This window comes from Sminthopsis crassicaudata, chromosome 2 (assembly GCF_048593235.1).
Source record: "Sminthopsis crassicaudata isolate SCR6 chromosome 2, ASM4859323v1, whole genome shotgun sequence".
Taxonomy (NCBI): domain Eukaryota; kingdom Metazoa; phylum Chordata; class Mammalia; order Dasyuromorphia; family Dasyuridae; genus Sminthopsis; species Sminthopsis crassicaudata.
In genome coordinates this window covers 633,874,118-633,945,618 of record NC_133618.1, presented here as the reverse complement: position 1 = coordinate 633,945,618, position 71,501 = coordinate 633,874,118, and the positions used below count along the sequence as shown (strand labels likewise).

Sequence of the window (71,501 nt, the reverse complement as noted above, 5' to 3'; positions counted from 1 at the left end):
AACATCTCTTTCAAATTAACAAATACCTAATAATCATGTGTTTTAACATATTAGAGAAAAAGTACACTCAGCAAAAAGAAATCCCCAAATTTTATTAACTGGTCACAAGAGAAATAAATATTTTTCTGCTACTTTTCAGAAGAAGAGATTTTAATCACAGAAGAATTTCATGACCAAACCATGAGTTAAGACACCACCCATAAAGAAAATTCAAATAGCATGTTATCTATGTGTCTACAATTTGAATGGATCCTATAGAAGAGTTTCCAAGTGAATTTTTCCCCCCTTTTCATTTATGGCAATATAAGTGAGGCTCCAATTTAGAATCCACCCGCCAGATCTGCCCTGAGTCTCCAGAAGCAGGAGTTGCCACTGGGCTTCTTCAGACCTACTTGGATGTAGTGTTGGAACATGCTGGCCCAGTCTGTCATCTTTGAGCATGTGCAAAAGGGTTGTTTTACCCGCGTTGTCCAAACCCAAGAACACAAGTTTTCCAGATTTCTTGTAGAGTCCTATAAAAGAAACAAAAATTTAAACTATAACCTCATTTAATAAGCAACAGATTTCTCAACTATCTTCAGTAAGGAGGAACTTATACAAAACTTTAAATCTAAGATATATTTCAAAACAGCTTCTTTACCTAAAAACTGCAGGACACTGCTGAAGCCATTATAGATCCACTCAAAGATGAACGACATTATTGTAGCTCAACTGTAAAAAACAAAGACAACAAACATTATTTTGGATAACAGACGTTCTTAAAACTCACAGTATAAAACAATACTAAGGTTAAGAACTGCAACTTAGAGCTGGAAGGTCCCCTAAAGGCATCCAATCCAATTCCCTCATTTTAGAGATGACTTGGCTAGAATGACAAAGATAGCAGCAGAATTAGTATTCCAAACAATAATGGTAAAGGTAACAATAATTATTATAACAACAACAATAGTAATAAAAATTAGCACTCAGCACTTACTAAGGACCAGGCAGTATGCTTAAATACTTCACAAGTATTATCTTACTTGATCCTGACAACAACCTTGAAAGGAAAGTACTGTGGAAACTGAAGCAAATAGAAATTAAGTGAACTTGGAAGTGTCTAGGGTTGGATGTGAATTCAAGTCTTCTTACTTCTAAGCTCTATACACTGTACTACCCAGCCACCAAATCCGGTGTTCTTCCCATCTTATCTTTCTGCCAAAAAGTAATCTTAATCTACTCTAAAAAATCCTCCTTTAAATTGTCAAGGTGGCAAGTCTTCCCCCCAACACCGTTACAGAATGCCCTCTCTCTCCAATTCCTGATAGTCTGGTTTATGAGTAATGTGACAGAAAGCTAAACTCAGGATGACCTGGGAATTAAATCCACAGAATAGCTGAATGACCAAGTTTCCAGTCTTTTGCCTTTCATGAACCTAAGTTCTTCTCTGAAACTGGAATTAATGGAGTTCAAATGGAAATAAATGCACAATATTTTGCATACCTTCAAGAGCTATTTATGTCATCTATTTGCTAAGTTCAAGAAATAATGATGCAGAGTACAATCAACGGAACCAGGAGAACAATTTCTACACGTCAGTAATGTTTTTAAGGATAAACAACTCTGAAAGCCTGGCACCTCTGATCAGTGTAATCACTATTCCCAAGGCCTCCCTATGACATACACTTCTCCTCCCTCCTGAGAGAGAGGTGAAGGTCAGAGTGTAAACCACGACTTATTTTTTGGATGTGGCTCATGTGGAATCTTGCTGTGCTCAACTACATGTTTGTCACAGATTTTATTTTCCTTCTGTTTTCAATGTGTATAAGGGCACCACTGCAGGGAAGGGAGAGAATTAAATAAATTATATATATATATATATACACACACATATATATATATATATTTCACATAGTATTTTATATATATATACATATATATATATATATAAAGTATTATGTGAAATGGAAGCAAGAACTTGGCCAGAAGCCTAGCACAGATGCCCCAATTTAAGATATAAATTTACAAAACAGACAAATTATGCCAGTACTCTCCCCATTATTAAAGAAGTCTTCTCTTTTGTCTCCTTTAACTTCTCAATTATATTTAGAATGATTAAATTTCCAAAAATGCTATTTATATTTAACTATGTCCACACATAGTAGAAAGCCAATATGCCTTTTAGTGGACAGAGAGCTAACGTCCAGCACTCATGAAGTGACTATATAACTCTGGGCACATCACTGTGCTCTCATAAGACTCTCCAAGTTGTAGAGAAGATGCTGACCTGCCCTGGCAGAAGCCACAAGTCCACAAAGAAGATACACCAAAACAAAACCCTCCAGTCCGAATAGATTCATTCTGGGCTTCCTCTCCCACCAGAAAAAAAGCCCATCTGACTGCCACCCCGTAGTGCTAGCTCTCCCAACTGCAGTCACTCATTCTGCCATTTCACCCAAACTCTAGCCACTCTCTCCATTTCTGAAACACAATCAAATCCTGCCACTGCAGAAAAATTAAAATCGTCCTTGTTAAAACGAGCACCCACAGAGATGAAAAGCAAAGATCCTCAAAGCACTGTGCCAGCAAAGGACAATTTGAATCATTATTTCCTATACAGAATTATTTATGATGCTCATTTTTATCATCCGGTATTTATCAAGTACTGAGACCCCCAAGACAAAAATAAAGCAGTCCCTCCCTCCCCTCACAGTCCCACATTCCACTAAATGGAAGGAACAGTATATCGCAAACAAGTATATAGCAAAGTAAGTAAGAAAAAAATCTGTTGGAGGGAACTCAGCAATTGGAGAGGAGGAGGAAATCAGCAGAACTTTCTGCTGCATTCTGTTTTAGGCATGTTGAATTTGAGATGACTGCGGGATATCCAAATAGATGTTCAATAGGCAATTGGTGATGTAGATCTGGCATTAAGGATACTGAGGAAGGCACCTAGATCTGGGAGTCTGAACAGAACTAACAGTTGAACTGACAGGAGATGAGATGATGGAGAGAGTCCCTGTGAGTCTAACACGTAAGACATGGCACAAAGGGAATGGAAGCCAGGGAGAAGCATTTTGATTAATAAAGTTAACATGAATTCCTCCAGGGCATGGTTTTGGATGTAAGGTGGTTTGTGAAGAAATTGTGGAAGAGGTGGCTAGGGAAAAGAGGGCCAGATTGCAAGGAGGACAGAAAATGGAGCCGAGGATAACAAGAGAGTTTCTCCTGGGGTCTGGCTATGAAAAGGGAAGAGATCAACAGCTTAGGGATAATCAAGTGAAAGCCTTGCAATGATGGAGGATATCTGGGCATATTTGTAAGCAGAAGGAAAGGGCAAGCTCCCAGATAAGATGGGAAGGAAAGGACACTTGACATTTACAAGAGTTACCAGTTTCTTCTGAAACTAGAGTGAAACAACATAATACTTTCACCTTTTTGTTGTTGTTGTTTGCTGCTTGATTTTTTTTTTCTTTCTCATTTTCCCCCTTTTGATTTGATTTTCCTTGTGCAGCATGATAAATGTGGAGATATGTTTAGAAGAATTACACTTGTTTAACTACATTAGATTACTTGCTGAATGGGGAAAGGGGGAGGAAGGGAGAACATTTGGAACACAATATATTACAAGAGTGAATGTTGAAAATGATCTTTGCATGTATTTTGAAAAATAAAAAGCTACTATAATAAAAAAAATTAAGTATCCTTTGTCAAAAATAGGTCTCTTTTTAATGTGCATGTAACTAATACAATTTCCATTAAGGATAGTAATTAAAAAAATAACAATTCTAAAAAAAAAAAAAAAAAAAAAAAAAAGAAACTAGAGTGAAAGAGGAGAACCAATCAAAGATGCTGAGACAATGTCATTGGGGAAAAGAGGGAACTCACAATGAATGGCCTCAAGGATTTGGGGAGTTTTTAAAAAGACCCATGAGGCTCAAGTACTCTGCTGAGAAGGTGAAGGAAGGCGAAGAAAGGGCATGTAAGGGGCTGGAGGGAAACAAGACTTTTAACAGCTGTTGTAAAGAATGGGAGATGGAATGGCAGTCAGGAGACCGCCTGGGGTACACTAATGACTTAAGTCAGCCTCGTATGGCATGCTCTATGTGTCTAGCATCATATAAACTGGTATACTTCCTGGCATAAAGAAGGCATTTAATAAATGTTTGGTGACTATTAATCCTAGAGCAACCCAAGAGTTTAATAGAATTTAATAAAGGACTAACACAGTCAGACTTAAGCCTTAAGAAAATCATCTTAGTAGTTGTGTGCAAGATGGATTAGAATAAGAAGAGTCTCAAAAGTAGAAGACCAATCAGGAAGCTCTCGTGACAGTATGAATGAAAAGTAAGGAGAACTAAACAGAGGTGGTAGCTGTGAAAACAGGAAGAAAGGGATGGATGTGAGATGTGAAAGGAGAAAACTAAGATGGGACATGTGTCAAGTGAGTAATTAAGTGAGATAAAGAAGAGTCAGCCATCAAGATGATCCAAGGCTGTGATTCTAGTTAGCAGAATAATGAGTGTGTTCTTCAAAACAATAAGAGAGAGACTCTTTCTGTTGTTTGTTTGCATTCTGTTTTCTTTCCCAGTTTTTTCTTTTTTTTCTAAGTCTGATTTTTCTTGTGCAGCATGATAACTGTATAAATGTGTATACATATATTGGACTTAACAAAAATTTTTTAACATATTTAACATGTATTGGCCTACCTGCCATTTAGGGGAGGGAGTGGAGGGAAGGAGGAAGGAGGGGATAATTTGGAACACCTTTGCAAGAGTCAATGTTGAAAATTTACCCATGCACATATTTTGTAAATAAATAGCTTTAATTAAAAAAGAAAATAAAAATAAGGAAGAGGCTAGTTTGGAAGAGGACAGTAATGAAATCTGAGATCTATGTGACCCATCTATATCTGTTCATGTTTTTCAATTTACTCTGTCCCACTCAAAACAAAGTGGGGAGTCACCAGGTTCTTAACAGAATCTACCTCAGAACAGACAGGTAGCCTTCTGAGAGGTTGATGCCCAAACCCTGGAGTGACTGGGGGGAAGTGCTGGGGCAGAGTTTCCCAATGACAGCTGCACAGCTGCGGACATGGGTGACCATGTAGCAGTAAAATTATAAATATCCTGAGGTTGGTAGGTGAAGGCATAATGGGAAGTGTTGGAGGAGAAGGATAGGGAACCAAAGCCCTATGGTTTAGTTTAACTAGCAGAGAAGCCAGCCCACCCCCCTTCCCAGTCTCCAACTGGGCAATACATTGCCTCTTCTTACCAGGGGATCCTGGCCCCCACTTTGGAGAGCCATACTCCAGATACTTTCTAGTTCATTATTGAAATCCTTCCTTATAAAGAACATGGCACCCCAAACTGAATTTTCCTGATGCAGACTGACCAGAGAAGAACTGAATTAGGTTTTCTACCTGTCATCTATAATACCTCTAGTGATTCACAATAGATACCAAAACCCTTCTAAAATTAAAAACTACTAATTTCGCCTCCTCAACCTTGTATCTGTGAAGATGATTTTTTCAGACTCACATCTCTTAATTTTCATCTTCTTAGATCTGGCCTCACCTTCTAGTCTGCCAAGATCTCTTTGGATCCATACCCAATATGGAAAATATTCCTCTCAGTTTTATAAAATTTGCTGATTTGTTAAGCATAGACATCTTCAAACTAATAAAATATCAAATAACACAATCATAGATAGATCTCCCAAATACTTTCCCCTCCAAAGAAACATTAATATATTAATATAAACTCTTTGACCTATTATAATAATTCAACCACCTCCTAAAATATAATCACATAGCCTATAGCAAAGCACAAGACACATAGGCAAAAATTTTGCACAAATCTGATCCACCAGTCTAGTCACTCTGCCCTAAAAGAGATAGGCACATGCTGTTCTGGACTAAGCCACACTTACTGGCTCTCTGTCATCACTCCTTCCATTGCAGAACATTCTAGGACTAGTCAAACTCATCTGCATCTACTTTGCAAACTCCTCCCTCTCTTCATCTATCTGTCTGTCTCTCTCTGTGCCTCTCTCTCCAAAACTCAAACATTTGCTACCTTTTGCAGTTTTTCTATACTTACCCTGTTCTTCACAACATCCAAATACCGTTCTATAAAAGTTCAGAAATCAGATCTGCCAGTCTTCTTCTAAATATTAGGAGGCAGATCATTTGGTTGGTGACTTGAATTCATCAATGTAGTTTGGCAACACTCTTCAATTAACTCCCAATTATCCATTTTAGTTTTGTTCTTCCCAACCCAAAGAGCACTTTACTTGGCAGAGAATACAAGCAAAATAAGATCTGGTGAGTTATCTTATCTCCACAGGCCTGAGATGCCATCCCAAATAGGGAGCTGTAGCAGAGGAGAAGGCCTGATGCTCCATGTGACCATGATGCTATTCACATACACATCTCCCACATACACCATGATTGCATGTGGTCTCTGTATCAGGAACCAGCTCCAAAGTCATCTCCAAACAGCATCCTCTGATAGTCTCCTTGGGCCCCTCAACATTTAGGTGCTCCTTTGTACTTACTTGCTGTGCTGTTTTATAAACTGTTATCATGTTATAAGCCCTTCAATAGAGGAAAAAAATAATTTTAAAAAACCTTTCCCTAGAGCTCAATTCACTTCTTCACATGCAGCAGGCACTCATGTACAAGTTTGTAAAATATCCAAGGTCTAATCAGCTTGTTTGTAGAAGGTTCAGATTTACACATCAATTGCATCCTGTTCTTTAGGAAAGATTATCAACACACACTATACTTAACAAAAGTTTTCATGCTACTTTACTATCAAGCTGATTCTCTTTATATTTAAACAAAAACCAAACCAAACAAACAAACTCTTACAACACTTCTTTTCATAATGACCTGTAAAGGGTACTTTTAGAATCTCTTCAAGTTACTGTCAAAACTACAAAAGGAAAAGCATGTTGTAAAGCCCTCTCAAAATGTGAGTTATTAGCATTTATAAATACTTAGGGTACACTTGCACCTAAAATTGGAAATATTAAACTTAAAACTTTTGAAGATTTCTAAGATGTTTTACATGCCTTTCTTTATTCTGACTTTTTCTTAATCATCCAATTTATGGATACTATCAAACCAATAAGATCAATTTCCTTAGAAGTAGGGACCAACTAGATATTATTAAAAAAAAAAATCCTTATTCTTTACAGGTACCCCATCAAATTGTGTTCTAAAAAGCCTTATTTTCTCATTTTTGCTTACTACAAAAAGAATTGGTATAAATATTTTTGTATGTACAGATACATAGATTTCCTTAGTTATAAGCTTGGTACCAAGTAGCCAGATCAATTCCAAATGATCTTCTAGGATGGCTGGACCAACTCACAGCTCCAGTACTAGACATTCCCATTTTACTCCAACATTTCCCCCCAAACATTTGTCATTTTCTTCTTTCATCAGCTTTGTCAATTTGACAGGTGGTTGAAGGATCAAGTTGCTTTAATTTGCATTTCTCTAATTATTAATGATTTGGATAATTTGTTCATTATTAGTTAGAATTTCTTCCTTTACAAATCACCTGAGGAGCAGCTCAGGGTTGAGAAGCAGAAAGCAGTAGAGGGTGCCCAAGAGGAGCAAGAAGTCTCAGGCCTTGCAGGATTCAGGAATGGATACTAACAGGTAGATTTTTCAATCAGGATTCACTTTTGGCCACAGACCCAGCTTGGAATGAAGGGTCAGTCCAGGATAAGCAGTGATTAGAGGCTCTGAACTATATACCAAGCAAGAAGCAAGTTTAGTAATAAGCAGCAACTATATGGCTTGGACTTCCAAAAAAGCAAAAGGAGTCTCACTTCCAGCTTTTAGCCCTAGGACTTGCTTCAAGTGTCTTTAACTTCTTCAAGGTTAAGAATTTCTTTGGGTCTCTGCAGTCACTTCAGGCAACTTATGGGCAGTGTTCTCTATCAATAAGGAAAAGTCCATACCAACGACCTTTGGAACTCAGGTTATAAACTCAATATTCCAAGAAGTCATAGCAGAATCAGCCCACACATACCCTTAGCAAGTCTATAGAGCCTGGACCATCAAGTCTAATGTAGAAGGTAGGCTGGAAGAAAGACCAATACCCCCCACCATTGCCATCAAAAGCCATTATGGTGGTAAGGAAACTCATAATACAAACTCAGAAGAGAATGATTCTGAAATATCTGCAAGCAAAGCCTCAGAGAAAAACACAACTTGGGAATAAACTTATCCATCATTCTTGAACAGATGAAAGAAAAATTTTAAAGAGGTTACAAATGAGAGTACCAGAGTAAAAAAACTGGAAAAGAAATTAGTTATGTAAAAAAGAATTACAAAGTACATTCAATAGGCAGATACAAAACCACAGCAAAGCATTAAACTCTCTCAAATTAGAAAGGACAAAAGAGAAGCCAACAATTCCAAGAGAATTAAAAAAAAAACAAAAAAAAACACAAAGTCAAAAGGCTATAAAAATAGAAAATATAAGATATCTAAGAACAAAAACAACTGACCCGGTAAACAGATTGAGGAGAAAAAAAAAAAATTTAAGCATCACTAGACTATATGAATATCATAACAAAAGAGACAAGACATATTTAAGAAATCCTTTAAAAAAATAAAAAAAGAGCAAAGTACAATAGAAAGAATCCATTAGTCATCTTCTGAAACCCTATCATAATTAAAATCCAGAAGTCAAATTGAAGTTTCCAAGTGAAAGAGAAAATACTGTAAGTAGCCAAAAAGAAAGAATTTGCATACTATGGAGCTACAGGCAGGATCATATGCAATTTAACTATAAAGTTACAACTATAAAGAAGTGAGAAGTTGAAATACAGACTCCAGAATGCAATATATATATATATTTTGCATATATATGTGTGTGTGTGTGTGTGGCACACACAACCAAGAATAACTAACTCAATAAAACTGAGAAGAATGATCTTTGAAGTGGACAGAATCCCAACAGAGAAGTCAGGAAGCCTCTTCATGAGCTCAATCTTGGCCTCAGACACTTACTAGCTGTGTGACTCCAGGCAAGTCACTCAACTGTTTCCTCAACTATAAAATGAACTGGAGAAAGGAATGGCCCACCTCTCCTGCCAACAAAATTTCAAAACAAGACACAAGGACTGGAGAACAACTAATAAGCAGAAAAGACCAAACAAAAATGAAAAGACCAGACCTAGCAGAAACTTGGAAGTGCAAACACAGGACTTAAGAGAAAAATAAAAAGGTAAACTAAAATGAACAATAACAAAGGATTACACAAGAATTAACTGCTTCTTCATATCCTTTCACCATTTATCTACTAGGAGTCTTCTTTTAATCTATTCAACGGATTTAGTCAGTGACTTCAGCCTCCTTCCTCTAACATGGTCTGATTGAACTAGCATTAGGAGATCTGAGGCAAGATGAGTCAAGGAGGTGGCAAAGTGTGGGTGTTTAAGTCAAGGGTTCTTAATCTTTTCTGTCCTGAACTCTGTCTCAGAATGTTTTTAAAATAATAAAACATTTAGTTTCACAAAGGCAATCAATCACCCTGAAATACAGTTATTAAAATTTTCTGAACTGTGGCTGACAGAAATTGATGAGGCTAGTGACTGGAGAGCCAGGGTTGTGAGGTGGGGAAGATGTGAGAACCGGGTATTGAACTTGTTGGGAAAGCGGGGCATCCAGAGGCCCTAGGATGACAACAAGGACTAAAAAGGGCAGAGTACACTTTGGGAGGGGGTGGACAGAGGCAGAAGGAGGAGCTACAAATGATCATGTCAACTTCTTCTTTGGGCCCCGAGTGCCAGGAAATCAGAGAAAGTGTGGCCAGTGATAGAGAACATGCCAAGAAATGCAGACAAAATTATGTTTTAGTGGACACCAGAGGATAAAAGGAATAGGAGAGGAAGGAATCTAGGAACTCGAAGTTAAAAAAGAAAAGAATTCTGGAAGTAACCAAGTTCAATTTCATCATTTAACAAATGAGAAAACCAAGGCTCAGAAAATTTAAATTACTTGGTCATGAACACAGACATAATTAAATGGCAAAAAGAGGATTCAAACTCAAGTCCCTAAACTCTCTAATTCCAGCTGCCTTTGCACATCATGCCAAGAAGAAAAGTTCCCAGAGGGTGCATCTCTGGGGCCAGCCACAAAAGCACAGCCTGGGAAAAGACATCATACCCACTTGGGATACAGGTATCCAGGACAGAGTCCTAGTCACTGCTAGCTACTTCTAGTCTCGGTCCTAACAAATGAGTAACAAAGTTTAATGATCTGGATAATGTCAGGACCCAAAGAATCAAAAGGGGAAATGGACTCAAAAAATAATCTGTTGTAGTACCACACATAATGATCTACTACTGCTCATACCTAGAGATTTACATCATTCACTGGAGCCAGTGTAATCTGATTTAAGAGTTATCCTCAATCTTGCTAATAAGCATGAATTTTTCTTCAAACAAAACTGTCCCAGCAATTTTACCTTCACAAAGCCCCACTCAGTAATCTGAATATGACTAAGACCTTGTTGCCTAAAAATGACCTTACTTTCTTTATTCCTGGTTCTCTGTCAGAGAAAGAACCCCCAACCACATGCACTATCAAACCCAGAATTATCTAAACTGGCTTGGAAAAGGAACCAGATCTAGAAATGCTGAGCCTTTAGCCATTCTCCTTATGATCACAAGTTAAATTATGCCCAAACAGAATATTTTTCCACATTTTGCCCACTGCCTTTAAATGCAAAGCAGCAGAATGCTCTAAAATGTAAGGACTAGACCAAAACACTCTAGTTACTGTTAATAAGTGCTACAAAATGAGAATCAGAGGTTAGACAAAGAAGAAACCCTAAGGATCATCTAGGATATCTACTCATTTTATAGTTGATAAAACTGAGATTTCTACTATTCCTTGACAATCTTCACTTCCTGGTGCAAGATCCATGTCAAAAATTAATCCAGCTTTTATGATCCCAAATTAATTTTTTTAAATATAAGAGCCTTAATGATCTTTATCCTTAACAGTGTGGCATACAAATATAAAGGATTAAGAAATCATAATGACTACAACACTGTGATAATAACGTTTGTGGTAAAGGTCAAAGGTTGACACCATTCCAAACTTCAGATGGCTAATGAGGATTTTAAAATTCACTAAGCCAGGGATTCTTAGCCTTTTTTTGTGTCATGGACTTTTTTTCAGAATAACGTTTAGTATTAAAAAAATATACAGGACTATATAGTCACAGTCAATAAGGATGTATTAAGTACTGACTATTTGCCAAGCACTACTCTACATCCTGAGAATACAAAAAGAGGCAAAAGACAGTTCCTGTCTTCGAGGAGTTCATAATTTACTGAGGGAGATACCAATTTGTACAATAAATGATATACAGGAAAAATAGGAGATAATTAACAGAGGAAAGGCACTAGAATTAAGAGAGATTTTGAAGGGCTCCTTTAGAACATAGGATTTAAATTAAAGTTAAAAGAAGCTAGGGAAGTCAAATGGTGATGAGGAGAGAACCTGCCAAGAGATGGGACATGGTATGAGAAAATGACTAGAGCTGAAAGATGGATTATTATTATATTGATTTGCAGTTTTATATATATATATATATACACACACACACACACACACACACACTATTTAATGTTCTAAGATCTTAGGTTAGGAACCCCTTCCTTCATCAAGCCACAAGAGTTTAAGTTTGAATGCTGCAGGTATCTCAGATGAACCTAAGTCACCAGGGAGTAAAAAATAAAATAGCTAAAAGAAAATTCTATTCAGATTAGCATCTCAGAACCTCAATCTTCTCATCTGTAAAATGAGGTAGAATTAGATGTTCTTAAAAACCTCAATTGAGCTAAGTAATTAAAAAAATAAAATAAAAAATGAAGCTTCAAGAGAAGAAATAATATAGCATGCCTCCTTCCCTAAGGGCAGAAATAATTTGACTAGGACAAAATATTAAATACATTGTTACATGGGGCTCACAAGTCAAATGTTTCTGTTATCTGTTTTTCTCTGTCCCAAGGGACAGTTCATCTTGCAAGAGATGGAAAGAAATGGTAGAAAATGATCAAAAAAGCAAAATTTTCAGAAAAAAACAAAGAACTTCAAAAATACAATCAATCCCATGATCCTGTGTGGAGATAAATAAAAAAAAAGCAGCAGCCTGCCCAGGCTGGCCCTTCTGAATTACACAAACATTCACTTGCAAAAAGGACAAGGGGGAATAAACTAAAGCGTGCCCACTATCTCCACAGAGTAAATGACATGAACATTCAGCGAGACGCCAGAGCCCAGGGCCAGGCCCTTGCCAGTCTGTCATCTACTAGCCATGGCCGGCACACACAGCATTGTTACTACTGGATAACCTCCTTTGGGCCTAGTTTCTGCCACGGTGAAAGGCTGGACAGATGACCCCAACAGCCCAGTCTGGAGTAAAAACCAGGGAAAGGAAGCAGAGAAGAAGGTGCAGTTCTTAAATCTGACCCGCACTTCAAAAGAGAAGATAACTTCTTGTTCATCTGTTTGTCTGTCCTTCAGATTATCCTTCAGTAAAATATGTAAACTGCATGAGAAAAATTTTAAAATCACGTGTACCTCTAAATGAAAGGACTTTAAAGAGTGACAGAACCCCTGAACTTTTAAACAATCTGGTATTTTATTGTATTGCACTATAATCGGTTTCCGTTATAGTTCTTTATGTTTAATAACTTTACTTTGAGAAGGGCTCATCGGTTTCACCTTCCACAGGGGTGCTGGCACAGAAAAGGCAGACCTGATCTAATACAATGCCTCATCTTTCTGATACGGACTCAATAAGGGGAAAGAGCCCAGCCCAGCGGACCGCCTTCCTGGGCAGGCTGAGGGTCCATCAGTGTTGGACAGCTTTATGGCGCTGCCGCAGCTGAGCTCTCCAAATCTCTCACCACAGCCTGGTCCGATCAAATGAAAATACATGTAAAAAGTACTTTGAAAATTCAAAGCTCTAGATAAAGATTAACTATTATTGGATAGTCTCAGCGCTGTTGGGGGCCATCCACTTTATGCCCCGCACTGTGGCACACGAAACAATCGCAGCCTAGAAAGACCACAAGGTTCAAAAGAGGAAACAATCCCTATCACAAAACACATGCAAGGTAATTTTGAGGTCGCTGGGTAAAGAGAAGGGTTGATGTGAATCAAAAAAGGCTTCAAGTAAAAGGGGCTCTTCAGCTGGGCTTTGAACCAAACTCAGGTTCTAAGAGGTGATAGAGGAAATGTAGTGACAAAAGTACCCCCAGGGCTGACTCTCAAACCCCACACCCACTGCCAGCGGGGCCATTCAGGTTATCACCCCCATTTCATACCCCAGGAATTGGGGGCTCAAAGCTCCCAGACCAGGAGTGTGCAGCTGCCAGGACCCTCCTGCCTCTCCTCCCCGGTCCGGCTCCCAGACCAGGAGGGAGCCAGGCCCGGAAGATCCTCCTCCTCCTCCTCCTGTCAGAGGTCCAGCTCCCAGAAGCAGCTTCCTGCGCCTCTGGCTTCCTCACCCCCGCCTCTGGCTTCAACACCGCTAAGCTGCTGGGCCCTCCAGGCGGGCCACTGACACCCCACCGGCTGGTCACTTCCTCTGACCCCTCTGGGTGAGCCCTGGGGTCTGTGCCGAGCCGGCCCCAGCGCTCGGCTCCGGAATCTCTCTAGCTCCTGGCGCCCAAGCTCCCGCCCCTCAGCTCCAAAGTCTCTCCCGACGCCCCGTTTTGTGGCGGGCAGTCACCCAGGCAGACACTCTCCTGCCAGCAAAGTCACCGCCCGAGCTCGGACCCCGGCGCTCCGCCGTGGCTCTCGCTCCCTAGCCCGTCTCCTTCTCTCTGATCCCTCTCGGGTGGGCACCTGGACGACCCCAGCATTCGGCACAGTCCCTGGGGTCCTCGGCCCACAGCAAGCCAGCCCGCCGGTGCCAGGCCCCGTTCCCAGAGCCCACTCCTCGATGCCCTCTGAAAGTCCTCCAGAGACGGCGCGGGGCCTGGGGGGGGGGGGGGCCAGGAGGAGGAGAGAGACCCAAACCAAGCCGCACAAAGAGTAGAAGTGGCCATTACCCCCTCCCCCTCCCGGCACTGGGAGACAGAGACACCCCCCCCCCGGGCGGGGGCGGGCCAGCCCCGGGACCTCCACCCTCTGCTACTGGGAGCGCTGGGGATAAAGACGCGACCAAACGGGAAGCGAAGCGGCGCGCCGAGGGCCGAGCTCGGAGCGGGAGGAGGCAGCCCGGAGGTCGCCGCGACCAATGCCGAGACAAAAGTCTCCGGACCGAGGGAGGAGGTGCGCGATCCCTCGGACCCCGGACCGCCCCCGAGGTGAGGGCTGGCGGCGGCGAAGAACTTCGGGGCTCGGGGCTCGCTTAGCAAACGCCCCGGGAGCGGGGGCCGCGCTGGGGTCCGGGGTCCGGGAGGGCCAGGGGAGGCAGGCTCGAGTCTCCCTGGCTCCGGGCCCCGCGCGGCCCCGCTCGGCCCAGGCCGCCTGCGTGTCACTTCCCCCCCGCCTGCCCGCCCGCCTTAGGCCCGGCCCGGCCGCTCCCTGCCGCGGCGCCGGGTCCCTCCCGTCCCCGGCCTCCGGCCCCGGCTCGCGCCCCCGGCCCGCACTCACTCAGGCCCGCCTGTGACTCCTGGGGCGGCGGCTCCGGCTCCGGCGGCTCCGAGCCTCCCTCTCCCTCACCCCGCCGACACAACAGCAGTACCGAAGGCCGCCAGCCACTCGCCGGAAAGACGTCACGACGCCCCTCCCCCGGCCACTTCCGGAGGCGCGCTCCTCCCGCTGCGGGGCCCGCCCCTTCTGCTCCGCGAGCCTGGGAGACTAACTGGGAGGAGGCGGAGATGAGGCGGGACTAAAGTCGGCCCCGCCCACCTCGGCCGGCATCGAAGCTCTCGAGACGTGGCAGTGAGAGGAGGGCGGGGGGAGGGGAGGCTTCTCGGGTTCCTACTTCTAGTTCGGGGTTCGGTTGTCGCCCCAGGCGCCTCCTGGCTCGGGTCCCAGTCCCTCCCGCCACTGGAGTTCTGGAAGGAGCTCGGGTTAGTTAACGAAACCGGGAACCGTGCCACCCCCAGGCTCCCCTTGGACACCTCCAGGGAGAGGGAGCTCACTACCTGCACAGACGTCGCTCCGAGAGCCAGATATTCTCCCAGGCTCGGGTGCGCCCCCTAACGCGCGCGTGCTGAGCCCCAGCTTCTGAGGGTCCTGCCCAGAGCACTCCTGCGTTTCCTACCCGTATTGGTTGTGCTTGGCACACAGCAAGCGTCTAATCAGTGCATCTCTCCTAAGAGAGGCATCCCGTTAGCATGGGGGGGCCTTCCGAAGGTTAACTCCGGACACCAGTGTTCTCCCCGGAAAGGCTGTTGGACGGGATGCCTTCGGAGGTCCGTTCCTACAGCAACCTGCGAGCCCCCATTTTACAGAAGGGGAAACTGAGGCCCAGAGAACGCAGTTATACAGACATGGTTTCCCAGCTATTAGACATTAAAGGGGGAATTTGACCAAGTCTGGCATCCCTGCTCCTCTGACCTCTATGCTGTGTTCTGGAGGCTTCTCAGGACCCTTCCCAAGATCTGGTCATTCCGGGAGGACTCCGAGGTCCCTAGGGACACAAGGCTGGTCTTGGAATCAAGAAGTCCTGGGTGCGAGTTCTGTACCAGGGAACACTCACTGTGCATCCCCGGCGGGTGCCTTAACCTCTCTATACCCGCGGAACCCGCTTGCATTAGCTTTGTTCTCTGCCCTGTCCCACAGTTGACTCATGTTGGTTTTGCAATCCACTTAGATCATCAGAATTCCTTCCTGGAAACAATTGCCAGCTACACCTCCCCTAAGCTGTGGATCGCGTTGTTCCATGAACTAGGTTGATTTCATATAGCATATTAATATACTACTCTATGAATATGTTGTATGAATGTATAAGCATAAATAAACATACAATTTGCATATATTCGTATGCAAATATAATGTACCAACATACAAATATGCATAAATATACAAATATATTGTGACTAGACAAATAATGCAAATGTATGTTTGTAATCTAGATATATGCTACATAAAATTTAAAATATATTTTAACTTTAAAATGAAATTTAAATTTAAATACATACTATATACATATAACAAACATCTAAATAAAACATGAATAAAAACATGAATACAATATATGTCATATGTTATATTAACATAATATATAAACATAAATATGAAGCTATAACATATTTACACATATGTTGATATATCAATACAATGTACTCATAAGTATTGATATGATATAGTAATAAACATGATTAAATATTACATAGATTGCAAATATAAATAATATAGATATATCACTATATTAAGCATGTGTTATACATGTGTGTTGAATGCATCCATTTATTATCTGCACATATATGTAGGATATATCTATGTGTTACAGGTGATTCTTTGGACAAAATGGAAGGTTTTCTCTACATTTCTCTCTCCTAGAGCAGCAGATTATATACTTACTCTAAATGGAGAAGAATTCCATTTAAATCCTGCCTCTGACACAAGGTATGTGACCATGACCCATAACCTTTGTGAGCCCTAATTGTGTCACCTGTAAAACCAGAATAATCATGTGTGAGTACCAGGAACATCACTGATTCATTGCAAGCCTCACATGGGATCATGTATATGGAATGAGGGTAGGTACAGGCTCCCAGTGCACATGGAGACTGGGTATTGGAGATCTTCCCTCCCTACTTTAGAACACAGGCAGGGACCCTCTGCTACCTTTCCACTTACTGAGTATTGTCTCTTTTTGACACTTTTTAAACAGTTAAATAGTTGTTATTTTTCCCAATTACTTGTAAAAACAATTTTAAACATTCTTTTTTTAAAGTTTAAGTTCCAAATTCTCTCCCTCCTTACCTCCCCCCTCCCTGGGATGGTAAGCAATTTGATATAAGTTACACTTGTGTAATCATATAAAATATATTTCCATAAAAGTCATGTTGTGAAAGAAAATATAAACCAAAAAACCCAAGAAAAATTAAATTGTGCCTTTTTTTCTAAGTTCTACAGTCAGACTCCATCAGTCCTTTCTCTAGGGAATATCGGATAGCATTTAGAATTATCTTGGATTGTTGTGTTGCTGAGAATAGCAAAGTCTTTCATAGTTGATCATACAATGTTGCTATGACTGTGTACAGTGTTCTGCGGGTTTTGCTCACTGCCCTTTGTATCAGTTCTGTGAGTCTTTCCAGATTCTCCTGAAAGCATCCTGCTCAACCTTTCTTAAAGACCAGTCGAATTCCATCACAATCACATACCACAGCTTGTTCCATTCTCCCATTGAGGATCCTCTCCTCAATTTCCACTTCTTTGCCACCCAAAAAGAGCTACTATAACTCATGAAGAAAAATGCTATTCACATGCAGAAAAGAACTATAGAGTCTGAATGCAGATTGAAGCCTATTATTTTCCCTTTTTTTGTTGTGGTTTTTTTTTTCTTTTGTTCTGATTCTCCTTTCACATGATTAATGTGGAAATATCTGTAATTTGATTATACATGTATAATCTATATCAGATTGCTTGTCAACAGTGCATTAGTGTCTCAGTTTTCCCACATGTCCCTCCCAACATCTGTCATTTTGCTTTTCTGTCATATTAGTCAATCTGATAGGGCGACATAAATTTCTATATCCAACTAAGTGTGTTTGTTATTCTCTCTTTGAGCCATTTTTGATGAGAGTAAGATTCAAGCACTCTCCTCCACCTCCCCCAACTTCACCTTCATAATAAAAGTTCTTTCACTTTGTTTTGGTCTTTTTTTCCCAAATACACACAAAACACACTGTTCCAAAACCTTGTTTTCCAAATTTTTCTTTCTTTCCTCTCCCCTGTCCTCCTCACAAGACAGCAGAGCAATCTGAAATAGGTTAAATGTTCTTTCAACTTTTTTTTTTTTGTGAAATTATTTACCCCACTCTCCTTCTCCTTTCCCCTTCTCCAAGTGAATTCCTCTTCCTCGCCCTTAATTTTATTTCTTTAGATATCATTCCATCATATTCAATTCACTCATATTCTTTATGTACATTCCTTCTAATTGCCCTAATACTTGTGTAAAGTTCTTCAGAGTTATAGGTATCACCTTCCCATATAAGAACATTAACTTTCTTGAATCCTTTATTATTTCTTTTTCTTGTTTATCTTTCCCGGGTTTTCCTTGGATCTTTTATTTGAGAGTCAAGTTTTCTATTCAGCTCTAGGCTTTTCCTCAGAAAATTCTCTGTTTCCTTGAATGTCCATTTTTCCGCAGAAGGATTATGTTCTCTTCTTTTTTCTGAGTGGGTGATTCTAGGTTGTAATCCTGACCTGACAGTTCAGAAATTTGGCTACAATATTACTGAGAGTTTTCATTTGGGGATCTCTTTTAAGTAGGTCATCTGTAGCTTTTTTTAAATTTCTATTTACCCTCTGGTTCTAAAATATCCTGTTTTCCTGGATTATTTCTTGAAAAATGATGTCTAGGCTCCTTTTTTTAAACGTGGTTTTTATGTAGACCAAAAATTCCTAAATTATCTCTCCAGGTTAATTGTTTTCCCAGTGAAGTATTTGGCATTGTCATCTATTTTTAAAAAAATTCTTTTGATTTTGTCATATTATTCTTTGATATCTCATGCAATCATTCAGTCCTACTTGCCCAATTCTCATTTTTAAGGTATTATTTTCTTCATTGAGTTTTTGTACCTTCTTTTCCATTTGACCAATTCTGCTTTTTTAAGAAGTCCTCTCAGTAGATTATTGTGCTTCTTTTACCACTTGGCCCATATTGGGATTTTTAGGTGTTATTTTCTTCAGTGTTTTTGTTGTTGTTATTCCTCCTTTATCAAGCTGTTACCTTTTTTTCATGATTTTCTTACATCACTCTCATTTATTTTCTCAATTTTTCCTCTAGCTTTCCTCCTTGAGTTTTAAAATTCCTTTTGAGCTCTTTCAGGAGTTTTTGGTTTGTTTGTTTTTGGACCCGACAACAATGCACATTTTCCTTTGAGGCTTTTGGATTCAGCAGTTTTGACTTTATTATCTATCCTCCTCAGAGTTTGTGTTTTGAGCTATCTCGTCACCATAGTAATTTTGCCGTTGTTGTTTACTTATTTTCCCAGCTTCTATCTTAACTTTTATCTTTATGCTAAAGTTGGACTCTGCTCCAGAGTAGAAGGGCACTGTCCCAAGCTTCAAGTTTTCTGTGAAGCTGTTTTCAAGCTAATTCTGGGGATCTATGAGTTTTCACTTCCTCCCAGGTGGTATGATCTAAAGAGAGGTGTGGTCACTGCTCTGACCAGAGCTGATCTGTGAGTGACCCCCTGGTGGGCCAGGGCTCCCTCACCCTGGGACTGTGACCAGGTGCCTCTGGCAAGGAAGCAGAACCCTGCCTCTAGGACCAGCCAAGGGACCCCTGTAATCTCCTGCTGACCAGCTGTCTGACCCCTTTACCATCTGGGAGCTGAGCGCTCTGGAAGCAGTTGCTGCTGACTTAGCCCCTCCAAGACTGGCAGCCAGCTAGCCCAAAGCCGGGTGTTGTCTGGGCTGGACTGGGCTCCGGCCTTCACCCGGAACCTCAGAGGATCCCTGCTCATCCTCCAGGGTGTCTTTGGCTGGAAACTGTTTCCCTTCATACTTTTGTTGGCTCTGCTACCCCAGAATATGTTGGGAGCGGTTGTTTTAAAGTTGTTTGGCGGGGAATCTGGGAGAAGTTGGGTGAGTCCCTGCCTTTACTCTGCCTTCTTGACTTCTCCCCTCACTCCCCCACTTTTCAGGTCACATCATGGCTCCTCCTTGTTTCTAGGAACCAGCCACTGATGTGTGGGGTCCCCTTGGCTCTCCTGTTTTTTGTCTTTATCTTCTATTCTTTAGCAGTCTCACTGACCCCCACACACACACACACACATACACACATGCAAACCTGCTGTCCTGTATGGGACCTGAAGGCAGGTGGGAAAGATAGGAAGCTGTGGAGAGGCGGGGGAAAGCATTCAAGGCAGGCGGAACAAGCAGAGACATAGGGTCCCAAGATGGAGTGTCGTGTGAGGGCAACACCAGAGAGAGCAGGAAGGAGAGGAAGAAGGAAGAAAGGGAGAGAAGGAAGGAAAAAAGGAAGGGAGGTAGGAAGGAAGGGAGAAAGGAAGGAAGGAAAGGAAGAAGGGAGAGAAAGAAGAAAGGAAATAAGGAAGGGGGGAAGGAAGGGGGAAGGAAGGAAGAAAGGAAGGAAGGATGGAAGGAAGGAAAGAAGGAAGGAAGGAAGGAAGGAAGGAAGGAAGGAAGGAAGGAAGGAAGGAAGGAAGGAAGGAAGGAAGGAAGGAAGGAAGGAAGAAAAGGAGAGAAAGAAGAGAGGTAGGAAGGAAGGAAGGAAGGAAGGAAGGAAGGAAGGAAGGAAGGAAGGAAGAAAAGGAGAGAAAGAAGAGAGGTAGGAAGGAAGGAAGGAAGGAAGGAAGGAAGGAAGGAAGGAAGGAAGGAAGGAAGGAAGGAAGGAAGAAAAGGAGAGAAGGAAGAGAGGTAGGAAGGAAGGAAGGAAGGAAGGAAGGAAGAAAAGGAGAGAAGGAAGAGAGGTAGGAAGGAAGGAAGGAAGGAAGGAAGGAAGGAAGGAAGGAAGGAAGGAAGGAAGGAAGAAAAGGAGAGAAGGAAGAGAGGTAGGAAGGAAGGAAGGAAGGAAGGAAGGAAGGAAGGAAGGAAGAAAAGGAGAGAAGGAAGAGAGGTAGGAAGGAAGGAAGAAAGGAAGGAAGGAAGGAAGGAAGGAAGGAAGGAAGGAAGGAAGGAAGGAAGGAAGGAAGGAAGGAAGGAAGGAAGGAAGGAAGGAAGGAAAGAAGGAAGGAAGGAAGGAAGGAAAGAAGGAAGGAAGGAAGGAAGGAAGGAAGGAAGGAAGGAAGCAAGGAAGGAAGGAAGGAAGGAAGGAAGGAAGGAAGGAAGGAAGGAAGGAAGGAAGGGAAAGAAGGGAAAAAAAGGACCAGGAGGTGACTTCTCAGAATGATGGCTGCAGAGGTTGACTCTAAAAATAGCCCAGCTGAATGATGATGGACATTTGGGGCACCAACAATGATGAGAGTAAGAAAATCTGGAATGTAACTGAGACCTTCTGCCCAAGTTAAGCCATGGCTTTTGGTGTTGGGGTGTGTGTGTGTGTGTGTGTGTGTGTCTGTGTCTGTGTCTGTGTGTGACAGAAGGCTGGGGGCCCCTCCTGAAGTGTTGGCTCAGCCTGGGGTCACCATCTCCCCTGCTTTCCCCTTTAGTTGGAAGATTCTAGCTGGAATAGCAGAGGGCCTCCTAAGGCCATTTTATTTCAGCTTACAGGCAGCTGGATAGATCCAAAACAAACAATTTTTTTTCTGGAATTGAGCCCCATCCCAAGAATTTCCCAATCAAATAGTCTAGATTTGCATCCGGGGGTTTGTTCTCTCAGGATATCAGACAGGCACTTTAGTTTTCAGATTCCTCATTTAAAGCTTTTTCATTTATTGCTATAATAAGAAGTATTACTTTGGTGGCCAAGGGGAACAAAGAATCTCCAAGGCCGGCTTTTTTGCCTTTTCAGTGTCGTGGACCCCTTTGACCACCTGGAGAAGTAGATGGACCTTCGTTCCCAGGATCATTTTGCTGAATATTAATTAAAGTTTAATGAAAATAAAAATACACTCTTTTTTCCATCCAAGTCCACAGATGTCCTGAAAGACTAAGTGTTAGGATTACTAAGTGAGAACTCAGGTTGTCTGGATGGTGACAAGGTGAGAATTCAGGTTTTCTGGACAATTACAAGGTGAGAACTCAGGTTGACTTGATAGAGGGGCAAGCTCATTGGCTGGGGTGGTTCTTCCCAGAAGCCCTTGCATTATCCCACGCCCATTCTCTGGGAGGATAAAAAGAGACAGCACTGGGCGCAAAGGGCAGATCGGCCTGAAGAAGGATAAGAGCTGGAGGAGATTCAGAACCAGGAGTCAAGAAGAAAGACTCTCTGCATTACATCAGGCCTGACGGGGCTCTCTGCAGGAAGGGAAGTCACTTCTAAGGACAAGAGTTAACAGCAACTGCCTGGAGACAACGGTTCACTACAGGAAGAAGAATCTGTCTTAAAGATTTGAGTAGACACAGCAGATCTCTTCCCAGAGAGCGATCCAGCAGCTTCTGGAGACGATAGCTCGCTACAATTGGCGTCCACACGTGGGGCAAGGACATTTGCTTATCCTGACAAGAGGAGCTAGACCAGACCTTCGCAATCTGGCGCCCGAACAGGGACAGACACAGTCCTGATTCCAGTAGAAAAGCCTCCCATCCAGATCTCAGTCTCTCTGACCCAGAACCGTGAGTAAAGAGGAAACTTTGTTAAAGATTAAGTGAGTGTGCTAATAGATAAATAAGGAACTTAACTTGTTAAGGGCTAAACCAGGAATCTCTTATAGTGAAATGGGGCAAACACCTTCTGTTCAAGGAAAATGTTTAGAGAGCATCATCAAGGTTATGAAAAGCCAAGGATTGATTATAATTTTAGAGGAGATTACTGAACTTTTAAGAACTGTGAAGGTTATATGTCCTTCTTTTTCTCTGGAAGAAGAATTGGATCCAGATGAATGGGAATTAGTAGGAAAGCAATTAGGTGAACACTACAATTCCAGGCCAAACTCAATTTCCAAAGATACAATTCATACCTACAATTTAATCCAAATGGCTTTAAAAAATGTTATTCTAAAGGAAGAGATGAAGGGGCAAAATGGGGAGGTGTCAACTAAACTAGGTGAAAAGGATGAATCAGATAACAATGAAGTTAAGTACAATTCTGAGCAACAGCAACAGGAGCACCTCCCATCTCCTCCCTCAATTAACCCTTCATGGGTGGAGCAGGAAGAAAGAGGGGAAGAGGCAGAAACACAAACAGAATTGCCTGTGAAGAAGCCTAAGCCTATGACAAGATTAGAAAAAGCATTGGTTAAAGCTAAGAGAGAAGGACAGGATATAAGTGATTTTATACATGCATATCCTGTGATTGAAAATACTGACTCTGTAGGTAAAAAAAGGAGAAGATATGCACCTTTAGATTTGAATAAAATTAAAGATTTGAAAAAAGGTTGTACCCTTTATGGGGCTACATCAGCTTATGTCAAAATGTTACTAGATGGTTTGTCTTATGAAGTCCTAACCCCGAATGATTGGAAATCCATAGCAAGGACATGTCTGGAGCCTGGAGAAAATTTATTATGGCTTGCGGAATTTCATGAATTATGTAAAATTCAAGTCAGATGCAATTTGGAAATAGGAGTTAACACACAATTCACTTTTGAGCACTTAGCTGGTGAAGGTCAGTATGGAGAGAATTCGGAACAGATTAATTATACCATGACAATATATGAACAAATTGCTAAGGCTGCAATAAAAGCTTGGGGTGTCCTTCCTGGACAGAAAGATCGTGGAGAGGCTTTCACTAAAATACAGCAAGGTCCCAATGAACCTTTTGCAGATTTTGTGGGACGTTTGCAAACTGCTGTCAAAAGAACTATTGGAGAAAATTCAGCTACAGAAATAATGACCAGACATCTGGCTAAGGAAAATGCCAACGAGATTTGCAAAAGAATTATATGGGGATTAGACAAAGATGCTCCTTTAGAGGAGATCATAAGACGCTGTGCTACAGTGGGAACAAATGCTTTTTACACCCGGACAATGATGAATGTGGAAAGACAGGGTCCCTCCTGGCAAGGGCCTTCTAGAGAAACTCGGAGATGTTTTCAATGTGGAAAAATTGGACATCTAAGAGCTCAGTGTAGATATGGAGATACAGTGAAAAGACAGGGTGAGAGAAGACCTAAAACCCCATGTCCAAAATGCAACAGAGGACTCCATTGGGCATCAGAGTGTAGAATAATTCAGGGAAATGGGATGAGGGGCCCAGGTCCAGGGCCCCAGGCAAAAAAGACTTGGGGCATGATGGCAGCTGATGTTACACCCAAAGAACCTTTAGAAGGCCAGGACTCTGATTTAATCAATCAGCAGAGAAGCAATCACATGGCAGAAAGGGATTACCTGATAAGTCAGTCAAAAGGCAATCAGATTGCAAAAATGGATTACACTTGGGGAGAATACAGGCCTTTTAAACCAACAGGGCTGTGCCCAGTGCAAACAACTCCAATGTAATTGTCAGATGATGAGAAGAGATTTAGAAAGTGGTAAATAGAAGGAAATTAGATAGGTTAACTGCCTGGGAGAGAGGGTTTGCTTGTATTTCTTCAGCAGGAGAAGGAATCAGATGGGTGCCAACAAGTGATATTCGCCTTGTCCATCAGAGAGAGACAGAAAAAGAGAAAGACCTCAAAATAAAGGAGAAGATCTAAGAAACATCTGACACTGAAAGAGCATGGATAATAAGAAGACTGTTAAAGAACTTTAAAAACCAGCAGGAATCATTGGACTTCCTCACACAAGATGAGAATAATGGACAATGGACTTATGGACATTTATAAATTTTCAATTTATGATTATTTGATTATGTTATATACTTCTAGCATGTGTTATGTTACTATGTTACTATGTGCTTATGTAATTCATGTAATTATCTGTAATACTTCCCATATTGATGGATTTATGTTTCAAGGTCATTTATGTAATTATCTGTAATACTTCCCATATTGATGGATTTATGTTTCAAGGTCATGACAGTCCTATGTTCTAAATCAAAAGAAAGGGGGAGATGTTAGGATTACTAAGTGAGAACTCAGGTTGTCTGGATGGTGACAAGGTGAGAATTCAGGTTTTCTGGACAATTACAAGGTGAGAACTCAGGTTGACTTGATAGAGGGGGCAAGCTCATTGGCTGGGGTGGTTCTTCCCAGAAGCCCTTGCATTATCCCACGCCCATTCTCTGGGAGGATAAAAAGAGACAGCACTGGGCGCAAAGGGCAGATCGGCCTGAAGAAGGATAAGAGCTGGAGGAGATTCAGAACCAGGAGTCAAGAAGAAAGACTCTCTGCATTACATCAGGCCTGACGGGGCTCTCTGCAGGAAGGGAAGTCACTTCTAAGGACAAGAGTTAACAGCAACTGCCTGGAGACAACGGTTCACTACAGGAAGAAGAATCTGTCTTAAAGATTTGAGTAGACACAGCAGATCTCTTCCCAGAGAGCGATCCAGCAGCTTCTGGAGACGATAGCTCGCTACAACTAAGAATCCCTGCTATGGAGAAGTTGGAAGCAGGGACTGATAATTTTTCAGAAGGATCAAGCATTTCACTGGGAGTTGGGAGATACAGGTTTGAGTTTGCTCTGCAATAAACTGACTATATGGCCTTTTCTTTGGGCTTTAGGGTCATCATCTGCAATTTGGGGCGGGGGCAGGGAGCATCTCTGAAGCCCTTACAGCTCAAAGGATCTAGGGACCATGTCCTGATCAAGCGCTGCTGGGGATCAGGGGAGCAGATGAGGGATTGATCCAAGACACCCTACAACTACAAAATATCCCTTCTGAGACTTGAAGCTGCGTCTCCCGTCCTTAAGCAGGGGGACATTTCTATTTTTCGCTCCTTAATGAAAAATATGAAAAGCTATTCTGGACGTCTCCAGGACTCCACAGTGAGAGGCTTCTCGGGTCTGAGTCTGTCCCTGCTGCTCTGTGCCTCTCTGCACATCCTGTAAAAGGACAAGGTGCTGGGACCTCCTTTTGCACCTCCTGGATCCGTGGGGACACCAGAGCAGTACACAGAGCGTCCATCACGTGCCATCGCGTTACTGGGGGACTAGCCCTTGTGTTTTTCCAGTCACATACTTTTCTGAAGAGAGGGTGGAGTTTGTGAGATAAATTACAGGGCTTGCCAAAGACGCTTCTGTGATTTGAGAGTGTGTATCCTTAGAGGATCCCTGGAAGGAAGGAACAAGAATTTATTTTTGTTTGTTTGTTTTTCTTTTTAAAGCTTTTTATTTTAAAACACATGCGTGAATAGTTTTCTGCCTTCACCCTTGCAAAACCTTGTGTTCCAAATTTTTTCCCTCCCTTCCCTCACCCCCTCCCATAGATGGCAAGAAATCTAATATATGTCAAACATGTGCACTTCTTCTATACATATTTCCACAATTATGCTGCTGCACAAAAAATTCCGATAAAAAAGGGAAAAAATGAGAAAGGAAAAAGAAAGCAAGCAAGTAATAACAAAGAGTGAAAATGCTGTATTGTGATCCACACTCAGTTCCCCCAGGCCTCTCTCTGGGTGCAGATGACTCTCTCCATCACAAGGCCATTGGAACTGGTCTGACTCATCTCATTATTGAGAAAAGCCAGGTGCATCAGAATTGATCATCACATAATCTTATTGTTGTTGCCGCTTACATTATTGTTGTCGCCCTTACAAAGATCTCCTGGTCCTGCTCATTTCACTCAGCATCAGTTCATGTAAGTCTCTCCGGGCCTTTCTGAAATCATCCTGCGGGTCGTTTCTTACAGAACAATAATATCACATAACCTTCAGATACCACAGTTTATTCAGCCAATCTCCAGCTGATGGGCAGCCAGCCACTCTGTTTCCAGTTTCTGGCCACCACAAATATGGCTGTCACAGTTTTTCACACGTGGAGCCTTTTCCCTTTTTTAAGATCTCTTTGGGACACAGACCAATAGAGATACTGCCAGGTCACAGTAGGCAGAATTTGAAAGCCCTTAGGGCCTAATTCCAAGTCCAGAATGATTGGATCAGTTCACAACTCCACCCAACAATGTATCAGTGTCCGTCCCAGTTTCCCCTCTAACATTAGTCATTATCTTTTCCTGCCATCTTAGCCAATCCCACAGGTGTGTAGTGGGACCTCAGAGTTGTCTTAATTTGCATTTCTCTGATCAATGGTGACTTAGAGCATTCTTTCATTTACAATGATTTTAATTTCTTCATCTGAAAATTGTTCATATCATTTGACTATTTATCAATTCGAGAAAGGCTGGAACAAGCATTTATTAAGCCCCTATTATGCACCAAGCACTTTATACAATTATTATACCATTTGATCCTCATTTTAACCCTGAAGGTTAAAATTACTTTTATCCCCATTTATGAATGAAGAACTTGAATTCTAGTTATGACTGTGAATTGTGGGATGCCGCTCAAAGCCAAGTGCTGGTCACAAACGTGGAGCAGGGGTGATTCCTTGGGACATGGTATCTGGCTCCAAGGACAGGGACAGGGGCTTTTTGCTGGGGGCAGGTGCTAGGCATTGTTCCACGTCCCTCCTCCCTCCACGGCCCAGACAACTGTCCTGCTTGGTCCCTGCGAGCCCCTGTTGCTGGGTGCCAGAGTCCATGCTAAAGTGGATGGGGTTCTCTCCCCTCTGGACCATGATTAAATGCCTAGTGGCCAGGGGAAACAACGTGCAGCTGGCGTGCTTCTGAGGGTAACTTGTACCACTGATCATTTCCCCACCACTTTTAAATTCTAATTTGCTGATTTCTGGGGTACAAAAGCTCACACTGAATAGCCAGCAGCTGGCCTGGTCACTACTGGCTCCAGTGCCTGGCTTGTTGTCCCCATCCAGGCAGCTCCCAAAGAAAGGACTTGGCTCCTGTTCTAGCCACACTCCTCAAAGGAAAAGTCTGCAGAAGCTGGGGACGCAGAATTTCTTATTATTTCTGGAAAAATCAGAAAGGGGATTTGAAAAATGCTTTCACGGCAGGGGTGGGGGGGACCTGGCCTAAGTGCTCCGGTGCCCCCGGGTGTCTCCCGCTGACCCAGTTTCTTTTCTCTGGAGGACCCTCCCCTCCCTTCTCCACCTCTGGGCTTCCTTCGTGTCTTTGATCTGCTATCAGAAGCCATTCGGGGCCTCCTTAATGTTCTTCCTTCTCTTTGAGGCCCCCCCCCCCCCAATTCCCCATATATCTTGTCTGAACGTAGCTGCCCACGTGCTCCCACCCTCCCATTAGACTTGGGAGCTCCTTGAGAGCTACATGGAGCCTGCACAGTGCCCACCAAGATCTGATTCCCTCTTGTACCGATTGGTGTCTTGTGCCTCAGTTTCCCACTGACGTTGGGCGGGCTCAGGAAGGCCCTCCAGCTCTGACAAATCCAGGGTCCCTGGGAGCAGCTGAGCTGCCCCAGACTTTGGGCCTGGGAAGGGATCATTCTGAACTGCAGCCAGCCTAATGAGTTAGAGATGCCGAGGGGGGAGAGGAGGCTATTAGTCATCCCTATAATGCTAATCTTATTTATGAGAGCGTTTGTAGCCTAAAAACAGGTACCTGGGAAATAAACAAACAGCATTTTGTACATTCATAACTGAGATTTCCTTTAGGAGGAAAAAAATATATGTAGGTTGTAGACTGGAAAAGATATAAAATTGTCATTGTGAGTATATTTTATATCTAGGCATATGTATATTAATTGTGAAAGGCTGTAGTTTTTTAAAGCATTCCCTTTTGTGCAACTACCAATGTCATTGCTGTTCTCTTCATCTTTGTCACTTGCATTCTTGGTCTCTTACTAAGAGGGTGTGAGGGCACATTTTACAGAAGGAAGTCACAATTTCTGCGTAGGGAGAGGCAGTAATAGGGAGGTCTGCTGCACACAACCCCGGAGAAGGTGGATCCTGTATCTGTCACTTAGTACCCAAGGGATGGGCCTCCGTTTCCTCATCTGAAATATGAGATTTTTACTTGATTGATAGCCACTGAGATCTTTTCTAAGATAGCTCACCATTTCATCTATCTCTTGGCTACCCCCCTTTACTTGTAGAATTCTCTGGCTTTAGTTGAGAAAGACCACAGAGAGCAACCCAGGGAGATTCAGCTTGATCAAATTCTTATTTATTAATTACCAAAATCCTTATTTACTTAAATAAATTTATTCCAGGATTTAAATCTGCTTATTCTAGATCTTAAGTCTATTACTTATTCTAGGTTCTAAATCTATTCTAGATTTTAAATTTATTATTTATTCTAGATTCTACATCTCTATTCTAGATTTTAAACTAATCCTTATTTATTTTAGATTTTAAATCTTTATTTATTCTGGATTTTAACTCCATTTATCCTATTTATTCTATACTCAAAGTATATTTATCCTAGATTTAAAATCTATTATTGATTCTAGAATCTAAATTTAGATTTTAAATTTAAATTAATTATACTCTAACATATTGAACATGTATTGGTCAACCTGCCATCTGGGGGGGAGGGGAAAAATTGGAACAAAAGGTTTGGCAATTGTCAATGTTGTAAAATTACCCATGCATATATCTGGTAAATTAAAACTATTTGAAAAAAATTAAATTAAATCCAAATTTAGTTTAAAATCTAGAATTTTTTAGATTTTAAATGTTTTTCTTACTAATCCCGGATTTTAAGTCTACTCTTTTTTTTCTAGATTCTAAATCTATTTGTTCTAGATCTCAAATCTATTATTTATTCTAGATTCTCTCTCTATTTGTTCTAGATCTTAAATCTATTATTTATTCTAAATTCTAAACCTATTTTTATAGATTTTAAATGAATCCTTATTTATTTTAGACTTCAAATCTTTTATTTATCCTGGATTTTAAATCTATTTATCCTTATTTAGTCTACATTCTAAATCTATCCTAGATTTTAGATGTATTTACTGAATAAATTCTGGATCTATTTGTTCTTTATTCTAAATTTTTAATCTATTTATCCTTATTTCTTCTCAACTTTAAATCTTTTCTCATTTATCCTGGGTTTTAGATGTTAATCCTTATTTAAATCTATTTATCCTAGATTTTAAGCCTTTTTAATTATTGATTCTGAATCTATTTTCCTTATTCATTCTAAGTTGATAACTTCTCAAATAGAACTTTGATGAGCCCCTGCCTCGGGTGTCCAGAAAGGGATGAATCCGGCTGCTTGGGGCCAGCCTTGCTGGAGGTCCCTCTAAGGGCATGCTGGAGCAGGTGCAGCTGGGCCTGACCTGCCCTCCACAAGCCGCACAGCCGGTCAGCAAGTGCCCTGGGAGGCACTGGCCTAACCCCACAGGGCATCCCCCAGGGCTCATGGCCATCCGTGCAGTTTGTGGGGCCGCTAGGTGGCCCAAGGTGCCAAAGTGCTGGAGTCAGGAAGGTTCTTGAGTTCAAGTCCTGCCTTAGACACCGACTAGCGAGCACTGGGTTCAAAATACGCTTACACCACTTCCTGGGCCACCTTAAGGAGATGCTTCCCTTATATCTCGGGGGAGGGAGTTGGCACCTTGGTTTTTTTCAGCTACAAACACTGAGAACATCATAAATCGGGGCACTGACGTCTGTTAAGTCTGAGCACCGAATTTGAGAAAGGATTCAGTTATCATCAGCTCTCAGGGTAGCCGGGTAGAGCCCCAGCCTTGAATTCAGGAGGACACGAGTTCAAATCTGGTCTCAGACACTTGACACATTTTATCTGGATGACCCTGGGCAAGTCACTTAACCCCCACTGCCTTAGGAAAAAAAAAATCGATTCTCAGATCTGTTTATCGGTGTCTCGGTGAAATTAAAATAGAGTAAAGAGAAGCCTCTCTAAATTCTGTAGGTCCCCCTCCAAGGGGTCGGAGTCCAAACCAACCCCTTTAAAATGGCTTAATCAGGACTCGGGGGAATTTTTAAAAATGTGAATGGCACCATTTGCAGATGCTTTTCCTTCTCTCCCCTGCTGCTGTGCCCCACCCATTTACCTGCTTCTACCCATTCACACACCTATGTCCGCAGCTTCCCGGGAGAATGACAGCTGGTAAGGGCAGAGACCGTGTAATTTTTGTTGCCCTGTCCTTAGTGACTGGCACAAAGTTGGTGCTTATCACCTCATGCCCACGCTCCCCGAGATGGCGGAGGCAGGACCAGAAGCAAGCTTTCAGCCCCCGTCCTTTCCTTATAGATGAAGAACCCGAGTCTGGCAAGTCTGTGACGGGCTCCACTGGCAGGTGCCTGAGACAGGCTGTGACCCCGGCCTTCCCGGCTTCCGGCTCAGTACTGCGTCCCTTACTCCAGCTGCCTGGGATTCCTCTCTTGGAAAGTGGAGGCTGCAAATACCTCGCCCAGTCTTTGTAAGGGAAACACTTTGGGAAAAACGATGCAGAAGTGGCAGTGGCCACAGGCCTATTCTGAAACAAAACGGCTGACTTAGCGGGAATAGAACCCATCTGCCTGGCATTGGGATGGGCACCAGACTACACTGCCCACTTTCTAGAAGACTCCACAGGCCAGGGGATTCCGCAGGTAGCCCAGGCCAGAGCCCCTCCCCACTCCACACTCATCCTTTGGGTTCCTGCCCGAGCTTCCCTGTCAGTCCTCCAGAGCACACACACAGGACTGCTAGAACATCCTGCCCATCAATTTGGCAAAGCTGGTTCAGAGGCCACGTGTTTGTGGAGGACCCCCCAAATGCTGAGACCCTCCCTCTGGCTTTTCCCGGTCTGCTTGTAACATCCTGTAACATCCATTTTACACACAAACTAAGGTGATGGAGCGCAGAGCAGGCAGACTCCATCCTGGCCCAGGTACTTCCATCCCTCTTGCTCCCAGTGGCTGCCAAAGCTCGATGTGAATCGTCTCCTTTGATGCTCAGAACCCTGTGACACCATCATCCCCACCCCGCTTTACAGAGGGGGAAATAAGCTTAGAGAGGCCCAGTCACAGCAGGTGGGGGCTGGGACAGGTACAAGTCCAGGTCTTTATAATCCCAATGCAGAACACTATCTTTTGGCCCTCGCTATCCTAAGTCTGACCCCAGGCTGAGAAGGGCAGTAATATATCGGGTTTTAATAGCCTGATTTCCCTTCTGGTGGCTTATGGGCCCCATGCCTCCTGAGGCTGAGTCAACCCTCACACAGCTCTCCATTTTTAATTACAAATTTAATTTTAAGATGAACACGTAGAAAGGAAAGCAGGAAGTCCTGTCAGACAGAACCTGTGCTTGCCAGCAAATGTTTTATTTCAGATATTGTGGGGTTAAAAAAAAAAAAAAAAAAAAATCCCTTCTCTCCAAATGAGCTTCGGCAAAATAATTTTATTCTCTAACATATAGTAAACACAGACACTTTGCAAAGCATGCTTGCTTCTCCCTCCACAGCCGGCTTGATTCTCTTCAGCCCAGTCCCGGGGACGGCGGCACGCAGGCGAGGAGTGGGAGGGCCGAGAGCACACAACTATGAACACGGGGGTGTTGCGCTGTCTCCTCAGAGCTCGCCACCACAAAACTACGGCTTGGAATCTAGGACGTCCTGATCGAGGGAAGGTAGCAGCGCTGGCTGAACCTCCAGGGCCATTAGTTTTTCTGGTAATAAAACCACTTGTCCACTGTGCCGAGAGAAAGAAAAGCAACCATCAAAATCTCTGTTCAGAAACATGGAGGGAGGACCCAGAGCCAATACGTCCTCCGAGGGCTCTCCAGGAAGATGCCGGCCTACAGAGCTTAACAAGCCCCCGTGGCCAGAACCCACCAGAGCCCAAGGCCCTGATCTAGAGGGGCTGGTGTGCTGGGGGGGAGGAGGGGATGCTGGTGGTCACCAGGCCGGTGCTCCAAGTCTGGGGAGCATAAGCTCCTTCTGGGCCAGGACGGTTTTGTTCTCAGGCCCGGGGCACAGAACCTGACAACAGCAGGCGCCTCAAATGCCTCAGGACAGATCCCGAAGGGGGCCGGCCTTCTGCGGCCAAGCAGAGCCCTGTGAGTGCTTCCCTCAGACGTGCATCAAACTTGCTGCTGGCTTTCTAGACTGGCCTACTCCTTACAGGAGTAGAAGAGGACAGTGTTTTGGGGGGAATTATTACTCACAAGCTGAAGGGGAGCCCAACTCAAGCTCCACATTTGGTGGGGTGCAGCACCAATGCCCCCTTGCCCCTAATTCTAACACCTCACAAGGGAGCAGAAACAAGGCCGTGGCCCCAGTGGGAAGAAGGGACAGAGTGGTGCGAGAAGGCAGGCAAGGCCCAGGTCTTGCTGCTCCCCCCTCCCCCGGCTCCCAATGCTGCCATCATTCAGGCCAGACCTTACCATCTGTGGGGATGACGCAGGTTGACTCGCAAGATGGCGGCAGCTACAACAACAATAGAGAAGGCACCATTAGGGTCACAGATGAAAAAGAAAGAGCAGGTAGAGGCCCTGGAGGCAGAGGGTGTCCCTCCCAGAGCCTCTTCAGGAAGATGAGCAGGCAGTCCGGCCTCCCTGGTGAGGTCTCCCAGGCCTACATCTAGGATTCTGGCCCAGGACCTTCTGCCTTTCTGTGCAGGGACCTGCCAGAGCTCTCAGGAGCCCTGGGGCTCTCTTCAAAGCTAATAAAGCACACACAAGGAGCCATCCTCGGACAGCCGGACTTCCAGCCTCTCCCCCTCTCCCCCCAGGCCTCTTCTGCCAGCCACAGGCAGATGTCTGAACCCTTTAGATGAAGCAATCAATCTATGGCCACATTCACCTCTCACACAGAGAACTGAGTCAAACTGATGATAAGCCACGTCACTACCAACTGATAAATGGTCAAAGGGCAGGAACAAATCATTTTCAGACAAAGAAATCAAAGCCATCTACAGTCACTTGGAAAAATGCTTAATCTTTTTTTTCCCCTCTCAATAGTATTTCATTTTTCCAAGTACATGCAAAGATAGCTTTCAACATTCATTTTGCTAAGATTTTGAGTTCCAAATTCTCTCTCCTCTCATCTTCCCCCTCCCAAAGATAACAAGCAATCTGATATAGATTATATGTATGTAATTATTTTAAATATATTTCCATATTTGTCATGTTGTGGAAGAAAAATCAGAACAAATGGGAAAAAAAAATGAAAATAGTACACTTGAATCTGCATTCAGATTCCAAAATTCTCTCTCTGAATGAGAATGGCAGTTCCCATCTCAAGTCTATTGATATTGTCTTCGATCACTGTAGGCTGAGAAGAGCTAAGTCTATCACACAATGTTGCTCTTACTGCGTACAATGTTCTGGTTCTGTTCACTTAGCATCGATTCATTTAAAAAGTTTCTTCACAACTTTCTGAAATCATCCTGCTGATCACGACTTATAGAATAATATTCATACACCATAATTTACTCAGTCATTCTTCAGCTGGTGGGCATACACTCAGTTTTCCAGTTCTTTGCTGCTACAAACATTTTTGCACATGTGGGTCCTTTTCTCTATTTTATGATCTCTTTGGGATTCAGATCCAATAGTGGAACTGCATATACCATTATCTTTTCCTTAGTCCATCTGATAGGTATGAGATAGTACCTTAGAGTTGTTTTAATATCATCTAAATCATTTTTGATCAGAGAAATGTAAATTAAAACAACCGAGGTTCCATGTCACACCTATCGGAGTGGCTAAGATAACAAAAAAGGAAAATGTTGGATGTTGGAGGGGACGTAGGGAAACTGGGACACTGATGCACTTTTGGTGGAGTTGTGAATTGATCCAACCATTCTGGAGAACAACTTGGAACTGTGCCCAAAGGACCATAAAACTGTGCACCCCCTTTGATCCTTCCAAAAGAGAAAAGGATTTAATTATACAGTAATATTTATAGCAGCTCTTTCTGTGGTATCAAAGAATAGGAACTCAAAGGGATGCTCATCAATTGGAGAATGGCTAAACAAGCTGTAGTATATGAGTGTAATGCAATATTATTGTGACATAAGAAATAACAAACAGGATGATTAAAAAATACCTGAAAGACTTCTTATAAACCGATGCAGAGTGAAGTGTCCAGGAGAATGTTGCACACAGGAACAAGACTATCGAAATCAACTGAGAATGACTTAGCTATTCTCAATAATGCAATAATCCAAGACAACCCCAAAGACTTAATGATGAAGCATTCCATCGGCCTCCACAGAAAGAACTCATATTGACGGAATACAGATGAAAGCATGCTATTTTCTACCTTTTTCTTTTGAGCTTTTTGTACAAAATGACAAATATGGAAATATTCTACGTAACTGTACATGTATAACCTACCTGATTGCTTATCTCTCAAGAAGGGGAAGGGGAATTTGGAACTCAAAACTTAAAAAAAAAAAAAAATGTCAAAGTTGCTTTAACATGTAATTGGGGAAAAAGTAAAATAATCTTTTAAAAAATAAAATAAATGAATGGCTATTTAAGGAGGCTTCCTCTTATCTTTCATCTTAGAAAAGAACATCAAGTGAGGAGCACCTATCCACCTGGCACCCCCTTCCATGCACTCAGCAAACAGCCAAGTCACCAACCACTTTCTTTTTCCTAATTGCTGCTGCCTAAAGCATGGGTGAATTCAGTGTTCCTTCAAGCTTCATTTGGACCATTTAAAATTTTTAATAGAATCTATGTTTTCTTGCATTTGTATTTATTTTGACAAGTTATCTTCCAGTTAATCCAGTTTGGGTGCATATGGGGATGTGGCCCCCTCTCTCTCCTCCTCCCTTCCCCACCTTGTGACCCTCCTCGTCCAGGCTAACTCAAGTTTCTCTTTAAGTATCTTGGCCCACTTGAACATTAATTACTGCCCAGGTAATAGCCCCCCATAGAGCGATGAACCGTTCCCAAGATAGCGGCTGTCTGACAAAACCCCCAGCCCCCCAGTCTTTCAGCTTATGATCTCCTCCAAGTGCCATGAGCCCCTGAGTCAGGGTTCTAAGTGTTCAAACATTTAGGTGACTTGGCGCCATGCCACAAATACTGAGAAAATGAGCATTTTCTGCCGGTTCAGCCCCAGAGCTTTGCCTGCTCAGAGAACGTTGTTTGCACTTACAGTGTCTACAATCGCTTTGGCAGATTCCATGCTGCACCTGAAGGGGCTGTTCTCTATGGTGGTGTTCATGCTGTTTGTTTAAAAAAAAAAAAAAAGCAATCCAGAATCAGAGATGAAAGTTTGGTACCCACAAGTCTCTGCAAAAGGCACAGACATCACGATGACTGAGACAAGCCAGGCAAGGCTCCATTGTCATCCAGCAGATTAAGAAAAGTTCCCTGCATTAATCAGTGCCACCACTCAGACATTCTAGCCTACACCCACTTTTCTCGGGCTCAGTCCCACTCCCCAAGCACTACAGGAGGCCTGGAGAAACTCTGCTAAGTCCTGCACCCCTTCCACCCGTGCTCCTGCTGGCCGGCCAGCAGTTATTGCCCTCAGCACCTTTGGGTTTCTTAGGGCTCAGAATACTCTACCAAAACTCTCCCAAAGCATCTTATTATAGTTGTGTGAAAACCTTTGCTCTATGTCGAGGGGGCCCTGGGGAAGGGAGGGAGAGGCGATCTGAGTGCCAAGAAGACTGGGTCAAGTTCAGCCTCCAACAAGCCCTGGCTGTATGACTCTGACCATCCCCTCACCTCCTGGTGCCCTAAGCGACTCTAAGACTGAGCCATGGAGAGGATGTCCTCCTGTATCTGTCAGGGGAGCTTCTCTGCCAGGAGGGCTCCCGGACAAGGCTGAGCAGGGACCACCCACGGACTCCTGAGGGCTCACACCTACCAGTTGATTTCTCCTCCGTCTGTTTTCTTCTCCATCAAGGCCTTCCAGTGATCATGAGTGCTTTTAATGATGTCCACAGCAAAGTCCTGCAATTTCAAGAAGCATGTGTTAGAGAAAGGCAGATCTAAATGCCGTTTTTCTCCAGCTCAGGCGACATTCCTTCAAGTCAAATACTTTCTTATCCACAGGAAATGTGCCCGGGGACCGGCACTCCTTTCTGCCTATACCTTGTTCTCACAGAGGTGGCCGGCCCTCTAGGGCAAAGCTTCTTAAATATAGGTCACATAACTGAATGTGGGGATTGTGGGGGGGAAAAAAAAAAACTGTGACAGTAAAAAGTACCAATTATTCCAATTTTTAATTCTTTATGTAAAAATAAATAAGCAATCCATTTCATCAGTATGCAAATTTCCTTTCATCTTTAATAAATGGTAAAATTATATGTAAATCAAAGAATTATTTTGAAATAAATTTCTTTATGATTTATTATTAGTAAATATTTGAAAATAGGTATTTTCTATACTTATGCATGCAGGATTCTGTATGTTTCTCAGTAAAAAGGAGCCACAAAAATCAGGATCTCCACTCCCCAATTAATTCCTGTCACCTTAGTCCACAACACCATTGGCCTGCGACCCTACTAAGGGATAGGACAGTTTCCTTTTATTCAGAAAAGACAGAAACAGAACAAACAGCTAGATTGTGCAGTGAACACCAGTCCTGGAGTCAGGAGGACCCGAGTTCAAATTCAGCACTCCAAAGCCTCACACAAAAAAAAAAAAAAAAAAAAAAAAAAAAAAAAAAGACTGATATTGCTCCACAAGGAAAAGACCATCTCAGTCTTTGACAAGAGCAGCCAAGGAAGGGAATAAGTAGTTCAGGAAAAAAGGTTAAGTGGTAATTATACTGGAATTTTAGTCCCAAACTAACATTAGGGCCCTTTCCTTGTTTCCTATAAATGTTACCTCTAGCTGTCTTGGGGCAGAGAGAGATCTAAGGACGTAGGGGTAATTGGGCCACTTTGGACATTCTCTTTCCAAATTTAGAAGAACACCAAAATAATAAAAATGCTTTCATCAGCCTTGTGTCCAACACACAGAGTGCATACAGCATTAATGTTTATTCTATGATGGCAGCACTGTAGTGTAAGGCTGAACAGAAACTGGGTCAGAGCCGGGACACCCTTACCTTATCTTTAAATTCTGCATTGAAAGCAAAGGAATTCTCTGGTTTCCCGTCAGGCACCTTGTACTTTCTGAACCATTCCACGGTGGCTTCCAGATAACCAGGTTTCAGCTTTCTGACATCATTAATATCTTAAAAAAAAGTAAAACACCACAATGACTTTAGGACACATAAATACCCTCCCACAAACATCCAGTTTTAGGCTCGTGCTATGAGTGCACAGGGAGGAGACTTGGCCTGAGTCTCAATGCGTAGGGAGGGAAACGGAGATCCAAGTGTGGCCAACCTGGCCGTGGCCAGGGGAAGCTCCATGTGGGGTCTGGGGGGTGGGTAGAGTCACTCCCAGCTCACTATTCACAGTCCAACAAAGGAGCTATGGGCAGAGACCCATCAGCAAGTGCTCTGGACACAAGAGCGGCCCATTTCATGGCCCAGCTGATGCCTCCGGCCCGCTTTTTATTTTGGCCGGTTATCCCAACACCATTACATTTTGCTGAAAAGCTAGAAACTGAATGAACGCCTTAAATGACTTCTAAACCCTTTATCATCTTATTATTTGAAAATTTTCTAGTTACCCAATGCAAAAATTAAGAACAAAAAATAGCTAATACCAATTTAAAGCAACTGCAGTGTCTTGAGAAAAGGTGTGGAGGAGACAAGGCTGGCTCTGTTGTCACAGGCCCTGGGTTCAAATTTTGCCCCCCTGCTCCTGACATACTCTGGGCAGCTACCTGACCAGTAGGACAGAGGGGTGGAGGGGAGACCCTGAAATGGCCCCAGCACAGATGGATGAGCTAGGAATAAGGACATCATTGTCAGAGCAAGTCAAGGGCAGATCCTCTCTGCTGGTTCCACGTCTGGCCCCGGGCACTCCCTGGCCATTCCCATCGTCCAGCCTAGGTCCTGAGCCCCCTCAATCCCAGACATTCTAGGAAGTAGGAGGGGATTATCTAGTGGCAGGATTAAACCCTACCAACCACAGGGTGGCTGCTTAAAACGAGCGTCCCCTCAGCTCTCCCTCAAGAAAAACATGGCGGGTAGAGTGGGAGGTCTGAGGACAGGTTACGTCAGGCAGGACCCTGGGTCAGCTTCCTTCCCACATCCCAGCCCCGGCCAGTTTCAGAGGATGGTGCCGTGAGCTGAGGCAGAATTACACAGGCCAGACTGAAGTGAGTGAGGGCCAGGGGGACCCACAGTGAGCCCACGGCCCGGGTTGTCCGCTGAGTCTGGGCAGGGGAGCATTGCTGATAGCTGCAGCTGAGTGGAAGGAGATCCTGGCCAAGGGGCAGAGGGCCCAGGCTCTGAGCCAGAGTCCTTTCTCTACGGGTCTCGGGGTCCGAGCCTGGCCTGACACTCAGTTCAGAGCTCTCAGGGGTCTGGCCTGGGGGAGGGGGGGTGTACCCCACCAGACTGCTGAGCACCTCATGACCTCAGCCATCCATGCGATGAGGGGCCACCAAGGCATGGCGGACACAGCCTGGTCTCAGCCTCCCGCCGAGCCCCACTTACCGTTGTAGCTGGCAGCATCAGGGTCATCCACATTGATCGCGATGACCTTCCAGTCAGTTTCTCCTTCATCAATCATGGCCAATATGCCCAGCACCTTCACTTTGATGACTTCTCCCCTGGAGCAGATCTACGAGTCAAAACCCGAGTCATGATTGTGGGAGGGAAGACTCCCTTGGCCGGCCCAGGAAAGCTGGGCTTTGAGAGGGCCCCAGTTTGAGGCCCTCTGCCCATGGGCCTGCACAAATGCGGGTGGGAGAGAACAAGAGGAGCCCTGAGGGCAGAGCTAGGATGTGGCCCGGCCCCCAGCCCTGGGCCTAGAGGAGCAGCTCCAACAAATGGATGAGCCCTTTGCTTGTTCTTGGCTCCCCGGGACCTCCCGGGTTAGCAGGTGCTACACTACGGCCTGCACAGAGATCCAAAGCCATGTGAGGTCGGGGAGGGGGACACACCAAAGATGTGGGAGCCGAGGAACCTGAACCAGCTCCCTCACCTGGGAGGCCCTAGGCAGGGACTCTGTGAGTCTGGGACTCTTTCCCCTTCTCCCTCTACATGGGGGGCCTTCCCATGTCTTTCCCCTCTCATGAGCTAGGATCCGCTCTGGACAACTAGCCCATGGTTCAGCCAGCAATGCAATCTCACATTTAGCCAGTGCCCCCCTCACGACCTTCTGTGCTTTTGGCCCACTGGGGGAGTCAGGGACCAGGAACTCAGATCCGGCTCTGAGGCGCCTGCCTACATGACTTCAGGAAGAGGAGCTTGGATGAAGCGACCCCAGGTCCCTTCCAGCTTCGCATATAGAATCCTGTGGGTTTTTCTCAAGTCTGGCTAGTGTTTCCTGGCACCTATGAGCAGCCAAAAGTCCACAAGCACAAATTTCAGGAGACCCGAAGGGACCTTTCTTGGAAGATGCTTCATTTCCAAAGAGAAGTTTATTGAGATCAGCCTGAACTGACCCATCTACAGTTAGCCCATGGCTTCTAACCTCTGGGAGCATCCCAGAAGAGGGCGTGTCTCTCTGATGGAAAGAGCCCTGACCTGGGGCCAAGTCCTAGGCTGAGATCCTAATTTTAACACTTCCTAATCTGGGCAGGGGGGAGACCTTGGGGGGGAAGATGGCCGAGAGTTAGCCAAAGACTTACTGAACATCTTACACAAAACGCCTCAGGATCCTTGTAAGTATACTGTCCATTTTATAGAAAGGTAAGCTGAGGCACTGAAATTAAGGGGTTACCCAGCTCTCACATGGGTGCGTGAGTCTAAATCCAGCATCCTCTGCTCGCCTGGGCCTCTATGGGGTAGTGGTGGAGGTGGTGGGCCCAATGAACTCTTTGTGCCATCGAGCTTCAGTTCTAAGAAATGGCCCAATGGACTCTAGTTCAACAGTCAGAAAAGAGACTGACCAATGGCCAGAAGCCCTTCCGTGAAGGAGAACAGGAGGGGGTTCCCAATCCTCCCCAACAAAGGGCAGTTCAGTGGTGCAGTTACCTTGCTTCCAATCTCACAGATATCGATGGGGTCGTTGTCTCCACAACAGCCGGTGTGCTGGTCTTTATGTCCCGGATCTTCCCAAGTCTGGTGACAAGAAGAGGAGACAAGGGTAAGGGAGGCAGAAGGCAGCTTCTCTCCACTCCGCTCCCCTCCAAAGGTGCTAATGAAGCCATGATTTTCTCATCAGCCAAGAAGACCATGTATGAGCTAGAATTCTAATCCCAGGGACTGCTGACGGGGAAGATGTAATACCTCTAGACGGTTGGGACTTGCCTCAGTGTCCACAGATTTTGACACAGTAAGATAATTACTAATTAGAGGAAGTCAACCTATTGATGAGGAAGCCTTTATGAGATGCCTCCCCTGGCCCAGACACTGTAAGAGATGCTGTGATTACAAGGACAAAAAGCCCCTGCCTTCAGAAATCTTGGATTAGATTCAGGAACACAACATGTGCTCATATTATGGGCCCACACAAAATACATCAATCAGCCTTGGGGGAAGGGGGGGGGGGTCAAGAAAACTGTTTGGGCTGAGCCTTGAAGAAAATTAGGGACTCTCAGAGGAGGTAAAGTGGGAATGCATTCTGGGTAAGCAAAAGCATGGCGGCTATACAGGGGGAACAAACACAAAAAAGCTCTAACTAGTGTCTCAGACTGGGTTATATTTTAGAAACTGGTTAATAAGATTCACTGACTTAATAGACAGCAAACAGAAAACAAACTGGATATTATGGAAAGACTCTATACAAAAAGATCTCATTAAAATGATTTCGAATGTTCAGAACTGGAATTGCATTTCAAGGCTTATAGGTATTCCTCGACTGCAACTTACTTGGCTGGGCTCAGACGGGATTTAGCAAGGAATGCCTGTCAAGTCCTAAATCTGGCCTAAGAAAGCCAGCTTGTTCAGAGCAGGATAGTTTGCAACATTTGCTTACACACGGCATCCCTCATTAGTGTGAGCTCCTTGTGGGGCAGACTGCCCTCTGCCTCTGTATCCCCAGCACAGTGCCTGGCATGGGGTAAGCCCTTGGTAGACTGAATAATCTGACTGAATTCTGGTGAAAACGACCAGAAACTGGGAGGAGGCAGCAATCATTGCACTATCCTCCTTCTGGACAGAGCCCATAACTGTCGGTGCTGAGGGACAGGCAGGAAGAAGGCGAGGATACTTAGCCGGGACTTCAAGGAGGGAGAAAGAGCAGACAGGACAGCCCTTCACCTCACTGAGCAAACAGCTCCCAGCTCTTCAGACACTGCTCAAGGGCCGTGGCCTTGGCGAGAACCCAGAGCTGCCGAAGGCACTGACCCGGGCTCCAGACTGCTCGGAGGAAGCAGCCAGCACAGCCCTAGGCTGAGGTTGCAGGGAGAGAGGCATGGCTCCAGTTATGATCCGCCATCATTCTGAAGCGCTCTGCAGACGAGGCTCTCTGGACTTTCCTTACCACTTCTGGAGGGCCAGGAGTAAGAGACACCCACAAGGGGTGAGTACTTGTTCCACCCACCCACAGAGACCTAACGTGGGAATAGGGAGTGGCCTTGACAGTAATGGTCTCGTTTAGTGAGCAGTGCTGGTCCACAGCCTCTCCATCAAAGCAGACAGACCCCCTCCCCCAATTCATAGCCATGGGGCTGCAGCTAACAAAAGGATGCAGACCCTGCCCTCCAAGACCTTAGTCCCCAAGGGGTCTGGGGCCACACAGATCAGCACCTGCAGGTAATATGAAGGAGAAGGCTTTTTTCCAGTTGGCAAAAGATTAATTTCACCAGGCTTCTAGTCATGTCCGGGTACACTCTGGTTGTACTATGACATTCCTGGCTGACCCTAGGGGTCAGAGAGACCCAGGAAAGTCATGGGTGGGGAATAAGCGCCTGGCGCCCTGGCCTGGATGACTCCTCTGGAGGGCTGGCTTACAGTGTTTGCCACCACCCTCCCCGAGCTCAGTCTGGCCGTGGGGAGGCGAGCATCTCCCCCAGGGACCCGGCCTCCCCAAGCCTCCAAAGCGCTGAATGGGACTACAGCAGGGAGGAGGGATCTGGAGATGGCACGGAGGCTTTCTTACCCAGCTTTGCGGGGAAGAATTGAAAGCACCCCCATCACCCTTCTTTTTCTCTCTGAATCAAACAAAAGTTCCTTAACAAGAATGTCATCAAGCAAAAAATAAGAAGTCTTATTCCAATCTTTGAATCTCCATTCTTTGTTTTTTAAAGCTATCTCTAAATATTACTGAAAAATACACTAACCATATTGTCATATTCAACTACATTTCCCAATATATTCTATCCCTTCCTCCTTCCCCCAGAGAGATCCTTTATAACAAAGAATAAAAAAAAGGAAGGGGGGGGGCGTAGGGGGAAGGAACCCAGTTCAGTAAATCAAGCAAAACTCACAGTGAATAAGTTTTACATTATATGCAGAATTTATCTGCAGATCCCCCCCAAAAGCTCAAGCATCACCATTGCTCCCCAATGCAGAAAACACTCCCTTTTGAGGAACCTCTCAGAGTCTCTGCAGCTCCCATCTTTCCCTAACAGCATGTTCCACTCCAAATCACTCCTATGCCCATAATCATATCCCATGTAAAGACAAACACTCCAGGGTTAGCCACCCTGTAATCAGCACACAAACACTGGGCTACCAGGATTCCCCCATCAGTTTACTCATTGTAACTTCTGTAGTCAACATCATTTACTCCCTTCAACACGACACTTAAATTCTACTGGGACAAACATGATTAAATCCTGCAGTGCTCCTTTCAGGGAAGATTGTTATATGCTAAACATTAGGTGATTTGCTCTCAGTCCTGTCTACAGTGATGGAGAGGACAAGACCAGGTCAAATAGTTGAGCAGCAGAAACTAAAAGGACTCTCTTCTCAGTGCCCCTAAGGACCATGGGATTACCCTGCCTGACTCCTCTTCCCCAGGTGCTCCTGAGCTGCCTGTGGTGATTTTTGATGTGCCCAGTGGTTGTGACAGTGTCTGATTCCAAGTAGGGGCTTAATAGGTGTTTCTTGCCTGACTCTTCTAGTGAATGCTGGGGGCTAAACACAATACCTTGAACACAGTCAGTGCTTACTAGCAGCTTTTTTATCCACTGCACAGGAACGTACCTGAGGGATGGCACCGTAGTTCCAGATGTACCCTTTGTGAGGGAACACATTGGCAATATAGCGAAGCTTTCCCTTTTTGACATCTTGCTTAATGGGGTTTAAAGGATCCTTTGTTGCGATCTAAAACAGACAGAAAGCACACTGTTGGTTGGCTTGCTGGAAGATGCTATTTAAACAGGGATTTCAGTAGGGCTGGGGAAAGAGGAACATCTTGAGTCAATCCCTGAATGTCTGTCCCACCATAATAAAAGCAGCCATTTATGTGGCAGGAGAAATAAGGGCTGAACAAGAAAGAGTTCTGGTTCTTCCCTTGAGTGACCATCTGGCCAAAGGTGAATCTCTGTGCCTTGGTTTGTTCACCTGTAAAGTGGGAGTTGGACTGGCTGATCTTAGTGCCATTTCTTGAGCTCGATTCAGCAGCTATGCTGGGTCTTGAAAGAGCAGAGGACAGAGAGTAGTGGATAGAAACCACAAGGGGGAGGCAGGTGGGCCAAGAGAACTTCCTGGGAAGTAGTGGTTCCCTTGAGAGGGTTTCACAGGTTAAAAGTTTCCTGACAAAGCCTTGTAACATAAGCAAGAATTACCCCCAAGAGAGTCCTTACCTCCATCTTTGCATTTGTCCATCGAGGTACTTCCACCACCATGTGGAACACATTCTGAAAACAAAAACAAAGGTAAAAATTAAGGGGAGTCCATTTCATCTTGTTGATCCAATGGTTTCCCCCCCCACCCTGAGGCTGGGGTTAAGTGACTTGCCCAGGGTCACAGCTAGGAAGTGTTAAGTGTCTGAGACCACATTTGAACTCGGGTCCTCCTGAATTCAAGGCTGGTGCTCTATCCACGGCGCCACCTAGCTGCCCCTTGGTGATCCAATGTTAACACATTACTTTTATTTTTAAAAAAACTCCCCTCCCTCAATTATCAAGATTTTTTCCCTCACTTTCACTTCCCCTGAAGGGAGGGAAACCCTTGTAGTGACAATTATATTTAATCAAACAAAACAAATCCCCACATACACGTGTTGGAAAATGTGTCTCATTCTGCACCTTGAGTCCGCCTCTCTGAGGAAGTGGGGGGGGGGGGGTCCTGCTTCATCTGTCCCCCTGGCTTCAGCAGAGTTTCTAAATCTTTTAAAATGGCTTTTTACGATAGTTTTCATGTTTCCCTCACCTCACAATGCATCATATATGTACCACACAAATCTTTCCAAGTTTCTATGAACCGTTCTCATCATTCCTGGGCTCCAACTGAACTTAAGGTTAGCAGATACTTAAAGACATGGCAATAAAGTGAGTTTTATAAACACACTGGGATGTGCGCTGTCATCCAAAGCTTTCTGCTATGTAGGGGACGGCGACATCCCAACCCTGGCTTGGGAGCCAGGGCAGAAGCTGTGGGCCCAGAAGCTGTGTCCAATACGTCATACTGGACTTGTGAAAAATAAATAAAATCCAAAGGGCCTTCCCTGCAAGTCCAGCTCTTCCTGAGCCCTTGGCTGCACTGGTCTACAATGGCCTCAAAGGCCCCCTCTTGCTTATCACATAGCTGACCGTGGAATCCTCCTCAGGAATGGATCTGAGCGCTTCATCTCACTATTCACAGTCGTCCAGTGGAAATTCTAACGTGTTAACCTGCCATTCAGGACCTTTTACAACCTGCTCCCAACCTACACTGCAGAGGCACCTCCTGCTACTCCTTCCCCAACCCTAAATGCACTTTAAATCTCACGAGGCAGGGTGGCAGGATGGTCAGGGCATTGGACTCTGCGTTAGAAAGACAGGTTCAAATCCCAACACTAAAAAATAGGTATGTGATCCTAGGTAAGTCCCCCACACTCTCTGAACTCAGTTTCCTCATTTGTAAGAACGCTGACTCCAAGGCCTCTCCAGTCAGAGGACTGCAACAGAACCTTCAGGAGACTCCCTTAGGCTGAGAGGGAGGGGGGAAGTTGAGGGAGGGGCCCTACCATCTGCACTCTTTTAAAAGGATGCTCACAACGACTATGATATGGCAAAACCTTGGCACGGAGCACGTGACTAGAACCAGGCCCCTTAACCTTCATGCCCCGGCTTCCTCCCCAGCCCAATCACGAGCTGCTCTGGTCCTGATGCTGCCAAAGACCTGGCGCCAGCTCATGCTGTGCACACCAGGGGGCGCTGTTAGCTCGGCTGAGAAGGCCTCTCCCAGAGCCCTGTGCGGGCAGAGGAAGGCTACTTCAGGAGCGCTTTGTTGTTTGGTGATGCTGCCGAGCCAGACCACCCCAAACAGCGCGAAGCCCCGCGGGGTTAGGAGACAGAAGGAAGCAGGCTCCTCAGGGCGGGGCGGAGGAGTAGAAGTGGCCCTTTTCTACTAGAGTTCCTGGGCCCACCAGCGCTCTCAGGCCGGGCTCCTCCCTCCTGCCTCTTGGAGGCCCAAAGGCCAGGTGTTGGCGCCTCCCTCTCCAAGATCACCTCCCCCCCCCCCATCCGAACAGAGACGCCTCTGCACGTGGGTCTAACAACAACGTTTTTGCCAGGACTGTGCCCAGCAAGCTGGTCTAACGGTGGGTTGCTGACTAGTAGAGAAAAATCATTTGTATTCTTTAAAACGGGGGATCTTGGGTTTGCCATCGCATTTCATCACAGTTGGTTCCTTTATCCCTCTGCTATAAATTTTAAAACATTCTGAGGAGGGGCCCGAGCTGCATGAGGTGAGGTGGAGGTGTCCAGACACCAAATATTGTCTACAAATGTCCCGTGAAACTTTTTTAGAAGAGGGGAAACCTCTGGCCTCTGGGCCCGTCTCCGGTCTCAGTTTGAATTCTACCATGTGACCATCAATTTCCTAAAATTCTGACAATCCAGCGGTTGCGCCAATAAGACAAATCTAAGACACCGGTTAAGATACCTTTTACCCACCACGAGAACAATATTCCCGGGATCCACAAGATGGGAGCATCACTCCATGAAAATAGAAATCATGTGTCTGTGAGGCACTAGAACACTGGAATAATGATCCCAAATGCAATCAAAGCCTGCATTTGGTCAGGAAAGGGGAAAACAATCAAAGAAGTCCATTATGAAGTAATTCCATTTTTGAAAACATGAACATGGGAGAGATTGGAGAAAACTAATTAATTAGAGGCTTGAAGCATTAGCTTATTAGAAGCCTAAGATAAAATAAATCACAATACTTGAGAAACCACTTCTTTGGCAACTGCAAAAGAAACTATTTTCAGGAAGATGAAATCTTCAAAAACCAACACCGTCGTTTGAGAGCAGTCACAAAAGACAACGAATTGGGAGATGTTCGAAATTCGATGGAACAAAACCATGAGCAGTGCGCGTTGTAAGGAAGAGCAAAGTCAAGAAAGAGGGAGAAGGCCGACATGTGCCCTCGTGCCCATGTGTGAGATGCTGAGTGGGAAGTGTTCTTTAAACCCATCCAAAGAAAGAAGCCAGCCAGAGACACTGTAGCTATTGCTTAGCTCTAACCTGGGTTTACACTCTCTAACAACCAACCCCTTCTCCTCTGACACTGTCCCCAACTTTCCTACTGGAATTTTGGAAAGCATTAATGTCCTTAGGGGTAATTATTTCCCACCAGCAAAGAAGAGACCAAAGTCACTGTTTCCAATTTTCTCTAGTGATTCCCAAGGTACCAAACTGGCTATTAGCAATGAGGGTTAGTAAGGGGGAAAAATTTTTTTTGGTGGGGAAAAGCCAAGTCCCTCTTATATCCTCCCTGACCACCTCCAAGCTTGTTAGTTACCTTGGTAACCCACATCATTAATGGACCATCTTCCTGGTCACATCCCCTTCTCGGCTTCTATATCCACCTCTGTTCTATTGGGTCAGCATGGCAACCTGCCTCTCTCCTTTCTACATCTCAGCTCTTAGAATAATGCCTGGCCCGTAGAAAGGTTTAACACCCATCCATCCATCCATGTACTCCCTGAACCCTTTATCTTCTCAATTATACAAAACTCCCCCCCTTTCCCAACCCAGATCTCTCCCACAATATTTTCTCTTAGAATTGTCTAACAGACCTGTATGATGCTGGATATTACAATTCTTATTGTGCCTTAACCCTTAATTTTGCTACCCTGATCATGGAAACATCGAACCTGTGGGCCCCTAATAAAAGTGCTCAGCTCTTTTTACAATGGCAAGGAATAAGGAACTGAGTGGTTGCCCATCAGTTGGGGAATGGCTGAATAAGTTATGGTAATGGAATATTATTGTTCTTTTAAGAAATGACTAGCAGAGTGATTTCAGAAAAGCCTGGGAAAACTTACATGAACTGATGCTGAATCAAGTAGAACCAAGAGAACATTGTACATAATAACAAGATTGTGTGATGAGCAACTGGGATAAACTTGGGTCTACTCAATAAAGTGGTGATTCAAGGCAATTCCAACAAATGTGGGATGGAAAATGCCATCACATTGGAGAAAACTATGGAGACTGAATGTGAATCAAAGCACAGTATTTTCACTTTTTTGCTTATTTGTTTGCTTTCTTATTGTTTTTTTTTTTTCCTTTTTAGTCTGATTTTTCTTGTACAGGCCAAATATGGAAATGTTTTTAAAAACTATACAAATTTAACCTATATCAGATTGCTTGCAGTCTTGGGGAGAAGAAGGGTAAGGGAGGAAAGGAGAAAAATTTAGAACACAAAGTTTAACAAAAATGAATGTTGAAAACTATCTTTATATGTATTTGGAAAAATAAGTAAATAGTATGCTAAATCAATGGGTTTATGGGTTGCAGACTGGAATCTGGGTAGGTGATTTCCCACCAGGAGACTTCTATTTCTGCTTCTGTGATGTTATGACTCAAAACAGCTGTTTCTAAGGTCAGACCACCTACTTTAAATGCCTATGACCACTTTTACTTTTAGAATCAAATGTTTCCTTTAAAAGATGTTCAGTGCGTGATAGTTATGAAGTGAATGTCTATTAGGTACTAGTCTGATGGAGTTTAATCTCCAACTAAGTCTGAAGAGGCTGGCAAGAGGCTAACCAAGTGTACAAGGGAAACAAACCATGAATAAGAAGCACCATGAGTATGAATTCTGTGTGATCTAGGACCACTAACCTCATACATAAGTATGGCAATGCTTGGGAGTCAAAAGACCTGCAGTCTGGGCAAGTCATTCAACTTCTCTGGGTCCCAGTTTCCCTTTTTCTAAAATGAGAAGCTCAGACTCAATGTCATCTGAAGTCTTTTTTTTATCTCTGTGTATATTATAAAATAATTGCATTCCAGGGTTGTTGAAAATGTCTAATGAAAAAATGAAATCTGCAAACTCCAACATTTCATATATCAGTTATTAATATGAAAACCAAAAAGGGATTTTTCCTCTTTTTTAAATTTATTTTTTAAAGCTTTTCTGCCACAAACTCTTCCTGGCAAGGATTCACCCTTTCAGACTAAGCAGATTCCTCAGTTCACAATCAAAACTTAGTCCAAGGGATGAGACCTCATCAGCTGTGAAGTTCCCTCCAACAAGCAGGTGCTCCCTGCACTGTGCAGTTGGCCAACTCATCTGCACCATCTCCAACAAGAGGCCTTCGAGGTCCCTTCTTGTAGCATTCCACTGTACACAAATTTGGAGGGGGGGAGATGGAAATTATTTACAAAGGACTCATGCAGCAGACATGATAAGGAGACTTCAACTATCTGAACCTCTACAAATATCCATCCTCGCTTTGACAAAAGCAAAGCACCTAATGAATCATTGATCTATCTTAATCATTGATCTATTTTCATTCTTCAAAAAGTCCTTGAATCAACAATCAATCTGGATTGGATCTAAACCAGTAAAGGAAATGGGTCCACAAAGGAAGAAATGAGGGGAGGCTCATGAGAAAGAGGACATAGACATGCGTTAGAAGCACTTCTTCTGCTGTGGATTTTGGAAAAAATCCCAACAAGTCAAAAAGGGTCTGGAGCTGCTCACTGGGGGGTGAAGATAGGTGCTAGGGCCTACAAGAACCATGGTAGCAGGCTGGAACCCTAGGATGCCCCCCAAAAGAAAAGCTTTTAAAAATGATGACATTGAGATAAAATAGAGGGACCAAGACCAAAGTCCACAGTACAGAAGGACAGATAAAGCAGCTCCCCCTCAGTGTGGTCCCTCCCAAAGAGAATCTAAAGGAGCTGTGAGGAGAGGCTGGGGGGGGATGCAACTGATGAGAACTCTGAAAGAGCCAGAGGGCACAAAAGGGGCTACAGGACAGCAAATAGACATCAGACAAAACAAAGAACAAAGAGTCTCCAAACTATGGACTAACAAGCCTAACCTTATGTCTGGGCAAAATTCTGGGATTTTAAAAATTCTTACTTCACTACAATGCCAGAGGAGCTACAATGATCCATTTTACAAATCACAAACCCACACTGAATGGATTCCTTACAAATAGATGTTAGAGTATCCCGCTGGGTCCTCGCTGCAGCAAGGAGATCCTTGTGCTAATGGAATCACCACTGACCACAGCAGCTCTTAGACCTTTTTCCGCGGCCTCCTCCTCCAATCTCCCTTACCTTCCCCTCTTCCCACTCTCCTAGCAGAGAACCTCTCTTCATGGAATAAAGCCATTTGCTGAGAGCTTCTCCCTCCCCCTCAGCAACAGGGGCCCTTCTTCCCAAGACAAATCCCTCAACTTCTGCAAGTGATCTCATTCCGCTCCATCTTGTCCATCCCCACTCTCTCATTCCTATTAAACCTCTTCTGATCCACTGGCTGCTTCCCTACATTACCCGAACATGATGTTTCTCCACCTCATTGATTCAAGCATCCCTAGCAGCTCTTGTTCCATTTCTCTCCTCCCTTTTGTGGCTGAACTCCTCAGAAGGCCACTTATCACAGATGCCCCTATTTCCTTTCCTCTCTCTCCCTAATTCTAGAAGTCTGGCTTCTGACCTCATCATTCAAAAGAAACTGATCTCCCCAAAATTACTACCTGGATATCTTTTAAATATCTTAAACGTAGCATGTCCAAAACCAAACATCTTCTTGGCTTCCCTATTACAATCAAAGTTAACGCCATTCTCCCAGTCACCTCGGCTAACAAATTGGAGGCCATCCTTGCCTCCGTCCTCATTCTCACACCCTGCCCCCCCCCACAGCTAGTCTATTAACAAGGCTAACCCATTTCACATACACCCCTGCTATTAGGGAAGGGGCTTCCTCATTCTCGTCTGAATCATCTCAACAGCCAGAAGCCTTCCCACACCATTCCATCCAAGTGAAGGACAAAGTGACCTTCCTGTACTTCAGATCTGACCCCGTCACCCTGCTACTTAAACTCGAGTTAAGTCCTCCAAGGATCAAAACCAAAATGCTCTACTTGGCATTCAAAGTGCTTCATAGACTGTCCCCGTCCCAATCTTTCTGATCTCATTCCAGACCACCCCACTCCTAAAAGACCGAGATTGGAACAGCACTAGCTTTTTTGCACAAGACACTGCATTTCAGTCTCTGGGCATTTTTACTAATTGCTTTCCACTCCCAGAATTCTCATCTTCCCCTCTTTTCTTCTCTCTCTTTCCAGCTAAGCCTCTTGGGGTTGCTGGCTCTAGAGTAAGAAAATCAAAATTTTGATTCTTTTCTGCATCACCACCATCATTTTCTGTAACTGCCTAAGTCACACTTCTTTGTCTGAGGTAAGTTCAGAAATTACCTTCCTCTGTTAAACTTAAAAATCCAGTTTCCCTACAAAGCACTTAATTAAAAGAATCCTGTTATCTTTATACCACTAGCTGTACTTCACCAATGAGAGGAAATCTATTATTTATATACCATTAATTATTGTCACAGATGAACTAAATCAATGAGAATTTCCTAGCAACAAGTTGGAAGAAGGAACAGCTGCTAGCCCCACAAACCTGATTTTCATCCAATCATATTGTCTCTCACACCTGACATGTTTCAGGCTTTGTGACTAAACTGGTTTCCCCATCCATGGTGCTGCTTTTTTTTTAAAGATGTTCATTTAGTCTGTAAAAATGAGCCTTCATTCAGGGTTTCTTGGCTTGCTACGGAGAGAAAGACCTCTTTTACTGGTAACTGCTAGACTTACCAATAAACTGAATGGTCTTGGGACTTTGCTCCTTTAGTTACCTTCATGTCAATCAGGATAATTGGCAAGCCAGCCAAAACAAAAAGGAATCAAATTCCTGGGTCAGCCTTGGGGAATTTCCTAGAGTGTCTTTTTCAGCTGAGCCAAAAAGCTTGGACGCTTCTATACTATTGGGAAAATTACAACTTTGTTTCCCTGTCTCTATGTTCTGTTTGTGGTTAATGGGACTGTTTGATAATAACTGGCAAATAGATAGCCAGAAAGAAATAACTAGAAACAGAGTTTGAAAGGATTAATTTAAGATTAATTTGAATGATCAGGCAAGTGTCTCGAGCTATCACCCAGTCCTTACCCAATTTAAGACAGAGTCCCAAATTTAGCCTGAAAAGGGTTTTTAAACTTGTGCACAGCAATTTTTAAGCGTTTTTGCATCTGTCTTACCATATTACCTATTGTAAGAGGAACTTGTTTTTTCTTGGGATTTGACTAGTCGAAGGAGAAAGAGTAAAAACTTTTTTTTCTCTATAAAGTCTCTGTCTCTCTACCTTTCTAAACTCTGACCAAATTAGAAGGCAGAAAAGAGATAAAGAAAAAAAAAAGAGTCTATGTTCCTCAGTCTTCGGGATTTGTGGCATTTAAAGTTAATTCAGACTAAATGTGTACAATTTCTAAGTTGTAGTTTGAACGTCTTTCCAAATGCCAAAATGTTTTAATGAGTTTTGGGGTACCTACTCTGTAGAATTTGTTTTAAAGAAAAACTGAGATTGAAATGTGTGAAAATTGCATAGGAATAATACTTAGATGTTTATCATTCTTTCCCTAGAGAGTGATAGATTTGTTGTTTGGTAGCAAACTCCTAGGAAGCCAGAGACTTTGGTAACTGGGATGTTCCCCTCCTCCTAAGATTAATCAAGAGTACGTTTAAGCTTGAAATCATGAGAAAACATAAGGTCCTGGCACAATTACTGGAACATTGTGAAACTAAACATAAAGTCCTGGGCACAATTACTGGGTATTGTGAACTTTACGTAAGATTGAATCTAAAAATTATTGACATGCTTCAGAGAGTTAGATCATAGAAAACAGAAACCAGGGTGCGTCATAGAACAATGCCTTTCATGATAACATATGGTTTTAAGATATAGAAGCAGTTTGATTTCTCTTAATAAAACAGTTCTGTTTCATTAAGTTCCTTATTTTCCACCTCCACTAGCCCATTTGTGTTGTGCTGGTCATTACACTCTTCTAGTGCTGGAGTAGGAAGGTGAATTCACTGGTTAGAAAAAGAAAAAAAAAAGCAAGGGGAGGGAGAGATTTTGCATGTTACAGTTCAAATTTATCTAATACTTAAGAATTGCCCACTACTTTTTTTTTGGTAAAGATTATTTCATTTTTTCCAATTACATGTGAAGATACTTTTCAACATTTATTAAGATTTTGAGTTTCAAATATTTTTCCCTCCCCAAAGCAGTAAACAATCTGATAAGAGGTTATACCCATGTAATCATGTAAACATATTCCCATTGTAATCATATTGTAAAAGAAGAAACAGAACAAAAGGGAAGAGCCACAAAAAACAAAAAAAAAACAAAAAAACCCCAAAAACCAAAAGTGAAAATAGTTTGATGAAATTTGCATTCAGACCCTATGGTTTTTTCTCTGGATGTGGATTGTGTTTTCTATTAAAGAGTTTTTTTTGAACTGTCTTGGATCACTGCATTGCTGAGAAGAGCTAAGTCAGTCTTAGTACATCATAACACAATATTGCTGTTATTTTGTACACTGTTCTCCCGAGAACTGCTGCCTGTTATTAACCCTTTTTCTGATCACAAAAAGAGAAAAGCTTGTTTAAATCAACAGAGTAACTAAAGAGTAAGTTAAATGTATTTTTGGAAGAATGTTTTCTTGTTATCACTATATTTTCTTCTGTGAATGATAGAAAAGAACTTTTTGTTTAAGAAGCAAGGTCACAAAAAAGAAACTGAATAAAACTTTCTAAGCTCTTAAGAAACACAAAGGCAACAATGCTGCAATTAATCAAGGTTGCCCAAGAAAAAATTTTGTGCCAAATTACAAAGAAATTCAGAGGGATAAAATTTAGTTCTAGAAGTAGTCTGCAATATGACTGGGAAAGAAAGATTCAAGGAACTCAGCAATGTTGGATCAAAATATGAAAGAGAGATGCAGTTTTAAAAGGGTATGTATAGAGAAAGGAAGAAAAATTTTTAAAAAGTAGGGTTTGAAAGTAAAAGAAGTTTGAAGGAATTTTTGATCTGCTGAGAAAGAAATATATGAAAAATCTGAATTCATGACAAATTTCACCTGTCTGAACTCTCCCATATCCATCCAACCACTAGATACCAGGAAACTGCTTTAGTTTAGTGGTAAGAAAGGAGGAGATGGGAAGAAACAAAAGAAATAAATTACCAGTTATATAGATTTGCCTATTTAGGTGCATTTGGTAATAATTAAATTGGCATTTAGCAACAGACAATTCTGTTTCGTTCACGAAGAAAAAGCACAGGAAATTTGGGAACAAAGTTCTTTTTAATATAGTACTCTGGTCAAAGGGGAAGATGGGAACTTTGATTTCCTAAGTTTTGGTAACTTTGTGTCAGGTAAAGATCTCTATAGGTGACTTGGGCCCATTTAAACTCAAGGAAAGGAATTTGAATGAGAATATTTAGCTTGAATCTCAAAGTGGATTTTAGCTTCTAGAAGTAAAGCCAAGGGACTAGGAAAATTACTAAATGGCTCCATAGAAGAACAACAGCCCTTGTTATCAATCCTAAGCAGAGGAGAATCAGTGATTTTTAATGAGCCTTCATTATCAGAATCTTGAGCTTAAGAAGTCTTGCTAATAAGGGAGAATGCCCAATGGTCCCAGAACTCATTAAAAACTCAATAGAGTGGAATCCTTTGGGTCCAGGCTGTGTAGACATTGTTCAAAGTAGAGTCATGGCATTATTTACTTTCCCTTTGATATCACCTCCAATTTATCCTGTAAATATCTATCTATGTCTTGTATGTACACTGCTCTTTGCATGTGGCCTCTCATTAGAATGTGAACTCCCGGAGCTGCAATCCAAAGGGACAGTTCCATTGTGCCCCAGAAACGGATCATCCTGAAAGTTTAAACTGAGAGAAATATGCTCTGAATAGCGGAACTTTTGTCCAAGTAAACCATAGCTTTTAGGATACTGCAAGGGAGTTCCCCATGCTCCCAGACCTTGTCCCTTCCTCACTTCCTCATCCCACTTTTCAGCTCCCTTTCATGAACCTCATTAGAATGTAATCTTCTAGAGAACAGGAACTGTTTCTTTTAGTTTTTATTTGCACACCCAGAATTTAGCTCAGTGCTTGATCTATGATAACATTAAAAAATGCTTGTTGGATGAGGGAAGGGACTGTATTTTTGCCTTCCTTTGTTTGTCCCAGAGTTCAACACAGTGCCTGGCACAAAATAGGCACTTGATAAATATTTACTGATCATATAAATCCTTATTATTCCCAAAGACTATTTAGAGCAAGAGTTCTTAACATGGAGTCTATTAATATGTTTTTAAACATTCTGATAATCAGACTGCTTGCCGACTTGGACAAAGGGGAGGTTAAGGGAGGGAGTAAGTCTTACAAAAATGAATTTTGAAAATTATTTATGTATTTGGAAAAATAAAATACTATTGAGAAAATATTTCTGTTATTGGAAACCATTATGTTTAAAGGAAACCAATATTCATTTTTTATTTTGTCCATTTAAAAACATTTTTAAAACTTTTTGTTCTAAACGTTTATAGCAGTTCTCTTTGTGGTGGCAAAGAACTAGAAATTGTAGGAATGTCAGTCAGTTATGGAATAGCTAAACAAGTGGTGGTACATGATTGTGATGAAAGACTACTATGCTATAAGAAATCAACTTAATTATCTTAGAAAAACATAGACTTGCACAAAATAACGACATGAAATGAGCAGAATCAAAATAACATTGTATCTGTAATAGCAACATTGTTTTTAAAAAACTGAGCAAATAAGTCATTCTATCATAAATACTCAAATTAACTACAAAAGCCACATGAAGGAAGATGAAACCAGAGAAAGAACTAATAAACAGTAGTATGTATAGAGTGATTTTACATATATATGTATATATGCACACACACACATATATACACATATTTGTATGGTAGCCATTTTTAGAGTAGGTGAGGGGAAATGTACATGATAATTTTACTATATAAATATAAAATGTAAATAAAATAATAAATTGTACATAATAAATGTGCAGTTCCATGTGCAATCATTGTTTTTGTTATTATAGTATGTTATGGAAATGCTTGTTTTATTCCACAATTAAAAATAACATTCTAGAAGAGTGCAAGAAGAAATAGACAACAAAACTATACTAATGTCTCAATTTCCCTCTATCAGAACTAGATAAATCTAACCACAAAATAAACAAGAAATAACTTAAGGAGGTGAACAAAATTTTAGGAAAGTTAGGTTATGATATAGACCTTTGGAGAAATCTGAATGGGAATAGAAAAGCACATACTTTTTGTCAGTGGTACATGGCACATATACAACAACCAACCATTTAAGGCCTAAAAACTTCACAATCAAATGCAGAAAGGAAGAAATAGTAAATGCATCATTTTCAGATCATGATGTAATAAAAATTATGTGTAATAAAGGGCCATGGAAAAATAGACAAAAAATTAATTGGAAACTAAATAATTTAATCCTAAATAAGGAGTGGATCAAACAACAAATCATAGAAACAATCCATGATTTCCATTCAAGAGAATGACAATAATGAGACAACATACCAAAGCAATTTCAGGGGAAACGTTCTATCTCTAGATGCTTACATGAATAAAATAGAGATAGAGAAGATCAATGAACTGGGCACGCAACTAAAAAAGCTGGAACAAATTAAAGCCCCCCAGTTAAAAAGCAAATTAGAAAGTCTGAAAATCAAAGGAGAGATTTATAAAATTGAAAGAAAATGAACTAATAAAACTAGAAGTTGGTTTTATGAAAATAGGCTTGTGGAGAAGGAGGTCCAAAACCCTAAAAATAGGAGTTAAGAACTCCTATTTTAATTGGCAAAAAATGCATTTATGCAATGCCTACAAAATATGCTAGGCAGAAGCTCCCAGTCTAATGGGGAAGGCAACAGGCAAACAATTTTGCATAAACTCTAAGGCACGGGGCACAGGGTAAGAAGAGTTTGCAATCCCATTTTGAGCCTGACCCCAAGCATGTACGCAGGTGCAGATAGCTGCACATTGGTAAGACCTCCAGAACCCAATATCCCAAGGTTGTGGCAAGGCTCAAGAGAGATAAGCGAGGCAAAGGACCGAGCAAACATTCGTACTACACAAGATGCCAGGGCTCAGGATAAACTCTGCTCTTCGATGTCTCAGCTCATTTTCAGGATGGCCCCTCCCCTCCTTAGAGAATACCAAGTGCAGATAGCCATCAGTCTCTGGGATGATCTGCAGTATGTTTATAAGGGCAGGAGAAGAAGAGAGGCTGAACATCATATCAGAACCAACGTAACTGTGTATGAAGGAAAAAAGTGAGGGCAAACGGGGCAAGGCTCAGTCATCCAAGCAAGTGTTGAACGATCCTCCTCCTGAAAAGTGGGCTCCCTAATGCGGGGGCAGATCCAGTTTCTATCTGCTTGGTTACAAGGTGGGGAGTCAGTACTGGGAAGCTATGATACATGGAAAAAGTCTCAATTTCAGGTACTAATCAAGGGGCAAGAGAAAGGCCAGAAACAGAAATTTTAATTTTCTTAGTAAAAGAAATTCTTTCCCGGCTGCCATCTGATGGGCTGCACTTTAATGAAACCCCTGTTTTGTCCAGAAAAATCCCCAAATCAGTGTGAACCCTCCTCACTTTTGGCCATCCCACATCAGCAGCCCCTGGATGAACCTGGGCTCTTCAGCTGGGCAGTCCAAAGCTCTGCCTTTGGGGAAACCAGAAGAGCCAGACCATACTGGCCCTCTATTCTCTGGACATCCGGTTATTACTGATCCCTCATAAAGAAAAGCTTCAGAGTTAGAGTTGGTCTAAGTCTTTCATTTGAGAAAAATATGGCCTAACAAGGTGAAGCTGGTGTGTCGGATTACAGACTTAGGACTAAAAAGAGCCATAGCTGCCAGTCAGTGACATGCCCAGTGCAACAGGATCTAAAGCCGGACTGGATCTCAGTCTCCCTGAGGCCCAGCCCAGCCCTCGGCCCACAGGGCAAGCTCAGGCTAAGACCCCACAAATAATAAGGAGCCAGACTCTGGGTCAGACCCTCAGGCTCCAAACCTAGTCAGGCCCAGGCTTCTGGGCTCCTGCGCAGCCCTCCAGGACAGACACCTGTGGCTTCCAAAGATCAGAGGCATGGCCAGGCCACCTAGGCTGTCTCCCGCCCAGCTGGTTCTCAAGTAACAAGGGCTGAATAAACAGCACAAAGGGCTCTGCTCTTCTTTTCCACCTCAGTGAGGAGGAAAGCTTCTTCTAGGGGCTTCCCCTCCCCACCACAAACGAGAGGGAGCCCCAGGCTGTGCTGCAAAGGGCAACTAGAGCCGGACAGGACAACTGGGACAGGGCCAAGGCCGCCATCAGAGACCAGAATACAAGCCTTCCTCTCTCAGGCTCACCCTTTACCATCTTGGGCAAGTCCCATCATTTCCCTGGGCCTCAGTTCCCTCATCTGTAAAAAGAAGGGCTCAGAGTTCCCTCCTAGCTCTAGAGAGGACCCTGTTAAAAGGAAGGACAGCAGGAGGCAGGGTGGTCCCCTGAAACTACTACTTGTTTATAAGGAAGCAGCCAGACCAGTAGCCACCACAGGAGAAACCCAAAACAACTGCTCATGTTCTTAATCCCTCAGGTAACATAGAAGTAATTAAGCTCCAGAGCAAAAAGTGTTTTCTCCCAGAGGCCCAGACCATAGATGGCCCCAGGGGTTTCATGACCAAGCTCCCGCTTAAAAAACCTTGGTCAGGGCCCAGCGGAGCAAGGGGAGCTACTGGACATGGAGGCCACAGAGACCCTGGAGAGACTGGAGAGTCGGGAGGCAAAACTTTCTGGCAAAGGCGAGAACTGTCCTTTATTCCAGTAAACAATTTCAAAATAAACAAACCAAAGCAGGTCTGAGTACTAACATCCTGTTTGTTTGAATAAAAGACCAGGTTGCTAATACTATCCTGCCCCCCTCACTCCCCAAACAGAAATGCTAAAAGGACTCCTTCCACCTCCCACTATAGGGCACATTTTCCTGGTGGGAAGAATGTGGGCCTCTGTGTGTGGAAGCACACAAATCTCCTTTTAGAGGTCCCCAGTAAGCCCACATTTGATTTTTTAACAAAATTAAAGTCTTTTGTTTTTACATTGTACCACACCTCCTCCACTTTTCTCATCTTGTTAGATTTTAAAACCCTATTTGCTGCCTAGAGATCTATTGGTCCAAAGTACTGATTCTTCCCTTAATGTGTACAGATCTGTGCTGGTGGAGAGAGCTTCCTCACCTGGGAGTTCCCAAACCACTAGAATCCCACAGTCCAATCCCATTCCCTAATTTTGTTTCTGGAATGGCGTCCTAGGTTTTGAATGACCTTTATATAAATCCTTTTCCAGCATTACTTAAAAGCTCCCCATGTGGTTTATCTCAGAACCACAAACCCTTCTGAAATTTACTCTGATTATATAGTACAGGCAAAAGGTGTTTTCCAGCTGAATTTTTTTTTTTTTTAAATCAAAGGCTTTTTTAGTTGCTATTTCAATGCCATCTTAATCAGTTTATAATTACAGCTTTCACTTAACATGGCTTAAAGATTTCTTGAATATTGATTCAAAAATCAAGTTCTATAGTGCCTCAGCACCCTTCTACCAAACAAACATTCTATACCTCTCTGAGAAGAGTCTGTTAGAGGCTACAGTGGATAAGAGGATCACAGGAAGAACCCTTGGGAAAGGTCTCAGAGACCACAAATGAGGAAACTGAGGTCCCAGCACCTGAAGTGGCTCAGCCAAGGTAACAGAGGTGGTAATTATCATAATAGGATATAGGAGCTGCCGCCACCTTATTCCCCAGCTGTCTCTCCTTAGTCTGGAAACAAATTCAAATGAGGAATTTCTGAAAAAGTGTCCAAAAGGAAAAATAAAAAAGTACATTACCTTGTCTGCATAGATTGGAATGTCATGAAATGGTGAGATATATTCTCCGTTTGCATTTTCTGTAAAATAAGAGAAACTGGTCAGCAATGCTATTAATTAGTATCCTGAATCTGCACATATAGATTAGGATATTTTATTTATACATGCAGAAAAGCTGTTTTGTGAATTATCTTAAGACTAGTAGACAGAATGAGAAGAGGCCTGAAGGCTGAGGAGCTGGGTTAGCACTGTCCCACCCCCATACCCTTCTCTACTCCTTGGGTAATGGAGTTAAGGCATTTCATCACTTTATGGAATAAAAAAAAAAAAAAAAAAAAAAAAAAAAAAAAAGGAGGGAGGAAGCCCTAAGAAGTTCAATTTTAAATCTTTATTTTCCATATGGTTTAACATGTATTGGAATACCTATCATCTAGGGGAGGAGGGGAAAATTTACAAGGGTCAGTGTTGAAAAATTACCCATGTTTTGTAAATAAAAGGCTATACATAAAAAAAATTTTTTAAATCTTTGTTTTCTTTTTTAAATTAATTAATTTAATTAATTTTTACAATAAATTTATGCATAGGTAATTTTTCAGCATTGACAATTGCAAAACCTTTTGTACCAGCTTTTCCTCTCCTTCCCCCAGATGGCAGGTTGACCAATATATGTTAAAGTATTAAGTTAAATACAACATATGTATACATGTCCATACAGTTATTTTGCTGCACAAAAAGAATCAGACTTGAAACAGTGTACAATTAGCCTGTGAAGGAAATCCAAAATGCAGGTGGACAAAAATAGAGGGACTGGGAATTCTATGTAGTGGTTCATAGTCAACACCGGGAGTTCTTTCGAAGGGTGTAGCTGGTTCAGTTCATTACTGCTTAATTGGAGCTGAAAATCTTTGTTTTCAAAGTTACTTTCAGTTTCAAATCTATGGCCTTAGTTCTTTTGTTTCTGGTAATGAATTTTACACCTGCGAAGGTCTGGTCTAGCTCCTTTTGTCAGGATAAGTAAAAGTCCTTGCCCCACGTTGGGCGCCAAATGTAGCGAGCTGTCGTCTCTAGAAGCTGCCGGATTGCTCTCTGGGAAGAGATCTGCTGTGTCTACTCAAATCTTTAAGACAGATTCTTCTTCCTGTAGTGAACCGTTGTCTCCAGGCAGTTGCTGTTAACTCTTGTCCTTAGAAGTGACTTCCCTTCCTGCAGAGAGCCCCATCAGGCCTGATGTAATGCAGAGAGTCTTCTTCTTTCTCTGAGAGTCCTCTCTTTTATTCTCCCAGAGAATGGGCGTGGGATAATGCAAGGGCTTCTGGGAAGAACCACCCCAGCCAATGAGCTTGCCCCCTCTATCAAGTCAACCTGAGTTCTCACCTTGTAATTGTCCAGAAAACCTGAATTCTCACCTTGTCACTGTCCAGACAACCTCAGTTCTCACTTAGTAATCCTAACATACACCTATCTGCAACTTGTCAAAAGAAACAAAATTCTAGGATTTTACAGCTGGAAGAAACATCTGTCACATTGGAAAGCCAAGGACTTCTCTGTTCAAGATCCAGTCTCTCCCAGTTAGAAGAGGTGCCGGATTTGGGGACTTTTTCCATGCCCTATAGGGCATGAAACCACGGATCCTCGAAGTAAACATGTAAAAGAGGGGCCAGGGTGATGGAGCATCCCTAAAACTCCAGTTATAGAGCAAAGCTGGTTGGCAGATCGCTGCAGTTTCAGAGTATTGAACCGAAGGAAACCAAGTCAAATGGATGTCTGCTCCAAGGCCAGAACCAATGAAGGAAGGAGGGAACTGACTCTCCCAGCCTGGACAAGAAAGGGAGACTTGGACCTTAAGGGAAAAAAAATGGGGAGGAGAGCTGAGACAAAGTGAGGAAAGATCAAACAGGTCAAGCTCTGAGAGGGAGGATCTGTCATTATGTAGAAATAGAAATTTTACACATCGTTTTCTTTTCATTCCACTGAGACTCAACAGTTTGGCTAGGAATTAAGATTTCTGCTTTTTCTAACTTCTGCTAATTTCTAGACAAGAAGAGCCAGTTTGTATTTAATCTGAAAGAATACAGCTGCCCCTTCTTCCGGCTTCTTTTCAATTAGGCTATTAACAGAAGATAAGAATCAACTTCTTACAAATACTAACACTTCTAAAAGCAACCACGGTCCTGGCACAGTCTGTCTCAGCATCTCGTCCATAAAAAGACCGTCTAGGTCCTGTCCAGCTCTAAATTCCTAAAACTCAAGAAGCCAAGAAATCAGACGGAGGAAAGCTGATTGGGCTGAGAGATCTGTTCCGCCTCAAGTCTACAAGGGTCTGTCCATCCAGATCGTTGGTCTGAGCCGGTCTACCTCACTTTCACCCATTACACATCATGGAGTCCACATGCTGTTTAGGAAAACACATCTACAATAGATTTCTTATATGCTGAAGCATGTATGACAAGGTAGCTGCAGTTCTTTGGGGAGGTGGGGGGCTATGGGTGTGGAAACTGTATAGGTCAAACTTTTTCAACTCATTGATGAGCTTTGCTGAACTGGTTTTCTTCATAAGGGACAGTGCTCAGCAAGACTGGGAAATGTGGATCATGTGTAAACACCCCTCCAATTTTTTTTCCATTGCTTTTAATGATAATTAGCTTTTATGTGGTGCTCTAAGATTTGCAAAGTGCTCAGTTTCCTGATAACTGGAAGTATTATCCCCATTTTGCAGACTGAAAAATGAGGCTAAGTGTCTCATAAAATCGGAGGCTGGTTTTCAACTTGGGTCTTCCAGACGCCAAGCCTCGCCTGGAGCCACCAGCTGCTTCTGGCTGTTTTATTGGGCGGAAGTAGAACACGCCCACACCTCACGGCCCCTTCCTTCCCTAGTGACCCAAGCTAAGGGTCAGAACCAGTGATTGCCTGGGGTGTGGCCAGGGAACTCCCTCCTGCACTTGGACTTGGCTGGGAGCTGAGATAAAGGGCTCCCCCCTTCTGCCTCCGGGCACCCTCTAGCCCCCACAGCAGGTGCCTTCGGGGTAGGAAGGCCTTTATCTCCCCCCAAACCCAGCCACAGAAATGGCTTTCATCAGGACCCCGCACATCCCCCACCTCTCGGTGCAGCCCCTCCCCTCTCCTTTGCCCCCATATCCTCCAGGGCCGGGGAGGGTTATCCAGCTCGATTTCCTTATCGTTATTACACCACAATAAAATCTAACAAGAGTCACTTGCACTGCCCGGGGCTGCCCGGCCAGGGTCAGCAGTTAGAGGCCCAGGCTGGGCCTCCCTCCCTCCACGGCTGGCAGGGCAGAACTCTTGACTCTAGGACGGAGGCTGAGGAGCCCCCGGCGCTTCCCCTCGGGAGAGGGCGTCATAAGCCCCGGGGCCCACCCTCGGCCAGCTAGTGCCCGTCCCTCCCTCACTCTGCTCCCCTTCCCCTCCCCCCCCAGGTGAGGCAGCCCAGCCCCAGCATTCCTTCCTTCCTTCCGGGTAGTGGGTAGAGGCCGGCCTGAAGCTGCCAGGCCTGGGTCCCTGTGGCATTAAGGACTCAGGTGCCACTTCTCCCCTCCCCCCCAGCTCCCTGGCGGGCAGAGGCTGACCTGGGAGTCGGAGCAGCAGGAGCCCTGGCACCGGGCAGCGCCGGCCCTCCCAGTCCCACAATCACAGAACCGGGTCCAGAGTCCGGGCCTCTTGTTACTGATACACAGCTGAGGGGGTGGGTGGCTGGAACTGCCCCCCCTCCGGTTTTCAGTGCCGGATCTCCCCTAACCACGCCCCAGTCCATCTGGGTTTCTAAGCCTCCTGCACCCCCAGGTTTAAAGGGGGGGTTGGGGGGCCTTCTCCTGGGCACCAGATCGTCACCTCTGGCCTCTTCCCTGACTGTTAGGTGTTTAAGGAAGGGGCCGGGACCCCCAAAGCTGAAGACGCCCCCTCGGCCCGCCCTTGTCTGGTGCATCAGACAATCTCCTTAAAGGGATTACCCTGCCAGTAAGCCCCTTTCTAGAAGCCTGGCGGGCAGAGGCGGCCGGCTTGGGGGGAAGGACAGAGCCGGCCCTCCCCCAAAGGCCCAGCCGTGCCCCGAGCCTGGCTCCCCGCCCCCTCCCCTCACTGCCCGGCGACACAGCACCCGGCCTGGCCGGAGCCCCAGGAGGCCTTTGGTCAAGCACTGACTGTTCCTAAGGCTGCTGCCCTCCCTCCCCACCCCCCGCCGCTGCCCTCGAACTTGGGTGGCTGCACAGGAGCCGGACCCTCGGCCCCGGTGACAAGCCATGCCCGGGGCCGTGACTCCCAGGGGCGCCTCTGGAGACTTAGACCGGGGCCGGGCGGGGTGAAGGCCGGTGCACGTGTTTGACAGATGAGGAAGCCGAGGGAGAACGGACCTCGGAGGCCCCGACAGCCCAAGGGGTGGAGGGTGCAGGACAAGTAGGAGGGCGTCACGTCAGCTACGGGAGTCAGAGCAGCTGGGGGAAGGGATGCAGGGTAGCTATAGGGGCGTCGGGGCAGTTATGGGGGAGGGGATGCAGGGTAGTTACAGGGACGTCGGGGCGGTTGTGGGGGAGGGGATGCAGGGCAGTTCTAGGGGCGTCGGGGCGGTTGTGGGGGAGGGGATGCAGGACAGTTCTGGGGGCGTCGGGGCAGTTGTGGGGGAGGGGATGCAGGGCAGTTCTAGGGGCGTCGGGGCAGTTGTGGAGGAGGGGATGCAGGATCACTAAAGGGATGTTAGGGCAGCTCCAGGGGTGGGGCATCGGAGCAGCGCCAGGTCCGGGAAGGGGAAGGAAGGGCAGGTGAGGCGGAAGGCTGAGCCGATTCCCGGGCCAGGGAGCCTCTCCCCGGGAGCTCCGCCGGCCACGTGGCCCCGGAAGGGATGAATGAATGGACGGGGGGGAGGGGCGTCCGGGGGCACGCGGGCCGGGCCGGGAGCGCGCCCCCGCGGGCACTCACTGAGGAAGAGCCGGTACTCGAGGCTGTAGGGCGCCGCGCGCTCCTCGATGCTGTAGCCGCTCATGGCGCCACTCGCTCAGGGACCACCACCACCACCCGACGCCCCGCAGCTGCCTCCGCGCGCTCGCTACGACCCGGCAAGGGCGACTCTGCCGGCAGCGCGTGCGCACTGGGGAGAGAGAGGCTAAAGCACTGGAGGCCGCGACTCAGCCGGCCTCTTTTAAACCCCTCGCGCCGTCCCCGCTGGTGCGCAGGCGCGCGCTCCACCCCGCCTCGCCCCTCCCCGCCCTTTCCTCCCGAGTCCCACGGTCTCCGAGGGAGCAGGCCGAGTCCTGGGCGCCGCCCCCAAGCTCCTCGGCCGGATTCTCTGTAAGAGTCCGGCGCCGGGCCCGCTCCTCCTACCGTATTCTCTGTGGAAGCCGTCCTTCCTTGATGTCCCCCAGACCTCTCCAGGTCTCCGCTGTCACATTTAAACGCTAATTTTAAAACATTGGCCGGAGAGCTTTAAGGGCTTGTCACGGCGCCACGCTTTGGGGGACGCGCTGCGCAGGGCGCGGGACACCCGGGGCCGCCCCAGTGTGCCCCCAGATGGCCGGGAGGACGGAGGGGGCACGGCCCATCCCGAGCGCGGCAGCGCAGCGTCTCCCGGGAACCCGCCGGCATTGAGCGCGGCAGGGGGCGGGAGACCCGGTTCACGCTGCGGGGGGCCAGAGCCGGCCTCTTCCCCGGGTCTGCCTCAGTTTCCCCATCCGTAAAGTGGGGGGATCACGTCCAGGTGACGTAGTGAGTACGTAGGACCCCTCCCGCACAAGGGACGGAGGGGCCGGCACGTGTCCCTGCGGCCCCGGCTGCCTCAGCCCCTTCAGTTCCGTCCAGACTGGCCTGGGAAAGCTGCGGGGGCCCCTCCGGGCCGGCTCTCGCTTCCTGCGCGCGGAGCGGCGGGGCACGGAGGGCTCGGCTTTCCCGCCCAAAGCGCGAGTTCTGGGAAAAGCTCGGTTTCGGTTCCCACTTTTGCACGGCCGGAGTGACGTCACGGTCCCTGCCACTTTCTCTTTCTCCGCTGCGGGCTCCAAGGGAGGAAAGGCGAGCCGGCGGCCCCGGGACTGACGGACAGCTCCCGCGGGGCCCGGAGCCCCCTCTGGGGGCTCCCCTTTCTGAAGAAAGTCGCCCCGAAGAGTGGGTGTGTTCGGATTGTGCGGGGCCGGGCCGCCCACCTGCCCTTGTAGGCGATCGATCCCCTCCCCCCCCCTCCCGCCGGTCAGCGGGATCCGCTGTGAGCACTCCCCTGGGGCCCATGAGATGCTGCCCGTGACAGAGCCGAGAGACCCACGGATCCCAGGCCCTGGCGACCGGGCCCCAGTGTCCTTAGCGGTAAAATAAATGTCAGGGCTGCATTGGGAGATCTCTGAGACCCCTGTGATCCTTCTGGAAAGAGTCACAAGGAGCAGCTTTGATTACTCATTCACTAAGCCTCTGGTAGCAGGCTGGGTGCCGTCCTGCTCTGGGTGCCTCGTGATAACCGCGTTTCTGCAGCGAGGTTGCAGCTCCTTCTCCCCCTCACCACAGCCCTGAGAGGCGGCGCGGTCGTTACAGACCGGCGCGAGACGCACAGCTAGTAGTGTCCGAGGTCACACTGGAACTGATCCTGCTCTAGCGCTTTATTCACTAAGCCAAAAACAAGCAAAAACTGACAAATGTTGAACAAAAGTAACAAATAAATGCAAATATGATAAATGCAACAAAGCAACTAGGAGAAGCCAGTTTGGGGAGGACCCCCCCCCCAGTCAGAAGCCCAGGGAAGGGTTCCGGTACAAAGCGCTACGTGAGCTGCATCTCGAAGGGCAGCGGCGCCCCTGGCACGGAGACAGGAAACCGAGCTTCCGAGCTCTGCGCCTCGGTTACTGCGGTCAAGCCATGGCACTCACTTCCTACGCTTCAGTTTCCCCCTCTGTAAAATGGGAATAACCATCCTTGCAGCGCCCCCCCCCAGAGCTTTTGTAAGGACAGAGCTGTCCCTTAGCCCCTTTAGAGAGAGGGATGGAGAGTGAGGGCTGGGCTACACATAGACTGGAGAGTGGACGAGGTAGGAGGATCTGGGCCTTCCTCTGGGGTGGAGGAAAACCAAAGAAAATGTCCGGTCTCTAGAAAGCAGGGGACCACGAAATAGCGCGTGACTTTTGTGATGAGTTTATTGACCATAAAGTACAACGTGGTGCCCTTCAGAAGGCACTATGGAGACACGATGCCATCACAGCGAGGAGGCAAACCAGGGGAGTAACATGAGCGCTTCTCAGAAAGCCGCACAAAAGAAACGGAAATGTTTTTCTGCAGGGGATGGGGAAACTTTTTTTTAAATATTACATACATGTTAGATATCTTGTTTCCCAAAAACACTGAACAGGTTTTTTAAATTTAAATTTTTTTAACATAACAGATTTCTTAACACCTGTTACAGATGGAGCAAGGGCCTGGTCACAGGATTAGACACAAAGTTTAGATAAAATATGGCATTTGCTTTCCCTGGCAGGGATTTGTAACATAAATATAATAACTGTAATATACAATCTCACACACTACTCAAAAGAGAACCAAGTGTGACAGGGCCAGGGGATGGGGGGCGGGAGAGGCGTGCAGTCCTTAACTCCAGGTGACCAGAGAGAGCCTGCTGGAGGAAGTATGGTTTCCAATTTTAACTGCTAGATGGGAAGGTCAGAACTACCTTGGAGGAGAAAAGGCAAGCCAGGCTAGGAAACAGCATGAGCAGAACTGCAGAAGCAGGAAATCACTGAACGGATTCAGGTGACAGTTTGGCGAGAGCAGTGGGTGAGTGAAACTACAACAGGGGAGGTAAGGATGGAAATCATCAGAGAGTAGAAGGCTGGAACGCCAGGCTAAGGAGAGGACGTTTTCCTCTGTTGACAATAAGAATCTTGGTCCCACAAGCCAGAAGAAGAAACAATGAGTAAAATCCACAGAACAGCAGATATAGGCTGAATATAAGAAAATCATCATCAAAATCATCCAAATATAGGATATGCTGCCTCGGGACCACCCTTCACTGAAGATGCTCAAACAAAGGCTAGAAGACCACTGGTCAGGATCTAGTAGAAGGGGATTGTGTTCAGGTGTGATGCTGAGACTCCCTCAGGAGCTCTGAGCACAGGACCCCAACGGGTACCATAGGGCATTGTGGGGGATAACAGATAATGAAGATAAGTATGATGCTGGGGGGAAAGATGGACTGGAGTGAAGAAAGAAGGGAGCTTTCCTTTATAAAGGAAGCCAGGAGAAAGAGGGAAAGCAATATCTCCTCCTACAGAGAAACTTAATAGGATCATTGGCCATTTGACAGATAGACAAATTTAACCAAATCAGCTCCTTTGGGGTTTTTTCTACCCACAACCATCCATTCTTGGATGTGTGCTTTTGTATTCTCCTGAAAGTATATGTTAAAAATATTTTAAAAATTAAAATAAAGTGTATGTGAAACACTAGGGGCTGGTTCTGGACCCCAGGCATTTACCTTGACAGCGTGAAAGCTTCCATCTTACAATGACAAATGCATGGAATGGAGAGCATTTTTTTTTTGACAGTCCAATTCTGTGTAACAACAAACCATTTATGCCTTCTCCTAGTTCCTAATAATTTAAAATGCCGACTATATGGATCTCTGGAAACTCAGTGCTGTAAGAAGGTAATTCGAGGGAAGAAAAGTCCCTTTGGTGCCATGACTTCTCAGGTTCAGTTTCCAGCATGACGGGTGCCTGCAGGATGGATCCATCAGCCAGAAATCATTATGGAGCTGCTGTTTGGCCAGTCATCTGTGGGAGGCTCTGGGCGTAGGAAAACTAAAATGAACTGCCCTCAGAGCTTCCATTCCCCAGAGAAGACCATAGAAGTATATGATGAATCGAAGAGCATTTATATAGTAAGTATATCAAGTCCCAGGAGACATTAGAACTGGGACTTTGCCTTTCTGAGCCTGTTTCCTCAAGTCTAACGGAAAGATAATTGCTCAAGAAGCTTCCGGGCATGATTTAGCTATGACACACCTGAATCCTCCACGTGTACCTCGAAGCAATCATGACCAAGGATACAATTCTAGGTCAAAGCTTTGGCAGAGCCCCAACAGGAAACATAGTATAGTGGCTAGGGGCAGGAGCTGCAGTCAGGAAAGACCTGTATTCAAATCTTCCTTGTTTGATGGGGGGAAGTCATAAAAAGCTTTCCAAACCTCAATTTGTGAATGATCAATGTTGTGTTGTGAAGATAAAATGAGATAATGTTTAAGAAATGCTTTGCAGACTTACAAGCTCTATAAATTAAACTGATCATTGTCATTATTATCACCAAGACAGGAAGTTTTTGAATGTGGGTTCCGTAACCCTGGTGGCTAAGCCTGGAGAGCCTCTGTCTCTTGACAGAATGGCCAGCATAGTTTGCCAAGCCTGGGATGCCCCCCACCCTCACCTCCACCCTCTTCTGGACCTTTTCTTTGAAGCTTTTCCTGATTTTGCTAGTTTTTTAGTGCCCTCCAATACTCTTATGCTTATTCCCTTAATATTTTTTTTTCTGGATATACTTATATATTACTGGATGTTCCTGTGTTAGGATAAAAGCTCCTTGAGAGTAGGGACCATTTCATTCTTTGTATTTGCAGCCCAGGGCCTGGCTAAGAAAGGGCCTGCACCTGGGATTTCATTAGTGTAGGGATCTCCCATGTGAAAAAGCTCCCTACATTTTACTGCTAGAGTAAGAAATCTAATGGCTTTCCCACAGTCACACAGCCAGGACTTAAACCCAGGGCAGCCCTCTCACCTGAGAGGTCCCTGATCAGAGTTGATGATTGGATGAATGCCTTGGTATCCCTAGCACAGTGCCTGACAGGCGGCCCATCGAACTGAAGCGTAATTAATTGTCCTGAGGGCTTGACATCCAGCATGGCAGCTCTCACAGACCTCACCCTCCGACCCAGAGGGGATGAGACCCGAGTTGCCCAGAGCTCCTGGGCAGTCAGGCCCAGGCACAAACAACAGCCTCTCCTGGATTTGCTGTATTTGTCCAGCCCCCAACCCCCTACAAGCGCTGAATAAATCCAAGAAGCTAAGTGAGGGTGATCTGAGGCTCCGCTTCTGATGCCATTAAGTCACTCCCTCAAGATAAATGGCTCCATGGCTAGAGAAGGTCAATATTTGGTTGTTCAACAACGAAGCAGTCAGGGTGGATTCAGCGTGGCTCCTCCATAATGGAGCCCATTCTAGGTGTCTCTCCATCTATCGTTACTGGTGGGGCTGTAGTCAGGGTGACTTAAGGAAAGAGATAGGCGATGGGACCTTTGAATAAGAAATGCTCTGTCCACAGAGCACTTGGCTTGGCTCTCTTTGCTTGGGAGATGAATGGACAGAAGCCCGTGGTTGGGACGCTTCTTTCCCCATCTCCTGTTCCTCCCTCCATCCCAACTCCAATGGAGCCATGTGGCTTCGTTTCCCAAAAAAGAAAGACCTAAGCTCTTGGGTTGGGTGGACTGTGGTTTGTGGGGCTGGGGGTGGAATGGCCAGGGTCTGGAGGTCAGTCACTTTGGGCTGGGGTGGTTCTGTTTGTCCTGGGGAAAGTGGAGAAGGCCATTCATTAGCCATGGCTCAGAATGAGAATGACCATTTGTCCTGAATTAGGCTAGGCCAGAATATAGACCACCACTGGGGGAGCTGGATTGGGCCTGTGGCTTTCTTCTCCATACAACTCCCCATGTAGGGTTTCTGTCCATGAAAAATATTACCTTAAGAAACCTGGTCCATCCCAGTCAACTTCCATAAACACTTTCCCCTGCCTTTCATTCTTAGTTATTTTACAAGGACTTAGTGTGGTATGTAGCACATAGTAGGTGTTTAATAAATGTTTGTTTCTTCCTTCCTTCCCTCTCTTCCTCCTCTTCCTCACTTCTTTCTTCCTTCCCCCTTTCCTTTCTCCCTCCCTCCCTCCTTCCTTCCTTCCTTCCGTTTTTACTCCTTCCTTCCTTCCCTCTGTCTTTTCCTTAAGACTTTTGAAAGTCTCTAGGGACAAGCTGCTCCTATAGAAAATATATGTTGGTATAGCAGGAATATAGTTTCTTTTCTTGCTACTATAGAACCAGGTAACATTGGCTGGGCAGACGCCCCGGGATAGTGAACCCTGACAAGTAATTATCACAGTATTTATAACTGGGACCTTGGAGATTTTAAAAGCTGGCCATTCTTACCCCTTTCTGTAGTTTGCCCTTCAGCAGTCTGGTAAAATCCTGATAATACTGTGCTTTGTTACCTACATTCATAATTGAAAAAAATGTTAAATCTTCCTTGGTTTAGTGAAAATAAAGCTGAGATTTTTTCCCATCCAAGTTCATGGGAAATGTATTCACTTAGGGTATAATGATCTCCAAATCTGCTCATTATACTGAGAGGGAAATTAAAGCCAGGAAAGAGATATGGGCAAACAGCTCACGGCAATAAAGGGAGCAGATTAGGGTTTGAAGCCAGAAGTTCCCATGTCAGAGGCAGAGCTCTTGCTTTAACCCCATCCCACCACCATCATCTTCACTGAGAGGGGATATGGGGGAAACAGGGGAGAAAGAAGGGGGGGGGGGCGAGAGCAACTAAACAAAAAGTTAAGCTCCA

The 71,501-nt window shown here is 44.5% G+C and overlaps 2 protein-coding genes across 2 annotated transcripts in view; both read right to left on the bottom strand.

Annotated features, from left to right (window-relative positions):
* SAR1A (secretion associated Ras related GTPase 1A) overlaps positions 1 to 14,780 on the bottom strand; it is a 23,505-nt gene extending 8,725 nt beyond the window's left edge. The window contains exons 1-3 of the mRNA XM_074296545.1: positions 14,624 to 14,780; positions 641 to 711; positions 393 to 512 (exon numbers count right to left, since the gene is read on the bottom strand). Coding sequence (XP_074152646.1) covers positions 393 to 512; positions 641 to 698 — 178 coding nt within the window. The 5' untranslated portion in view covers positions 699 to 711; positions 14,624 to 14,780. The remainder of the gene's footprint in view (positions 1 to 392; positions 513 to 640; positions 712 to 14,623) is intronic.
* A 17,178-nt stretch (positions 14,781 to 31,958) lies between these two features.
* Positions 31,959 to 65,899, bottom strand: PPA1 (inorganic pyrophosphatase 1). Its single transcript, XM_074296536.1, has 11 exons — positions 64,852 to 65,899; positions 59,947 to 60,005; positions 44,309 to 44,362; positions 43,707 to 43,826; positions 40,590 to 40,676; positions 39,105 to 39,231; positions 37,599 to 37,726; positions 36,411 to 36,496; positions 35,691 to 35,760; positions 32,963 to 33,005; positions 31,959 to 32,268 (listed from the first exon to the last, which is right to left on the bottom strand). The coding sequence occupies exons 1-11, from the start codon at positions 64,913 to 64,915 to the stop codon at positions 32,237 to 32,239; spliced, it is 870 nt and encodes a 289-aa protein (XP_074152637.1). The 5' UTR covers positions 64,916 to 65,899; the 3' UTR covers positions 31,959 to 32,236.
* Positions 65,900 to 71,501: the final 5,602 nt, after the last annotated feature.

What these genes read in the sequence shown, in the direction of transcription:
- PPA1 (XM_074296536.1), bottom strand. Translation starts at nt 64,915, where the DNA reads ATGAGCGGCTACAGCATCGAGGAGCGCGCGGCGCCCTACAGCCTCGAG. An exon ending in ACTACGGTGCCATCCCTCAG is followed by an intron (nt 40,677 to 43,706) that starts GTACGTTCCTGT and finishes TCTTGTCACCAG; the next exon opens with ACTTGGGAAGATCCGGGACA. An exon ending in GACGGAGGAGAAATCAACTG is followed by an intron (nt 35,761 to 36,410) that starts GTAGGTGTGAGC and finishes TTAAACAAACAG; the next exon opens with CATGAACACCACCATAGAGA.